The following is a 72,089-nucleotide window of genomic DNA, read 5'->3' as shown; positions in this document are numbered from 1 at the left end:
CACACACACACACACACACACACACACACACACACACGCACATACACCACGACCCTCGTTTCGATTCCCCCTCGATGTTAAAATATTTAGTCAAAACTTGACTAAATATAACAAGTCGCGTAAGGCGAAAATACAATATTTAGTCAAGTAGCTGTCGAACTCACAGAATGAAACTGAACGCAATGCCATTTTTCAGCAAGACCGTATACTCGTAGCATCGTCAGTCCACCGCTCATGGCAAAGGCAGTGAAATTGACAAGAAGAGCGGGGTAGTAGTTGCGCTAAGAAGGATAGCACGCTTTTCTGTACCTCTCTTTGTTTTAACTTTCTGAGCGTGTTTTTAATCCAAACATATCATGTCTATATGTTTTTGGAATCAGGAACCGACAAGGAATAAGATGAAAGTGTTTTTAAATTGATTTCGACAATTTAATTTTGATAATAATTTTTATATATTTAATTTTCAGAGCTTGTTTTTAATCCATATATAACATATTTATATGTTTTTGGAATCAGCAAATGATGGAAAATAAGATAAACGTAAATTTGGATCGTTTTATAAATTTTTATTTTTTTTTACAATTTTCAGATTTTTAATGACCAAAGTCATTAATTAATTTTTAAGCCACCAAGCTGAAATGCAATACCGAAGTCCGGGCTTCGTCGAAGATTACTTGACCAAAATTTCAACCAATTTGGTTGAAAAATGAGGGCGTGACAGTGCCGCCTCAACTTTCACGAAAAGCCGGATATGACGTCATCAAAGACATTTATCAAAAAAATGAAAAAAACGTTCGGGGATTTCATACCCAGGAACTCTCATGTCAAATTTCATAAAGATCGGTCCAGTAGTTTAGTCTGAATCGCTCTACACACACACACAGACACACAGACACACGCACATACACCACGACCCTCGTTTCGATTCCCCCTCGATGTTAAAATATTTAGTCAAAACTTGACTAAATATAAAAACCACAGAGCTCTTTTTCTCTCTCTTTCTATTGGCCTGTTATTCATAGAACAGGGCCGGATCTGGGGGGGGGGGGGGGTTCCTGGGGTTCCGGACCCCCCCCCCCCCCCCCCCCCCCTGGCCATCCAATGTACCTCTCAGAGAAAAACTAATGTGGACTTTGGACCCCTGCCTGCAGTTGGAACCCCCCCCCCCCCCCCCCCCTCAAACGAACTTGGTCCGGCCCTGTAGAATGACACTAACAGTGACACAAGTAAAAAATCTGTATCATTGTCTTGACCTCTAGAAATTTGGTAGAGAATAAGATGACTAATAGTATTATTTTGATTATTTTATGGTCATTACTGTGGACTCCCCCCCCCCCCACACACACACGCACACCACCCCACCTGTCACGATCGGGTGACAGAGACCAAGAAAGTGTCACTCAGTGGAGTGCCTGTTCTTGGTCGATTATGATAGAAAGCGCCTGTACGTGATATTGGGCTACAGCAGAGTTTGCTGACAGTGCTCAATGAACACGGAGGGTTTGCTGCGCACGAGTTTTACAGTGGAGGTTTCTGCTGTCATAGGGCTGACGGTTTTTCGCTGACAGCGCGCACGGGATTTTCAGGGATTGAGTTTCTCGTGTCTTTTTTCTGCTTGGGGAGGCAGAATTGTGTATAGCTGGACTGGTTTTGTGACAAGGTCAGTCACGTGTTATTGGCTAGGTTGTCTGACTGAGACACAAGGGCGGCGCACTTGACACCCAGCGGCAGAAGGGGAAGGATCTAATACACAGTTTCTAGAGTATGATGGTTTTTCACCGAATGTTATATTCGGCACTCTAGGGGAACTTCCACAAGTTATTCCTTTTCTCTGCCACGTATTTTGCTGAGGACAAGTCGTCAACTTTCCTTCGTCGGCGATGGCTTTCGCATAAGGATTCGACAAGGGGTTCTGGACGTTTTTGGTCACTGTTGACGAACAGAGGCTGTTCCAGGGAGGGGGCGGACTTTGCTTCCTTGAGAGAGTACTACAGTCATAGGCTTTTGAGGTAATAAATCATTATTTAACGCTGTTGATGAGTCTGTGTTGTGGAATAATTTACTCTCTGTTGTTCTTTCCAGGTTAGCGCATAATTTACTCTCTATGACGCTAAAATATTAATCTGTATATGGTTTTTGCAGATAGGGAGAGAAGGACGAAAAGTGACTGTTTTGTTGTTGTAAAAAGTCCGTTTTGTGCAGGCCCACGTGCTCGATGAGATATTTAAAGATGACATGTTTAAAGGTGGTGGGTGAGGGGTAGCAGACATGTTTAGTGCACCGATGCTTTCTGTTTGCAGCCTTCGTTTCGTGTTCCTGTAACCGCTGCACGGCTGCCTTTGGCGGGACACTGCTAGCTGCAGACGTTGGAGCTGGGACCTGAGGAAGCCACGCTAACCAGCAGACCGGCTAACCAGCGAACCGGCTAACCAGCAGACCGGCTAACCAGCGAACCGGCTAACCTGCATACCGGCTAACCAGCATACAGAAAGAAAGCTAAGTGCACCATGTCTTACGCACCCCGTTGACCACCGTTGTCTTTTCTTATCCGTGATTACATTGGAGTAGCGACAACGTGGGGTGTTGACACCTGCATGAACTAGAGCTTTTGAACAGAACATTCTCATTTCGACTGTATTTACACGGGTTCAGCGTGTTACGTTAATTTTCTATATACCACTGGCATTTTGTCAGTGACCACGGGTTTTTTACGTGTTGAGAACGTGAAAGGAACATATTTTGAGTGAAGGCTCGAGGGAGGTGGTGAGTTTATACATAAACAGGCGTCTGAAACTTATCCTTTTGTTGACTCTATTTAATTGTATGACTGCGAGAGTGGATCGTGGTGTGGTTAGTTAATTAGTAGTAATTAACCGGTTCATAATCACCTTAAGTGATATATTGAAACGTGACACATGGGGGCCAAGCCGGGATTTACTCAGTTAATTTCCAACTGATAAAGACCCACCAATTAAGGATAACTAAGAGCAGATAATCTCGTCAGTGCTCGACTTATTTTCTGCTTGGTGCTACCCTTTTTTGTATAGTTTTGATCATATACCACACCTTAAGCGATTCACATCTTGCAGGAAATGTAAATTGTAATTTGTGAGTTATTGTATGCGCTAACTGTGATTACTTCCCTTTCCTTTGTTTGTGAATCTTTGTTGTTGTACGTTCAGAGTTTTCCGTTGCAGAGAGCTGAGCGGGGTTAGCGGATTTGTTATTCGTTTTACTCAGTTTTCTCTACATTGTTGTTTCGTATTCTGTAACAGGTTACATTTCTACCGTCTTGTTTTACTTGGATTTTTCTCCATATTTTGACTTTGTTGGAATTTTGGGGGGGAAGGGTCCGAGGACTTCTGTCCTAACCAAGGCTGTGGGAGACACTCTGTTTCACCGCAAAAAGCAGCCGATAAAGTAGGCCACGGCTGTGGGAAACACTTTGTTTCACCGCAAAAAGCAGCCATAAAGTAGGCTACGCGATTTGTTCTACACCGTTTGGATTTTTCTTCTGCATTTTCCGGTTGCTGGATTTTTGTATCCATCGCTTTCATCACCGCGTGTTCTAGCTATAGCTGCGTTAGACTTACTTTGGTAATAAAGCTTTGCTAAAACTAACCATGGCTACAGGGGGATCTCCTACGAGGAGAATAACTTTTGAGACTCCTGGTAGCGAGGAACAGACAGAGCGAGACGCACGCGTTAGAGCGCGTAGTTTGCTTAAGCGCAAGGAGTTAGAACGTAAGGAAGACATAGAGCGACAGACGAGAAAAGAAGAGCTTGACAGACAAGAACGACAGGCCGAACGTGAGAGACAGGAACGACAAGACGAACGTGACAGACAAGAACGGAAAGAGAAAGATGAACGAGACAGACAAGAAAGGGAACGACAGGCCGAACGACAGGCCGAACGAGACAGACAGGAAAAGAAAGACGAACTTGACAGACAAGAAAAGAAAGATGAACTTGACAGACAAGAAAGGGAATGACAGGCCGAACGTGACCGTCAGGATAAGAAAGACGAGCTTGAGAGACAGGAACGACAGGCCGAACGACAGGCCGAACGTGACAGACAGGAACGGAAAGAGAAAGAGCAGGCGGATCGCGATCTCCAGCTAGAACTGGCTAGGCTACAGGCCGAGAAAGGTACGCTTACTCAGGCTAGCGCGCCGACGTTTGTTGCCGACCGTACGAGACTGCCGACGTTCGACGATGACAAGGACGAGCTCGACGACTTTTTACGCCGGTTTGAGCGCATTGCATCTGACCAGAAGTGGGAAGAGGCCACGTGGGCTAGCCGCCTTAGCACCTGCCTGAAAGGACGCGCTTTGCAGCTCTACAACGCTTTGGATGACGACGAGGCGAGAGACTATCAGGCACTAAAGAAGGCGTTACTCCAGCGCTTCAACCTGACTGCGGAAGCCTACAGACGACGTCTGCGTAACAGCAAGAGACTGAGCGGCGAGCTGAGCCATCAGTTTGTGGCACGCCTTAATCTCTACCTGCGGCGCTGGGTGGAGATGGCCGAAAAGGACTGGACCGTCAACGACCTTGCTGACCTCATTGTCATGGAACAACTGATGTCCAGCCTGCGACCTGAGGTGGTGACCTTCGTGCAGGAGCACCAGCCTAAGACTACTCAGGAAGCAGCCGACTGGATCAGAGTACACGAGGACGCCCAGGCGATCTCTGGCAAATCTTCAGGCTCACGGCCGGGAAAATCGGGAAATTCAGGTTCTTCAGGACCCAAGGACGGGAAGGACGATCAGGGACACAAAGGATCAAGTTCCAGAACTGACATCCAGTGTTATTACTGCAACAAGCGGGGCCACGTGAAGAAGGACTGCCACAGGAGACAGGCTGACCAGAAGGGCGTACACTTTGTTGGCAGTGAGGAGCTAAGGGACGTCACGAGCTCATGCACAATTCCACAACTCTGCGTTCCGTGCTCCAGGAAACATTTCCAGCCCCACTGCAACGTCTACGTTAACGGAGTGAAGGGCGAAGGTCTGCGGGACACAGGGGCAGACATGATAGTGGTTCGGGCGAGTCTAGTTCCAGCTATGGCCTACACAGGAGACAGCATAAGAGTGAGAATGGCCGAGGCATCTCACGCTTACGACTTGAACACGGCAGTGATCAAGGTCGTAACACCGTTGTTCACGGGGACCATTGTGGCCGTCGTCATGGACGATCCTCCATGCGACCTGCTCATTGGGAACCGGGTTCAGTTTGTGGACGGCGTCACCAGGGAGGTTCCCGTTTATCGGTCTCCCGACGTCATTTCAGTGCTCACGCGGGCACAGGCGGAGCGAGAGGACAAACCTCTCAAACCCCTACCTGCTGCACGAGCTGCCCTGGGGAACGTGACCCCCGCGCTTCTCGCGAAGGCTCAGGCATCTGATCCGACATTAGCGACTCCTCGGGAGCACGCGAAGTCGGGGAAGGTGAAGCTGAGCGGGAAGCATGGGAGGTCAAGGTTCCTCAGGGACAAGAAGTTGCTCTACCGTGAGTTCAGCAACCAAGAAGATACATTCAAACAGGTTGTCGTGCCTCGCGAGTTTCGCGAGGGTGTCATGGCAACGGCACACGACTCGATTCTGGGAGGTCATCTTGGCACCAAGAAGACCACGGATCGTGTCTGGCGCCACTTTTACTGGCCAGGCATCTGCACGGATGTCCGACGTTTCTGTGCGTCCTGCGATAAGTGCCAGAAGGTGGTTGCCAAAGGAAGGGTGAGGAAGGTCCCCTTGGAGAAGATGCCGCTCATCGACGAACCCTTTCGTCGGGTGGCAGTGGACATCATCGGGCCCATCTTGCCTGCGTCTGAGGACGGAAACAGATACATTTTTACCATGGTGGACTACGCTACTCGATACCCAGAGGCGATCCCTCTGAAATCGATTGAAGCCACGCGAGTAGCTGAGGCTCTGGTTACTATGTGGTCCCGGCTGGGAATTCCATCAGAGGTACTCACCGACAGAGGCACGCAGTTCACGGGAGGAGTGATGGCGGAGGCAGCACGACTGCTATCACTGGAGCAGCACTTCACCACTCCTTACCATGCTCAGTGCAACGGACTGGTGGAAAGGTTCAATGGCACCTTGAAGACCATGCTGAGGAAACTAGCTCAGGAGAAACCACGCACGTGGGACAGGTACATCCCAGCATTGCTTTTTGCATACCGCGAGGTTCCTCAGGAGAGCTTGGGCTTTTCCCCATTTGAGTTGTTGTACGGCAGACAGGTACGCGGTCCCATGGCTATCCTGCGTCAGGCTTGGACGGACGAAGAAGCTGACGAGGAGGTGCAGACGACAGCGACCTACATCGTAGAACTCAGGAACAGGATTGAAGAGACCTGCAAACTGGCTCAAGAGAACCTGGGAAGAGCAGCACAGCGTTACGCGCGAGGATTCGACCGCAAGGCACGGCCGCGCAGCTTCAAGATTGGAGAACGGGTGTTGCTACTTCTACCTGTCAAACACAACAAGCTACAACTGCAGTGGCAAGGACCTTTTGAGGTGACAGCGAAAGTGGGCCAGAACGACTACAGGATCGTCATGCACGGGAAAGCACGCCTGTACCACGCCAACCTGCTGCGCGCCTACATAGAGAGGACAGCCTACGGGGAGAAGAACAAAGACCAGAAGAACAAAGACAAGAAGACAGAGAAGGTTGCAGTCATCAGGGGTGAAACGAGGGGTTGCTCGTTCTTGAGGACGACCTTTCTGTCTGGAAACAGACCATCAACCTCTGCAATATCTTCAGGTTGCAAGGTTGGCAAACGCCAGACTTATGCGCTGGGCGTTGATCCTCCAACCGTACCAATTCACGGTACGCGTCATTCCGGGCGCCAACAATGTTGGAGCTGACTTTCTCTCTCGGGCTGGAGAGGAGAACATGACTGTGAGCGAAACCGAGGTTTCGTCTTGAAGAGGGGAGGTGTGTCACGATCGGGTGACAGAGACCAAGAAAGTGTCACTCAGTGGAGTGCCTGTTCTTGGTCGATTATGATAGAAAGCGCCTGTACGTGATATTGGGCTACAGCAGAGTTTGCTGACAGTGCTCAATGAACACGGAGGGTTTGCTGCGCACGAGTTTTACAGTGGAGGTTTCTGCTGTCATAGGGCTGACGGTTTTTCGCTGACAGCGCGCACGGGATTTTCAGGGATTGAGTTTCTCGTGTCTTTTTTCTGCTTGGGGAGGCAGAATTGTGTATAGCTGGACTGGTTTTGTGACAAGGTCAGTCACGTGTTATTGGCTAGGTTGTCTGACTGAGACACAAGGGCGGCGCACTTGACACCCAGCGGCAGAAGGGGAAGGATCTAATACACAGTTTCTAGAGTATGATGGTTTTTCACCGAATGTTATATTCGGCACTCTAGGGGAACTTCCACAAGTTATTCCTTTTTTCTGCCACGTATTTTGCTGAGGACAAGTCGTCAACTTTCCTTCGTCGGCGATGGCTTTCGCATAAGGATTCGACAAGGGGTTCTGGACGTTTTTGGTCACTGTTGACGAACAGAGGCTGTTCCAGGGAGGAGGCGGACTTTGCTTCCTTGAGAGAGTACTACAATCATAGGCTTTTGAGGTAATAAATCATTAAACGCTGTTGATGAGTCTGTGTTGTGGAATAATTTACTCTCTGTTATTCTTTCCAGGTTAGCGCATAATTTACTCTCTATGACGCTAAAATATTAATCTGTATATGGTTTTTGCAGATAGGGAGAGAAGGACGAAAAGTGACTGTTTTGTTGTTGTAAAAAGTCCGTTTTGTGCAGGCCCACGTGCTCGATGAGATATTTAAAGATGACATGTTTAAAGGTGGTGGGTGAGGGGTAGCAGACATGTTTAGTGCACCGATGCTTTCTGTTTGCAGCCTTCGTTTCGTGTTCCTGTAACCGCTGCACGGCTGCCTTTGGCGGGACACTGCTAGCTGCAGACGTTGGAGCTGGGACCTGAGGAAGCCACGCTAACCAGCAGACCGGCTAACCAGCGAACCGGCTAACCAGCAGACCGGCTAACCAGCGAACCGGCTAACCTGCATACCGGCTAACCAGCATACAGAAAGAAAGCTAAGTGCACCATGTCTTACGCACCCCGTTGACCACCGTTGTCTTTTCTTATCCGTGATTACATTGGAGTAGCGACAACGTGGGGTGTTGACACCTGCATGAACTAGAGCTTTTGAACAGAACATTCTCATTTCGACTGTATTTACACGGGTTCAGCGTGTTACGTTAATTTTCTATATACCACTGGCATTTTGTCAGTGACCACGGGTTTTTTACGTGTTGAGAACGTGAAAGGAACATATTTTGAGTGAAGGCTCGAGGGAGGTGGTGAGTTTATACATAAACAGGCGTCTGAAACTTATCCTTTTGTTGACTCTATTTAATTGTATGACTGCGAGAGTGGATCGTGGTGTGGTTAGTTAATTAGTAGTAATTAACCGGTTCATAATCACCTTAAGTGATATATTGAAACGTGACACCACCCCTGCCCCTTTTAAGACACCCCAATCTAAGACTCCTTCCTATTAATGACCCTGTTTACGCAGACTTCTTGTTCATAACATCTGTAAATTCACTCCCATTTTAAGACTTGCTCCTTTTTATATTTAGTCAAGTTTTGACTAAATATTTTAACATCGAGGGGGAATCGAAACGAGGGTAGTGGTGTATGTGTGTGCGTGTGTGTGTGTGTGTGTGTGTGTGTAGAGCGATTCAGACTAAACTACTGGACCGATCTTTATGAAATTTGACATGAGAGTTCCTGGGTATGAAATCCCCGAACGTTTTTTTCATTTTTTTGATAAATGTCTTTGATGACGTCATATCCGGCTTTTCGTGAAAGTTGAGGCGGCACTGTCACGCCCTCATTTTTCAACCAAATTGGTTGAAATTTTGGTCAAGTAATCTTCGACGAAGCCCGGGGTTCGGTATTGCATTTCAGCTTGGTGGCTTAAAAATTAATTAATGACTTTGGTCATTAAAAATTGGAAAATTGTAAAAAAAATTAAAAATTTATAAAACGATCCAAATTTACGTTTATCTTATTCTCCATCATTTGCTGATTCCAAAAACATATAAATATGTTATATTCGGATTAAAAACAAGCTCTGAAAATTAAATATATAAAAATTATTATCAAATTTTTTTTTCGAAATCAGTTTAAAAACACTTTCATCTTATTCCTTGTCGGTTCCTGATTCCAAAAACATATAGATATGATATGTTTGGATTAAAAACACGCTCAGAAAGTTAAAACGAAGAGAGGTACAGAAAAGCGTGCTATCCTTCTCAGCGCAACGAATATCCCGCTCTTCTTGTCAATTCCACGGGCACTGCCTTTGCCACGGGCGGTGGAGTGACGATGCTACGAATATACGGTCTTGCTGCGTTGCGTTGCGTTCAGTTTCATTCTGTGAGTTCGACAGCTACTTGACTAAATATTGTATTTTCGCCTTACGCGACTTGTTACATTTAGTCAAGTTATGACTAAATGTTTTAACATCGAGGGGGGAATCGAGACGAGGGTCGTGGTGTATGTGTGTGTGTGTGTGTGTGTGTGTGTGTGTGTGTGTGTGTGTGTGTGTGTGTGCGTGCGTGTAGAGCGATTCAGACCAAACTACTGGACCGATCTTTATAAAATTTGACATGAGAGTTTCTGGGTATGATATCCCCATACAATTTTTTCATTTTTTTGATAAATGTCTTTGATGACGTCATATCCGGCTTTTCGTGAAAGTTGAGGCGGCACTGTCACGCCCTCATTTTTTAACCAAATTGGTTGAAATTTTGGTCAAGTAATGTTCGACAAAGCCCGGACTTCGGTATTGCATTTCAGCTTGGTGGCTTAAAATTTAATCAATGACTTTGGTCATTAAAAATCTGAAAATTGTAAAAAAAATTATTTTTTTCTAAAACGATCCAAATTTACGTTTATCTTATTCTCCATCATTTGCTGATTCCAAAAACATATACATATGTTATATTTGGATTAAAAACAAGCTCTGAAAATTAAATATATAAAAATTACTATCAAAACATTTTTTTCGAAATCAATTTAAAAGCACTTTCATCTTATTTCTTGTCGGTTCCTGATTCCAAAAACATATAGATATGATATGTTTGGATTAAAAACACGCTCAGAAAGTTAAAACGAAGAGAGGTACAGAAAAGCGTGCTATCCTTCTCAGCGCAACTACTACCCCGCTCTTCTTGTCAATTTCACTGCCTTCGCCATGAGCGGTGGACTGACGATGCTACGGTCTTGCTGAAACATTGCATTGCGTTCAGTTTCATTCTGTGAGTTCGACAGCTACTTGACTAAATGTTGTATTTTCGCCTTACGCGACTTGTTAAGACCTGATTTTGCTTATTTTGGATTTGGAAAAAGAGAACAACAAATCCCCACTCTGTACAGAAAATAGCCAGGCACATGATTTTTGTATGAAACAAGTTGACTGTTGAGGGATGGCATTTGTATAGGCCTGACCAGATCTGAGATGTTGAATCTATTGCTTACAAAGAAAGCATTGTGTCATTAAAGGCACACTACTTCTCTTCACCGTCTCAGTTCAGGCCAGGCTTTAACATAGGATAAGCTCATCCCTCAACTTGGTCACATATGAACAATCAACACACGGACTTCTTGCTGTAGTGATCAAGTCAGATTTGCCAAGGCGTGTACATGGAATAAGATTATAATTCTAAATGCTGAAGCAACATTCTGACTGTTTCCTATGAAGCTAGGTTTGATTTTTGGTATGAATCCAAGTTAAGGGATAGCATGTGTAAAAGCAGAATTGTTTACAGAGGCAGCTTTGTGTTATTAAAGGCATCTCAGATCACCTGCCAGGTGTTTTTTTTTACATGGGGTAAGACTATCCCTCCACTTGGGCACATACCAGCAATAAACACAGTGGTTACTTGTGATGAAATAGTGGCAAGACAGATGATTTAAGCATCTCATAACCTTCCTAAGTGAAGTCAAGTCGTGTGTGTGTGTGTGTGAGCATAGAATGTTGAGGACAGCCTTGAACTTTTCTGACTGTGTGAATTCAACAGAACTGCTGTAAATCTGGCGCAGTATAGTTTTTATTGAATGAAACTTCATTTCCAGTCAGGTGCTATGAAGAAATCATATCAGGTTATGTTTTGCAGCGAACCACCACCAGTATTTATTTATTTATTAAGGAGATTTCTATAGCGCATAACTGAAAGCACTATTTCTGAGTAACACGTCATCTTAATTAAAGCATGCCAGTATCGCCAGGCTCCTTTTGGGTGGTACATGTGGATCTTCAACAGCCTAAGTTAAAAAAACAAGATGTAAAAGTACATTTTGAATAGTAGGTTTTTTTCAGAGTGCAGATATCACAAGATATGATCGTTCAACTGCATGTATGCCTCATTACTGAAACAAAAATGAAGTGGTATTTTACTCGTCTTTCTGGTAAAACAAATACACCATCAATATATTATAATAATGATCTTGCTTGTTTACAGATGGACAACAGCTGCTGCCAGGACTAGGTTATGCATAAAGAAAACAGTCAACACTTGGCTGGTGCTGGAGCTTCTTTGAAAAAAAGACAGACAGATACCAGCTCATTCAAGACCATATCCCCATCTTACTCACACAGAACAGAGAGCCATCTTCCGCCTTCGCACAGGACACTGCTGTCTGAAGGTACACCCCAAAAGGATAGGTTTTGCACCTACAGCGTGCGACTGTGGCTAGGGTAGGAAGAACAGACTCTGCAACACGTTCTGAGAGGGTGGCCTTTCCTTGCCACCCCTGTGCAACAAGACTTGGCCAGAGAGCACACATCCAAATGCAAACACTGAACACTGAAGAGGAAGAAGAAGAAGGTGCCCACACAGAAGGGCATGAATCTACTTTAAGGGCAGAAAGGTTTACAGCAGTTTATAGAATTGTAGCAGATTACATGATTGTTAAGACACAATTACCTTAAAGGGAGAAAACGAACAAGCTAAATAGGCTGTACAGTACTTCACTTGAACAATTTATAAGGTTCCCTGTAATAGGTGGCACAGCTAGCTGAACGAGGGCGTAAATCTTTAAAAAAAACATTAAAAAATAACTAAGCATCATTTCTTGCTAAAAGTTGGCACACATGTGTGAAATTCAATATGCCTTTCAATAAAGTGATTATTTAGGAGCTTATGATTATGTAGTCAGTGTAAATAATATTTATGCGAATAAAATATTATTCGCGAACCTTGATTTTAGCACATATTGAATACACAATCTACAGAAAGATTTCAACCTGAGAAATATAATACTCTGCACAGATACTAAGTATTACAATAGCAAGCTAATGAAGCTCAGACAGCTGGCTGGGGTTCATATTCTAACTTTTATGATTTTTTCATAAACACATACAGTTTTGTCATAAGTTTATAATTTATGAAAATTATAAACTCATGAAATATTGAATTACACTGGATCTGGAGCTTTACATTGACACCATAAGTGTTTGGAAGCTGTACAGCAAATTTCAGACAGATTTGTGAAATACTTCAGGAAATATCCTGTAAAAACCACCGCAAACAACCGATTTTCGACAAACTTTTCAACCTGTTTTTGACGGCCCAAATCCTGTTTCACAACTTATAAAATTCATCCTACCTGTCAAAGATGTGCTTAATCCACATGGTGACCTCCAGACAGGTAAGGGAAACCTTCCTCCTTCCTTCTTCTCCCCTAAAAAAAACCAAAAAAGCAACGCAACACCCCCCCACCCTCCCCCTCCCCAACCCCTAAGAAGAACAGGTCCGACAAACCCTTGCGTCACCCAGTAAGCTTTTTTTTTTTTTTGAATTAACGACGCCAATGGCATTCGATCTCCTGCCTCGGACACTTTCGTTTTGTCACGTTAGGAGAGCAATTTACCAACTTATCTATTTTGCGTCTTGACAGTTCGCGTGAGTGATATTTTAGTGACTTTTGTGATGCTGATTCTATGACCATTTCTAAGTTCAAATGGCACCAGATGGCACCATTTTGCTTCTTTGGGCAACAATTTTTTCCGGGGGAGCATGCCCCCGGACCCCCCTAGCAAATTCGGAGGCGCGAAGCGCCCATCACATTCACTTTCGATTCAAAGTGCCCCCCCCCCCCCCCCTTACAAAGCAACTGATCCGCCCCTGCATTATATAGACTGACCGGAACAAACGCAAACGTCCACCCTCTGGGTGACGAACAACAACACATTTGCATTCAAACGAAGTAGTTTGTTGATCATAGTGCAATTATCCCGTTTCACTTGTATCTGTTCTCAATATGACTAACATATATATATGTCGTGTTTTTCCTTTCGCCACTCTCAGTCGCAAAGGAGACACAACGAGTTGTGTAGGTTCTGTAGATTTATTAACAGCTGGAACAACGGTGACAATATCTCTCAGCACAGTGAAAGAAAGAACAAGTGCAAGACTGGTAAAGAACAACAATACGTGTGCGCAGCCCTACTTAATGGACATACGAGAATATTCGGGAAACATCGACACTAATCTGGTTAGATCTACACAGTTCCGTCTGTCCGATGAGCGTCTACGCTTACGTCATGAGTGACTGCGCACTAAATCAAAGTAAGTTCCATAATGTTCTTTATCCTTCCATTCGATTCCAGTGGTATCTAGCGATCTCCACAACACCTCCCCACCTAAACTGATGCTACTCCTCAAGCATCAACAGCAAAGTCTCTCTGTGGGTTTGCGTGTTCTCTTTGACCGTCTTGGATTGTCTGGTCCATACTCTGGAACGGATGGAATACCTTTGGGTTTGGTCTGTCTCCGAGTTTGTGGCACAGTTTCCAAGATCTCCATGGGGTGATCTGTTACAAGTTCAGAAACAGTGTCCACTTCCTCACCAGGTTCATTGTCTTCCTCAGTGGTGTAGCGTGGTTGTAGCTGTTCCCAGTGTCGTCTCCATACTGGACCATGAGGAATGACCATGACGTTGAAGCAGCGAGTACCCAGAGACTTCTTGAGGACTGCTGGTACCCATCGGGGTTGTTTGTCTCGGCGAGGTCCCTGGTACAGAGCATACACAGGATCTCCGGCCTTGTACTGTCTGATTACCTTGACGACAGCTTTCGAGTCTGGAGTCATCTGAGACTTGGATGCCTCCTTGGATTGCTTGCCCTGAGCGATGTGGGCTGGCGAGGGCTGCAGAGTGTCGATCCTTGTCCGTAACTGCCTGGAATTCAAGAGTTCACTCAGAGAGAAACCACAGGATGTCGGCGTTCTCCGGTACTACATCAAGAACTCTTGAAGAGCACGCTTCGGTGGCAAAGAAGATTTTCTCAGTGCTTGTTTGAATGTCTGCACCAAACGTTCGGCGGCTCCATTGGTAGCAGGATGATATGGTGCCCCTGTCAGGTGCGTGATCCCCCGTTCCTTGCACCAGCTCTGAAATTCTTCAGAAGTGAAGGTCGGCGCGTTGTCAGTGACAAGTGTGTGAGGCAATCCAAAATGAGCAAAATCTTCTTCCAGCAGGTCTAGAGTGGCTCTAGAGGACGTGGATGACGTAGGATGAATGCATGGATACTTGGAGTAAGCATCCGTGATCACCAGCCAGTCTCTACCCATGAAGTTGATTGCATGGTCCAGGTGTAAGCGGCTCCACGGCTTTTCTGGTAGCATCCATGGGTGAACTGGAGGCTTGGATGGCTTGTTCTGATGTTCACCGCACGAGTCACATCGTCGAGTAGCCATCTCATTAGCAGCATCGATACCGGGCCAGTAAACATCAGTTCTTGCCAACTGTTTCATGCGTTCCATGCCGAAGTGTCCGAGATGCAGCAGATCAAGGATCTTGGACTGCAGGCTCTGTGGAATCACCACTCTCGATCCATGGGGTGTGCACGTTAAAGATCCCACGATTGACAAAAGGGTCTTTCCTGGCAAAATTGTATAGGCATAGATAACAATGTCCATCAAATACCCGTGGGACTTGGAATAAAAGTAAAAAAAATTCCATCTCACACGGCATTAAGTCTCAGGAAACATGAATACACGCATGCAGGAAAAAAAAATATGGGTAGCGCCGTATGTATGGCAGCTCGCTTTCCCCGGGGAGAAAGCAGCCCGAATTTCCATGAGGGTAACCTCACTGGACTGTAAATCTTATCCAATCCAATCCAATCCGTGGCAGATACTGAGAGAGTCCGACAACTTCCGGAACTTGTTGACATCTTCATTGATCTCAGCGTTCTTTGGTGGCCAGCCTTCACGGACGTAGCGCATCACAGTAGATATCACTGGATCTTTTCCTGACTCTTGACGGAGGATATTGGCATCCACAGGCTGGACTTGAAGACTGAAGACTTTGGAGGTCGCTGGATGCGTAGGTTTTGCACCCTCACTCTTAGCGTGACTCTCTATGCTCCTCAGTCCTAGAGCATTGTCCACAGAAATTCCCAGAGTCTGGATTGCGTTGCGTCCTAGCAGATTCAGATCAGGGATCTTGGTGACGATGTACGGAATTGAGCTTTGCTTACCAGTCACTGGATCCTTGGTTTGGCCCATGAAAGTTCCCAGCACGGGCAGGTCGTGCTTGCTGGCAGACTCATAACGATGTGTGACGTCATCCAGCTTCGGTTTTCCTAGTTGTCTCCAGACCGGAAAAGAAACAAAATTTCCCGTAGTTGCGGTGTCCAGTTCCATGGTGAACTGTCGGTCCTGGATTGTTATGGGTACATCCAACAGGAGTATCTTGGGGAACTTCACCGAGGATCGCGTTGACAAGCTCTGCTTTCGTGACTCTCTTCACGGAAGCCTGGGAATGTCGTTCCCGATTCTGATGTTGCTTTTTTCTACAGACAGCTTCCAAATGTCCTGTGACGTCACAGAATCGGCATTTGGCTTCTTTGTAGGGGCAGTCTGTTGCTTTGTGGGCCTTTCCACATCGGTAGCACTTCCTGTCTGTGGAATTAGACTGCTTGTGGTTCTTTCGTGGACCCGTAGTCTTGTTCTGGTGGACCTTGTTGACTGACATGGTCTTGGAACCGTAGACAGTTTCCTTGGCAACCTTCGCTGCGTCTTCACAGTCTCAATCGCGACTTGGACAGCACGTGCGAAATCCAGCTCTGTGTCCTTGATCTTCAATAGAGCCTTTAAGACAGCCTCATTGTTGACAGAACATATGAATCTCTGTCTCAGAGCTTCGTCTTGTGGGTTTTTGATCGAAGGAAAGTCACAGGTAGCGGCGTCTTGGCGTATGCGCGCTGCTAACTCCTGAAGAGTTTCGCCTGGCTTCCGTTTCATGTCACTCCAGAACTTGAAAAGTTCTCGCACTATGAAGAGTTTCGGGTCGAACTGTTCTTTCATAAATTTGACAATTTCGTCCATTGTCAAACTTGGGCGGATTTTGCTGAGTAGCCAGATTTGCCAGTTGTTTGTAGACCATAGCAGTCTGATTCGTCAAGAAAACTTGAGCCTTGCGCTGCTCCGGCACGGAGTTGGCGACCACAAACGTGCAAAATCTTGACCAGTAGTCAGGCCACAGTTCCGATGTTGCATCAAACGCAACAAAAGATGGGATTGCAGCTGCCTGTGTAGTAATGGGAAAACGTAGATTCGAAGCACTCGGATCGTCGTAGCTTTCCTCCCTGGCAGGAGCTGCGGCACCACTGAACACTTTCATCATCATCTCCATCTGGTGTATTTGTTGCTCCATATCTTCTTTGTGCTGGCGTTGCTGTTGCTCCAACTGCTCCCTTAGAAGCGTTATCAGCTGCTCTGTTTCCGTCATTTTGCAGTAATAAGTCACTCCGAATAGACAAGGGAAATAACTGTCGGCGACGCCAGTTGTCGTGTTTTTCCTTTCGCCACTCTCAGTCGCAAAGGAGACACAACGAGTTGTGTAGGTTCTGTAGATTTATTAACAGCTGGAACAACGGTGACAATATCTCTCAGCACAGTGTAAGAATGAACAAGTGCAAGACTGGTAAAGAACAACAATACGTGTGCGCAGCCCTACTTATATAGTTAATGGACATACGAGAATATTCGGGAAACATCGACATTAATCTGGTTAGATCTACACAGTTCCGTCTGTCCGATGAGCGTCTACGCTTACGTCATGAGTGACTGCGCACTAAATCAAAGTAAGTTCCATAATGTTCTTTATCCTTCCATTCGATTCCAGTGGTATTTAGCGATCTCCACAACAATATATATGTACTCATTTCTCCCAAATGGGTAAAGCTATTGAAACTCACTTTGGCTATGAGCTCGAGGTCCATGGGAATAAACGCTCATAATTATGTCCTGCGGATTGATGACCCTAGTGTCACTCAAAATTATCCCGTCAGGAAATGCTATTTCGTATACATGTACTCAATTGTCTCCAGTAAGGACACAGTTATTTTCTCCGAAATTAAGGCCCCAGTTTGTGGTGATTGATATTGATAATTTGCTCTGTAGTTTGATGATCCTAGTGCCAACATTATCCCGTCAGGCATGGTTTAAATGTTTTCGTTTGCACCCACTTTTCTCCAAAACTGATAAAACTGTTGACACCACTATTAGGAAGCATGCTCATCGGAGTCGATGCCGAGAAGCTCTGAACTGACTTTGGTGACCCTAGGTACCATATCTTTTGAGCCATATCAGGACCAGGGACCTATATTTATCTAATGTAGGTCTATGTCAGGACCAATCAGCCCGAGATGTTTTATCATTTCGATGAAGAAGACTTTAAATAATAAAACAACAACCGTGACAGCACGAGATGATAAACGGAAAGTATTAGGATCCTTATGGTCACTTGTTAATTATTATTGTGTTACCCCTTTACCACATGCTATTGATACATGCCATATCATTATTTTTGTTATCAAAACGAATACGTTGTGTGTGTATTGTTAGGAAAACTCCAATCTTTTAGATTAGTTAACAATGTATCAAGAAAAATCACATATTTGAGCGTGTTTCTAGGTGACCCTCTTCGTGATTAGGGACCTAATGTACATCCTATATGATCTTCCATGAATGGGTTCGGTTGCTATTTGAATTTTCTGTAAAAGGGGTCGCTCAGATAATCGTCAAAATGTAACTGACACATAAGATAGTTTGGCAAGTCCATTGGCAAACGAAGGAAAGCACCGATCGCCATCAAGACTAAATCACTACCAGATGTCAGGAGGAATGTTGGTAACTGATCCACTGACCGCTATCATATTTCACTACTCGCGTACATTCCGTAGAGTACCTAGAGACCAATCTAGAGCATACTTGTATTTCATTCCCTCTGCTAGAACTGACCAGTCCTAGCACTAACCCCATAATACCAGACGCCAGGCGGAGCAGCCACTAGATTGCCAATTTTAAAGTCTTAGGTATAACCCGGCCGGGGTTCGAACCCACGACCTCCCGCTCACTGGGCGGACGCCTTACCACTAGGCCACCGTATTGCGGTTGTTGTGAAGCTGTGATAATGGTGTGGGCATAAGAAGAAGAAGAAGAATGTGAAGAAATCGAAGAGGAAGATGAAGCGAACACGAAAAATAAAAAAAACACCGAGAAGAGCAAGAAGGTGCAAATGAAGGACAGAAATTAAGAAGAGAATGAATTTGAATCATGTTTTTCGTCTTTGAAGGATCCTCCCGCTTCTCGATATTTCTCCAAAAACTCCAAATTACATTTTTGCATTTACTTTTTTCATTGAAAAAGACGACAGAGAAACGTCCTTTTTCTTGCCTACTCTGTCTTTGAATCTTTTATTGCATTTTTTTGCAAGTCATTGCATCACTATGTCTTTGAGAGGCAATTTGTTCATTGTAGTCCTCATTATTATTTGGAAACCAGTACGAAAAAGACGGAACAAGAAAAGACGATTTCCTGTATCTTGTCTACTCATTCTGGAAATTACTTATCGCTCTTTTTTTTTTCTTTCTATAATAAGAGTATATCTTATAGCTCCTTAGCATATGTGCATTCTTCACTAGGATTTGGGAGCGAGACATTTTTGTTTCTTTGTTCCCCTAAATCATAGCGAAGAAAATGCGGTTTGTTCAACTAAGGACCAAAAAAAAAAGACTCTCGGAAAAAATAACAATGGACAAGGGCACTCCTTATTTTCCTTAACCACTTTGTCTTAGAACCCCTTGACGATTTTTTCCCTAGTCTGTGTGCCTTCTAGGGTTTTTGAGGGTTTCCTAATTGGCCCCTGAAGGGGTGGTGGATTCTGGACCTCCATGTCCCTAAATTGGGTTAACAAGCACACAACAAAACAAACACACAAACAAAACAACAAGCAACGAAAGACAAGGAAAACTATTGAGAAGAAAAGAAGAAGATTATTTTAATTACATACATATAATCCTTTATATGTTCGAGTTGTGTGCCCCCAATTCAAGGAATTTGTGTTTAAGCTGTCATACTTTACAGATGGAGTGAGCCGTGCCAATTATGTGCAAAGAAGTAAAGTAGTAGAGAAATTATAAGTTTATTTGTTCTTTGGGCACGGAGACCAACATGACCAGGGGCTGTATGCATAAGTAGAGGTAGACACTGTAGTCCGGCATAAATTGTACCCTCAGTGCAGTTTATCCCGGATTAAAGTCTCTAAACACCACTCCTGCATACGGGCCCAGCTCTTATTTGTGACCCTCTACCACGAAATGAGTCGCATGTCACATCGCGCGGTTCTGCGCTAGGCTTAATAAAAGTCCGGGGAGTGTCTGGTAACAGTGTGAGGGTCACCTTAGTCACAGGCTTATAACTCAAACAGTTTTTGCTCTTTTCTAAAACGATTTTCACCACTGGATAGAGCATAAACAACTCTTTAGACAAATTTAAAACTATGAAAATCATGCAAAGGTGGCATGCGACTCATTCCGTGGTGGAGGGTCACATTTTTGTTTTTAGATCGGCGGCACGAACACGGCGTTTTCGTAGGAAGGACTTTGGTGAGGGACATGTGATGCACAAAAAGGCAATAGTTGCCGGTATTTAATTCAAGCTGGGGATTAGAAAGGAACGTATTTAGTTATTACTCAAATTACACAAACATGTTAGATTTATTGGTCAACAATTGTACATGGGGGTGCTTCAATTTGACAGTCCAGTGTACAACATTCGATACCTGACCGAACGCAACAATGGAGGACTTCAACGCGGACCCCTCACCTGCCACCCCCCACCCCCACCCCCCGTCTCACACCCCCACCCCCCGTCTCACACCCCCACCGCCTCATTAATTAATGGAAGAGAAGTTTCAAATGTTAATGTAATCCAATATGTTGCAGAAAAAAGTCCCTCCCAGCCCCCTGCACCGCCTCACACCCCCCCCCCCCCCCCCCCCCCCCCCGTCTCATTTAAACGACAAAAGAGACGTTTCAAATGTAATCCAATATGTTGCAGAACAAAATCCTGTACACAAATAATAATACAACATGGCAATTGGTTCGGTTCTATTTACATACACCTAGCAATTCAATCTCTTGCGAACCCCAAGAAATGTGTTTCCGTTTACCCTGAAAATAGAAACTTATTGGCAAAGAAAGTTAATTTAGAGAAATTAACTTGACATTTCAAACCTCACCTACCTGTTTGTGTATGTGTGTGTGTGTGTGTGTGTGTGCGTGTGTGTGTGTGTGTGTGCGTGTGTGTGTGTGTGTGTGTGTGTGTGTGCGTGGGGGAGAGAAAGGTAGAGAGACAGAAAGAGAGAGTTTGAGTGTAAGCGTGTGTGTGTGTGTGTGTGTGTGTGTGTGTGTGTGTATGCGTGGGGGAGAGAAAGGTAGAGAGACAGAAAGAGAGAGTTTGAGTGTAAGCGTGTGTGTGTGTGTGTGTGTGTGTATGTGTGTGTGTGTGTGTTTATGTTTGTGTGTGTGTGCGTGTGTGTATGTGTGTGTGTATGTGTGTGTGTTGACTTGTGTCAGGCTCATACCAATTTCTGTAGTCTCATCTTGCGCCCCTCAGTTTTTATATTTAGTCAAGTTTTGACTAAATATTTTAACATCGAGGGGGAATCGAAACGAGGGTCGTGGTGTATGTGCGTGTGTCTGTGTGTGTGTGTGTAGAGCGATTCAGACTAAACTACTGGACCGATCTTTATGAAATTTGACATGAGAGTTCCTGGGTATGAAATCCCCGAACGTTTTTTTCATTTTTTTGATAAATGTCTTTGATGACGTCATATCCGGCTTTTCGTGAAAGTTGAGGCGGCACTGTCACGCCCTCATTTTTCAACCAAATTGGTTGAAATTTTGGTCAAGTAATCTTCGACGAAGCCCGGACTTCGGTATTGCATTTCAGCTTGGTGGCTTAAAAATTAATTAATGACTTTGGTCATTAACAAGAAGAGCAAACGCTCGATCGAGTCACTTTCGCAGTTCTGAATATTATATGAGGCATCAGATGGACAGGAAGAAATTGCTATTCACAACACAATGAGTCACGTTCACATAAAATTTGAGCCCGGTCACTTTTATAGTTTCCGAGAAAAGCCCAACGTTAAGTTGTGTGTTGCCGAACAGAAAAGGCTAGTTATCTCCCTTGTTTTTCTGATAACGTTCGTAAAAGGCTACAGATGTAAATACTTTGATGTAAAGAACAATCCTACAAAGTTTCAATCACATCCGATGAACTTTGTCAAAGATATAAAATGTCTAATTTTTCCTTTGACGCTGACCTGTGACCTTGAAAAAGGTCAAAGGTCAACGAAACCATCGTTAAAGTGTAGAGGTCATTGGAGGTCACGACTAAACAAAATATGAGCCCGATCGCTTTGATAGTTTCCGAGAAAAGATATAAAATGTCTAATTTTTCCTTTGACGCTGACCTGTGACCTTGAAAAAGGTCAAAGGTCAACGAAACCATCGTTAAAGTGTAGAGGTCATTGGAGGTAACGACTAAACAAAATATGAGCCCGATCGCTTTGATAGTTTCCGAGAAAAGTCCAACGTTAAGGTGGTGTCTACGGACGGCCGGCCGGACGGCCGGCCGGACAGACTAACACTGACCGATTACATAGAGTCACTTTTTCTCAAGTGACTCAAAAATCGGAAAATTGTAAAAAAAAATAAAAATTTATAAAACGATCCAAATTTACGTTTATCTTATTCTCCATCATTTGCTGATTCCAAAAACATATAAATATGTTCTATTCGGATTAAAAACAAGCTCTGAAAATTAAATATATAAAAATTATTATCAAAATTAAATTGTCCAAATCAATTTAAAAACACTTTCATCTTATTCCTTGTCGGTTCCTGATTCCAAAAACATATAGATATGATATGTTTCGATTAAAAACACGCTCAGAAAGTTAAAACAAAGAGAGGTACAGAAAAGCGTGCTATCCTTCTTAGCGCAACTACTACCCCGCTACGAGTATACGGTCTTGCTGAAAAATGGCGTTGCGTTCAGTTTCATTCTGTGAGTTCGACAGCTACTTGACTAAATATTGTATTTTCGCTTTACGCGACTTGTTTCTTCTTCTGCCCACTGTTACAGAGAACACCCACACCCCCCCCCCCCCCACCCCACTCCGACTCTCTGGTCTATGCTTTTCTCCACCTTGCCTATAAATAAACTGAAGTGTCTCTTCTTTGTCTTGTCTGAATGTCTTTTCTTGAGCTTTCATGGGGTTGTCCGTGGGAAAACGTATGGATAGATAGATGGGTGGATGGATGGATGGATAGATGGATAGAGATGCGTGCGTGTATGTGTGTGTGCGTGTGTGTGTGTGTGTGACTGTGTGTGTGTGTGTGTGTGTGTGTGTGTGGTTGAACTTGTTTAATATTATTTTGTTGGACTGGCTTTTAGCTTTCAACAACTTGTGCAAATTGCTAGACCGTATTTTCTGCAGTATCTCATCTTCCGCACCCCAGGGTCACAGTTCTTGGCCAAACCTTAGCGATTGGGAAACAGCCCTTCCTGTTTTTACCGTCAAGCCTGCTCTAAGCTTGTCTTCACCTTGTCTTGCAAAGAGTTCTGTCTGTTCTCTGTGTGTCTGTATGATGTGTGTCTGCTCTGTTTTTTACATTTAGTCAAGTTTTGACTAAATGTTTTAACGTAGAGCGGGGAATCGAGACGAGGGTCGTGGTGTATGTGCGTGCGTGTGTGTGTATGTGTGTCTGTGTGTGTGTGTGTAGAGCGATTCAGACTAAACTACTGGACCGATCTTTATGAAATTTGACATGAGAGTTACTGGGTATGATATCCCCGAACGTTTTTTTTTCCTTTGTTTGATAAATGTCTTTGATGACGTCATATCCGGCTTTTCGTGAAAGTTGAGGCGGCACTGTCACGCTCTCATTTTTCAACCATATTGGTTGAAATTTTGGTGAAGTAATCTTCGACGAAGCCCGGACTTCGGTATTGCATTTCAGCTTGGTGGCTTAAAAATTAATTAATGACTGTGGTCATTAAAAATCTGAAAATTGTAAAAAAAATATTTATTTTATAAAACGATCCAAATTTACGTTTATCTTATTCTCCATCATTTTTTGATTCCAAAAACATATAAATATGTTATATTTCGATTAAAAACAAGCTCTGAAAATTAAAAATATAAAAATTATTATCAAAATGTAATTGTCGAAATCAATTTAAAAACACTTTCATCTTATTCCTTGTCGGTTCCTGATTCCAAAAACATATAGATATGATATGTTTGGATTAAAAACACGCTCAGAAAGTTAAAACGAAGAGAGGTACAGAAAAGCGTGCTATTCTTCTCAGCGCAACTACTAAACCGCTCTTCTTGTCAATTTCACTGCCTTTGCAATGCGCATGAGCGGTAGACTGACGATGCTACGAGTATAGTTACGGTCTTGCTGAAAAATGGCATTGCGTTCAGTTTCATTCTGTGAGTTCGACAGCTACTTGACTAAATGTTGTATTTTCGCCTTACGCGACTTGTTTTCAACAAGCATTGCATTTGTTATGGAAAACGTGTTTTGTGTTTAAGATTAATTGAATGGGTGTGTGTGTGTGTGTGTGTGTGTGTGTGTGTGTGTGTCACGGTCTGTGTCTGTGTGCGTGTGTGTGTGTGTGTGTGTGTGTGTGTGTGTGAGAGAGAGAGAGAGAGAGAGAGAGAGAGAGTATGAGTGTGTGTGCGTGTGTGCGCGAGCGCGCGCGTGTGTGTGTGTGTGTGTGTGTGTGTGTGTGTGTGTGTGGATTGATGAGTGGCTTTTGTGTGTGTTCTTTTCTGTAGTTAACTTGACTAGCCTCGAGTTCTCGAACACTTTAGAAATTGGCTTGCCTGTAATTTGTGAAATATCTCATATTTCTCCGCGAAGGGTCGTATGATCTGCACCCATTTCACTCCTTCAAATCTGGTCTATCTTTGTCTCCATCTTGTCTAAAGGAATGTGCTGTCTGCTCGATGATGTCTCTTAATTCTTTATCTGAATCTCGCACTCTTTTTTTCTTTTCCATGTTTCACTTCAATCACAAGTTGCCACGCAGACGCTGGACGAACTAGGTCTAAGAACAAAGACTCAATGCTGAGAACACGCACGCTTCCAGTAAATCGGAAAACGTCTTTTCAGCGCAACGGCTAACTAATTGTGACCCTCCACCACGAAATGAGTCGCATGTCACCTTTGCATGATTTTCATATTTTTACATTTTCCTAAAGAGTTTTTTATGCTCTATCCAGTGGTGAAAACCGTTTTAGAAAAGAGCGAAAACTGTTTGAGTTATAAGCCTGTGACTAAGGTGATCCTCCCACTGTTACCACACACTCCCCGGATTTATATTAAGCCTAGCGCAGAACCGCGCGAGGTGACATGCGACTCATTTCGTGGTGGAGGGTCACAATTGGTCAAAACATCTTAAAACAGGAAAAAAAGTACCAATTTTTTTTTTTTTTAAACATTCTTTCTTTCTTTATTTGGTGTTTAACGTCGTTTTCAACCACGAAGGTTATATCGCGACGAGGGAAAGGGGGGAGATGGGATAGGGGAAAGGGGGGAGATAGGATAGAGCCACTTGTTAAGTGTTTCTTGTTCACAAAAGCACTAATAAAAAAATTGCTCCAGGGGCTTGCAACGTAGTACAATATATGACCTTACTGGGAGAATGCAAGTTTCCAGTACAAAGGACTAAACATTTCTTACATACTGCTTGACTAAAATCTTTACAAACATTGACTATATTCTATACAAGAACCACTTAACAAGGGTAAAAGGAGAAACAGAATCCGTTAGTCGCCTCTTAGGACATGCGGGGTGCAGAGAAATAAGGATGTGGAAAAGAAGACTTTTGGTAAGTGAAATAAAGGTGATGGATCCAGTCAGGTAGAAATAAGACAACAAGAAAAGAATTGGAAAACTGCAGGGAATAGTAGGGAGAGTTTTCTTGGAAGGAAATATAGGTGAAAGGACTGGTAAGGCAGAAATAAGACAAAAGAAGAGATTCAAAGGGGTGGGTTAGCTCTGTTTAAACGCTCCCGCCGCGTGAAGGCGACCCCATGGGAGCTTTGTAAAACATTGGAATTTCGGAATTTTAATTAAAAATCCGTAGCACCGTATTCTGCATATAAAAATCGGAGAAATTACGGAGAAACCGTAGATGTGCACAAGTCTGTAAATTATCTCATGTTCTCTTTTTTTCAGATCTTACTTTGTTTCTGTCCGGCCATCCTACCTGGGTGCATCTGCACAGGCTCCAACAGCAGGTAAGTAATCGACATTCTTTGTAAGATCTTGATCGTTTCCACGACGTCTTATTTCTTGGCATGGTTTTTGAAGATGTTTGTGTGAGAGATGTGCTCTTTCTCTTCTACTCCGATCACACTTACCGAGCGGTTCATGGCATTTCTCGGTTATCTGCATGTTCATGCAATTTGGATCGAGAGCTGGGCACACGTACTGTATTTGAATGTCGCAGATCCTAGATATATTGCGTGTGGCTAAATTGTGCAGTTTCTTCTTGTCTTTGTCTTCCTCTTGTCCTTATCTTCTTTTTCTGGTTGTTGTTGTTGTTGTCGTTGTTGTTGTTGCTGTTGCTGTTGCTGTTGTTGTTGTTGTTGTTCTTGTTGTTGTTGTTGTTGTTGTTGTTCTTCTTGTTCTTGTTCTTGTTCTTCTTGTTCTTGTTCTTGTTCTTGTTCTTGTTCTTGTTCTTGTTCTTGTTCTTCTTGTTCTTCTTGTTCTTCTTCTTCTTCGTCTTCTTCTTCGTCCTCCTCCTGCTCCTCCTCCTCCTTCTCCTTCTCCTTCTTCTTCTTCTTCTCCTTCTTCTTCTTCTTCTTCTCCATTTCTCCTACCCTCCCGTTTAACCCCCTGTCCTTTGTTCGTCTCGTTCTGTTTGCTGTTCTTTTTCTTCGACTTCTTTTTCCCCATTTTATTCTAATCTTCATTCTCTGAATCCGCGGCATTTGTTTTTGTTTTGTTTTGTTATTTTGTTCTGCCTCTTCTTCTTGCAATCATTGCCCAACTCACAGGCATCCAATGTTGTCTGGCGGATAAAGATAACCGAGTTTTCCTAAGCGTACAAACAGCACACTCGGGATAGATTGGCCGCATTTCGACTAGCTGTGCGTCTCGTTTCTGTGTGTGAATCGTAGGAACATCTTGCTTGAAATGATATTTATGAATCTTCAGGTTTGAAAAATAAAGAATAAACATAATAAACATATAGCCCTCGAGATTTCAAAAAATTATACTTCTTTACGTGAAAGTTGATCATTTCAATTAATTGCTCTCTGTTTTTGATTTGTTTTAAACAGTTTCCTCTTGTGTTTCAAATACAGTTCTCGTCGAATCGAAACCTGTAAATCTGAAGCATATTTCAATTAGGCTGACTTGCATGGTAAGTTGCAAGTTGTATCATGTTATTTTGAAGAAAACAGGGCTTTTTACAGTGATTCTCGAAGGTCTCATCACTGGTCAATATTAAGTGCCCAGGCCCCTGATATGGACCTGTTGTGATTTTTTTTTCTGTATTTTATTTTTAGCAAATGACTGTAAAAGCTAGCTCTCTCTAATTAGTCTTCAAGATTTACCAAAGAGAGAACAACTACCAAGCACAAAATGAAACAGCTTTGCAGAAAAACAAGCTAGTTAGCAGCGTGAAACAAAAGGTGGTCCATATTAGGGGCCCTTCCCCTATTAGGATGCACCATAACATGGTTTACTTACTTCCGATTAAAACTGTATAGTTGTATTTTATGTCTTGCATATTTTCAAATGATTTAAATGAAACACCCAAAGCGGCGACTTTGCTGGTATCGATATTTTAACCTTTGCCGGATGCCGCTTTTGACTACACACTCCCGACGATGCGGGTTTGTCTGAACCCATACATTTGAAAGAGGGTTTTTACCGTTTATTCCTCTAACGACGATGCGGGTTTGTCTGAACCCATACATTTGAAAGAGGGTTTTTACCGTTTATTTCTCTAACGACGGGGTGGGTTCAGGGAAACCCACAGCGCTACTTCAGTGGTTGCATCGAGTTTCTCCCTTCACCGACCTCTTGCAGAGGAGGGAGAGGGGGAGGGAGAGGGGGAGGGAGAGGGGGAGGGAGAGGGGGAGGGAGAGGGGGAGGGAGAGACTGAGAGAGACTGAGAAACTAAGAAAGAGAGAGAGAGAGAGAGAGAGAGAGAGAGAGACTAAGAAAGAGAGAGAGAGAGACTAAGAAAGAGAGAGAGAGACAGACTAAGAAAGAGAGAGAGAGAGAGACTAAGAAAGAGAGAGAGAGAGAGAGACTAAGAAAGAGAGAGAGAGTCTAAGAAAGAGAGTGAGAGACTAAGAAAGAGAGAGAGAGACTAAGAAAGAGAGAGAGGGAGACTAAGAAAGAGAGAGAGAGAGACTAAGAAAGAGAGAGAGACTAAGAAAGAGAGAGAGAGAGAGAGACTAAGAAAGAAAGAGAGACTAAGAAAGAGAGAGAGAGACTAAGAAAGAGAGAAAGACTAAGAAAGAGAGAGAGAGAGAGACTAAGAAAGAGAGAGAGAGAGATACTAAGAAAGGGAGAGAGAGAGACTAAGAAAGATAGAGAGAGAGAGACAAATAAAGAGAGAGACAAATAAAGAGAGAGAGAGACTAAGAAAGAGAGAGAGAGAGAGAGACTAAGAAAGAGAGAGAGAGAGACTAAGAAAGAGAGAGAGAGAGACTAAGAGAGAGAAAGAGAGACTAAGAAAGAGAGAGAGACTAAGAGAGAGAGAGAGAGAGACTAAGAAAGAGAGAGAGAGACTAAGAGAGAGAGAGAGAGAGACTAAGAAAGAGAGAGAGAGAGACTAAGAAAGAGAAAGAGAGAGAGACTAAGAAAGAGAGAGAGAGAGAGACTAAGAAAGAGAGAGAGAGAGACTAAGAAAGAGAGAGAGACTAAGAAAGAGAGAGAGAGACTAAGAAAGAGAGAGAGAGAGACTAAGAAAGAGAGAGAGAGAGACTAAGAAAGAGAGAGAGAGAGAGAGAGAGACTAAGAAAGAGAGAGAGAGAGACTAAGAAAGAGAGAGAGAGAGAGACTAAGAAAGAGCTAGAGAGAGAGAGAGAGAGACTAAGAAAGATAGAGAGAGACTAAGAAAGAGAGAGAGACTAAGAAAGAGAGAGAGAGAGACTAAAAAAGAGAGAGAGAGACTAAGAAAGAGAGAGAGAGAGACTAAGAAAGAGAGAGAGAAAGAGAGACTAAGAAAGAGAGAGAGACTAACAGAGAGAGAGACTAAGAAAGAGAGAGAGACTAACAGAGAGAGAGAGAGAGAGACTAAGAAAGAGAGAGAGAGAGACTAAGAAAGAGAGAGAGAGAGACTAAGAAAGAGAGAGAGCGAGAGACTAAGAAAGAGAGACAGAGAGAGAGACTAAGAGAGAGAGACAGAGAGAGAGACTAAGAGAGAGAGACAGAGAGAGAGACAGACAGAGAGAGAGACAGACAGAGAGAGAGAGAGACAGAGACAGACAGTCAGATAGACGGATAGACGGATAGACAGACAGACAGACAGACAGAGCAACTGACAACAGACATACAGACAGAGAGATACGGACAGACAAACAGAGAGACAGACAGTCTCTTGGAGACAAACAGGCAGACAGACACTGTTCCGCCGCTTTGGTAATTATGGGTGTAGCAGAACCCGCGCCGTCGGCAGAGGGATAGTTACAATCACTACTACTCTTTAAAAGTATGGGTATGTGTGAACCCGCGCCATCGGTAGTGTTTATGTAAATTATCATAATCAATTAATTCTGATGTTTTGTCATGTACACACTAAAAATTTGCAGACAGAGAGCAAATTAGGTGTGTGAGAGATACTTAAAATTTCAAAACGATACCTTTAATGGTTCCAGAGTTACAATGATTTTAGTGTGTCTCTGGGTACAGGTGAACCCAGGAAGCACGGCAAAGGTTAAAGAAACAAAAATACGTCATCACTACATAAATACGAACAACGTGACGTCATTTTAATTGACGTCAAAATCTGTATGATTACCTTACCTTTCCAATGATATGCCGTTACAGAATGTCAGATAAGCGGTTCAACTTCTATGCCCGCTTAATGAACCCAACCCTCTAAACGGGAATAGTAAGCACAAAGAAGGAAAATACGCACACAAAACCACGTTTTTTCTCAAAAGCGGTATAACGAAAAGCCCCAAGACTCTAGATTTAGAATACTATCGTTAAAATCTGTCAAAAAAGTGTGGTAGCAACCCCAACCCCGTCGGGTTGACCCAAGTGGTCACTGGCCGACAGACTATGGTAGTTAATTCTTCTAACGGATAGCTGCCTGAGGTATAACTAAAAACCCCAGGGGCTCCGTGCACCTGGATTTGACAAGTTCAGTATCTTTAACGTTAAGGTTTTACAAACATGACCCCAGTGTGACCCCAACATGTTACGGGGGTCAATCAAACAAGGGTCAAGTCGGGAGATTTTGAAACACTAGACGTGTGCAAAGTTGTAAAGCTCTAGCTTCAAAAACACCCGAGGTAACCTCAACGTTAATTCGTTACCAAACGAACATGACCCCGCTGTGACCCCAACATTTGACGATATTCAACCAAACTTGGCTCACTTCGTGAGATCATCAAACCCTGAAAGTGTGCAAAGTTTCAGAGGTGCAGCTCGAAACACGTCTGAGATAACCTCAAAGTTCATTTTTTTTGGCCAAGGCCGGACACTGCATGATGAATACTAACACTATTAGGCAATTACTCAGGTGACACTTTAATGAGCGCTTTTGCTGCTAGCCCTGCTTACCTCCCCTGGCGCGAGCGCGACAGGACACGGGTGAACAATCGCTTCTTTGCGATGTGTAAATTGGTACTTTTCTATTTTATTCTGCAGCTTAAATAACTGCGCATAGTCTTCATTGTTTTTTAAATTTGTGGTGTCGAGGTATGTCCGAATCATATGCTACCCATCTTTCACACATGGCGCAGTTACCTAAGCTGCAGAAATTAAATAGAAAAGTACCAATTTACACATCGCAAAGAAGCGAGTTTTCACCCGTGTCCTGTCGCGCTCGCGCCAGGGAGGTAAGACGCTTAGACTCCCTTGGGCCAAGGGAGGTGACCAATGCTGGCAGCAAAACCGCTCATTGTCTCGGCACTTAAATTTGTTAGTCTAATCGTGCTAAGCAAAACTAAAATCTATTGCAAAATACTAACGTTTTGTTGGTCGGGCCCTGTCCATGTTTTCAATACCACACTATTCAAGTATAGCCTAACCTCCTCCCCCCTCCCCCCCTCCCCCTCCCCCCCCCCCCCCCTATGCACGCACACACATTTTAGTTTTGGGTATGTGTTCGCTTTTCTTCAATACCATCGGTTGCATAAGGTTTGCAATTTATTTTGCTGCATAGTGTCAATAATACAAAAGTCCAAGGAAACCTTCGTTGACATTTACATATTTTTGCTGCGAAATAGATTGCACAATTCATAGCGAAATCTGCCCGAACAGAAACCAAACACAAGAGGGCTGACAGCGCTGCTGACGTAAATTGAATACACACTAATCATGCGCCCGTTCGAGTTTACACGGCGCGTATCGTACGAGATTACCTTATCGTAAATGGTTTTTATGTAGAGGTGAGGGATGAAATTGAGAACGAACACCACAGTAAGAACGACCAGCATGAAAGTTGTGCGAGAGGGAATACTCCTGACTTGTCCTCTGACCTCTGTGTTTTGAATTGTCACCTGCTGGTTTAAACGTTGTTCAGGTTGGGGGAGAGCTATGGTATTGTCTGATACAGTTGCTTGTGCTTCGTTCACCGCTTGATGAACCGTGAAACGTAATTCTTCAACATGGCATAAAGTTGGCTCAGGTTGGGAGAGAGATGTGCAGATGTCTGTTGCGGAGCAAGGTATTTCTTGTGCTTCGTTCACCGCTTGATAAACCGTGAAACGTAATTCTTCAGCATTGCATAAAGTTGGCTCAGGTTGGGAGAGAGATGTGCAGATGTCTGTTGCGGAGCAAGGTATTTCTTGTCCTTCGTTCACTGCTTCATTATTGGGGTTTGCCTGCTTTAAAAACAGGGTCGAGCTAGATTCTTCAACATGGCATAATGTTGGCTCAAGTTGGGAGAGAGATGTGCAAATGTTTGTTGCGGAGCTAGGTATTTCTTGTCCTTCGTTCACCGCTTCATTATTGGGGTTTGCCTGCTTTAAAAACAAGGTCGAGCTAGATTCTTCAACATGGCATAATGTTGGCTCAAGTTGGGAGAGAGATGTGCAAATGTCTGTTGCGGAGCTAGGTATTTCTTGTCCTTCGTTCACCGCTTCATTATTGGGTTTTGTCGAGCTAGGTTCTTCAACATGGCATACAGTTTTCTCAGCTTGGGAGATAGGTGTGGTAATGTCTGTTTCGGAGATGGGTATTGCTTGTTTTTTGTCCTCCGATGTACTATTGTGGATTGCCTTCTCTGACAGCGGACGATCCGAGCAAACTTCTTCAGCATAGCGTGACGAAATGTTGTCCCCAGTGACTGATTTTAAATAATCCCTCTTGATCCCTGTGATTCCTCTTGCCGTAATGGTTTTCTTGTGACGCCACAGATGAAGCACTATTCTCCCGTACGACACGCTCACGATGACGACACACAGCACATACGCAATAGAGAGCGTGAGATAATAAACACTGAAGACAGTTGAACCCTTGTATTCGTCAGTGACACCACACCTAACTCCAGTAATGTTGGAGTCTGCAAAAATTGCCTTGCTATTACCATGAAGCACAACAAGGGGCACTGACAAAATGAACGAACCAATGGCGCAGAGAAGGATGGAGACGTAGGCACGTTCCAGAGAATACTGCAAGCTGTGACGAACGTTAATACATATCACGTTCTGTCTGTCAACGGACACAGCAACCAATACAAAAGCAAGGAATATGGTTAGGATACTAGAGATACTGTTAATTGTCTTGCAACCCCACTCAGAGTAAAATGTGTTTTCGATACACATTCTCAATATTTGCAAAGGTATGCACACGACGTTGATAAGAAAAGCACAGACATTCAAGGCCAGAATGTACGTTCTCGTAACGCTGGGTTTGAATCTCTTGTAGTACACAGTGAAGACAACACTGTTTCCCACCATGCCCACTATTATCAACACGACCAGGAAAACTATGGTGGGTACTAATTTAGACACATACTCCGCGTTTTTCTGATTCAGGAATTCATTGACATTGTATGAGTCTAATTCCTGTGTCGTGGACTCTGTTGTGACGTCATCATTACTTGAGCGACTCGTCCCTGGTGAACTCTCCAGCATGTTTGTTAGAATGTCAAATGACAATGACGCTGTTGTTGTTGTTGTTGTTGTTGGTGTTGTTGTTGGTGTTGGTGTTGTTGTTGTTGGTTTTTACAGCTGCATTTGCTTATCTAGAACAAACGAAAAATAACGAAACGAAAAATAAAAACAATAATGTGTGTATGTTCAAACAAGTTGCAACACATATAAACACATTGATGTATGGGGGTCCAAATAGGGGGGTTCCACTGGAATGGGACATGACGAAGGCGAGTCTTGTAAGCATTTGCTTTTCTTATTTTTTTCGGATGTAGGTAATAGTGTTTACTAGACCTACCTTCTTACCCTCCCACCACATAACCACTGTTCTGTGCTCATAGCTACCCGTATTGATCTACCATGTACCACTGTTCTGTGCTCAAAGGTATACCCGTCTTGATCTACCATGTTCCACTGTTCTGTGTTCACAGCTACCCGTATTGATCTATCATGTACCACTGTTCTGTGCTCAAAGGTATACCCGTCTTGATCTACCATGTTCCACTGTTCTGTGTTCACAGCTACCCGTATTGATCTACCATGTACCATTGTTCTGTGCTCATAGGTATACCCGTCTTGATCTACCATGTTACACTGTTCTGTGTTCACAGCTACCCGTCTTGATGTACCATGTTCCACTGTTCTGTGCTCACATGTACCCGTCTGGATCAACCAGCTACCGCTGTTCTGTGTTCACAGCTACCCGTCTTGATGTACCATGTTCCACTGTTCTGTGTTCACAGCTACCCGTCTTGATCTACCATGTTCCACTGTTCTGTGTTCACAGGTATATCCGTCTTGATCTACCATGTACCACTGTTCTGTGTTCACAGCTACCCGTCTTGATCTACCATGTACCACTGTTCTGTGCTCACAGCTACCCGTCTTGATGTACCATGTTCCACTGTTCTGTGTTCACAGCTACCCGTCTTGATGTACCATGTTCCACTGTTCTGTGTTCACAGGTATATCCGTCTTGATCTACCATGTACCACTGTTCTGTGTTCACAGCTACCCGTCTTGATCTACCATGTAGGGGAAGGGAGGGCAAGTCGACCCCCTCGGGTATGTCGTCCCCCCTCGATTTTGAGAACATGACACTGCAGGGGTGATTATCATCGATTTCATAAGCCAGAGTTACCCAACCTGAATCAGTTGAAGAAAAAAAAATGTCGAAATAAACGGGCCCAGCAAAGCGGTAAGTCTTTGTCAATTTTGATGGTTTCCACTCTAAAATTGTTGCACGAAAAAAACAACAGTCAGTGCATGGGAGCCGCTGATTCGTAAAATGCACCAGATCTGCAAAAAAGCTTTGGCTTTCATAACAACTAGTCGAAAGTTATAGATCTCAGGCTATCCCAGGAACAATGGTAAATAGCAATGTTCAGCGAGTACCATGATCGGGTAATTCGTCCCCCCCCTTTGTCGTGTAACTCGACCCGGGTCACAATACCCGACTATGGGTGCATATCACTCTCTCGTCTGTGTAGACTCTTTAATCTCCAAGAAATAGTGTCAGATGAAGAACCCGTAAAAGTTCTTTGTATGTATTTGAAATAAAAGTGAACGTAGCCTTAAAAAAATTATATTCGAAGTTGTGTGTTGATTAATTAATTAAGAGAGAGAGAGAGAGAGAGAGAGAGAGAGAGAGAGACAGAGAGACAGAGAGACAGAGAGAGACAGAGAGAGAGAGAGGGGGGGGGGGGGGGTGCGCTTTCCCGTCATTGGAAGTGCGCGTATACTAGTAGGCCTATTAAACTATTTCACGTTCACGCAACCTGAAATGGGCGACACAAATCAATTACAAGTCCAATTTGTAAATATATTTTCCCATTTGCTTCGCTTTGAACCAGAGCAACTATAATAAGTATAGATGTTTGAACATCTATCCCTTCAAATACTCACCCTCCCTACATAGCCAAGACGTCGATCGACTTCTGACGTAGGCCGACTCATTATGACGTCATTCTCACTTCCGATTAACAAAACTGACACAGAAAAGTTACTTTAGTCAATTTCATATGTCGAGGTGATGCTATTGGGTAATATGAACAACCTTTTCCACCTGGACGAATTACCCGCCCCCCATGGACGAGTTGCCCTCCATGGAGGGCAAGTCGTCCATGCTTCAGGATTTTTTTCTTTTATATTTTATTTAAAAACCGTGCCAGTTGGATCGTTCATATTCCACACAACGCTTACACGAAAGAGAACACACCAGGTTTTACAACAAAAACAATTTTTTTTAAAAAAGACGAGAGGTATAAGCTGCATTTGTTAGAGGGGTCGACTTGCCCTCCCTTCCCCTACCACTGTTCTGTGCTCATAGGTATACCCGTCTTGATCTACCATGTACCACTGTTCTGTGTTCATAGGTATACCTGTCTTGATCTACCATGTACCACTGTTCTGTGTTCATAGGTATACCCGTCTTGATCTACCATGTACCACTGTTCTGTGTTCATAGGTATACCCGTCTTGATCTACCATGTACCATTGTTCTGTGCTCATAGGTGTACCCGTCTTTATCTACCATGTGCCACTGTTCTGTGTTCACAGCTACCCGTCTTGATGTACCAGGTACCACTGTTCTGTGCTCACATGTACCCGTCTGGATCAACCAGCTACCGCTGTTCTGTGCTCACAGGTACCCGTCTTGATGTACCAGGTACCACTGTTCTGTGCTCACATGTACCCGTCTTAATCAACCAGCTACCACTGTTCTGTGCTCACATGTACCCGTCTGGATCTACCAGCTTCCACAGTTCTGTGAACATAGGCACCCATCTGGATCAACCAGCCACCGCTGTTCTGTGCTTACTGGTACTCGTCTTGATGTACCATGTACCAATTTTCTGTGGTCACATGTACCCCTCTTGATCAACCAGCTACCACTGTTTTGTGCTCACAGGTACCCGTCTGGATCTACCAGCTTCCACTGTTCTGCGATCATAGGCACCCGTCTGGATCAACCAGCTACCGCTGTTCTGTGCTCACAGGTACCCGTCTTGATGTACCAGGTACCACTGTTCTGTGCTCACATGTACCCGTCTTAATCAACCAGCTACCACTGTTCTGTGCTCACATGTACCCGTCTGGATCTACCAGCTTCCACTGTTCTGTGAACATAGGCACCCATCTGGATCAACCAGCTACCGCTGTTCTGTGCTCACAGGTACTCGTCTTGATGTACCATGTACCAATGTTCTGTGGTCACATGCACCCCTCTTGATCAACCAGCTACCACTGTTTTGTGCTCACAGGTACCCGTCTGGATCTACCAGCTTCCACTGTTCTGCGATCATAGGCACCCATCTGGATCAACCAGCTACCGCTGTTCTGTGCTCACAGGTACTCGTCTTGATGTACCATGTACCAATGTTCTGTGGTCACATGTACCCCTCTTGATCAACCAGCTACCACTGTTTTGTGCTCACAGGTACCCGTCTGGATCTACCAGCTTCCACTGTTCTGCGATCATAGGCACCCATCTGGATCAACCAGCTACCGCTGTTCTGTGCTCACAGGTACTCGTCTTGATATAGGCCTACCATGTACCAATGTTATGTGGTCACATGTACCCCTCTTGATCAACCAGCTACCACTGTTTTGTGCTCACAGGTACCCGTCTTGATCAGCCAGCTACCCTTGTTCTGTGCTCACATGTACCCGTCTCGATTCACTAGCTACCCTTGTTCTGTGCTCACATGTACCCGTCTTGATATTTCAGCTACCACTGTTCTGTGTTCACATGTACCCGTCGTGATTAGCCAGCTACCCACGTTCTGTGCTCACAGGTACCTGTCTTGATCAACCAGGTACCACTGTTCTTACAGGATGCACTCAGGAACGCTCTTGTGTCTGTAGGTCTGCATCACCAGTTACACAACCATCGAACTGGCCTGGATTTACGACAGGGTCTACTCGCGCACTCGACGTGCCGGTGTAACACGACATTTTTACTCCACGAAAAATTTACTCCGGAGTAAATATTTCGTACGAAATTCTCACTCCGACTAGTCCGAGTACACTTTTCGTACGAGAAAAGAACTCCCCAAGGCACGAACAAATTACTCCCTCCACGAAATGTTTACTCCCCATTTGTTTTGGCTCACGTAAGTGTAGCCTATGCGATCGTAACTTTGTCTGTGCGTGCGTGTGTGTGTGCGTGCTTGTGCGTGTGTATGTCTGTGGTAGAAACTCTAACATTTGAAGACGTCACATTACATTGACGTCACATTATGACGTAAGAGGGTTAGACGTCACGCGAAGGAAGTACTGAAAGTCTCGGTCATTATTATTTTGAGCGGGCCGAGACTCTGTTGGCAGTCGTGTCCCTGTAAGTAGGCTACATGCAGACAGACAGATCTAGATCTAGTGTCTCGCTTTCTTGCACAGTTTCACCTATGCTCTTTCTGTGTGTGTGTATGTGTGTGTGTGTGTGTGTGTGTGTGTGTGTGTGTGTGTGTGTGTGTGTGTGTGTGTGTGTATGTGTGACGGAGTGATTGAGTTTGTGTTACTGTTTGTCGATTTCTTACGTGAGCCTTGATGGCTTCGCCTCTTGTTTTACTTCCAGTAAAAATCTCGTACGCAAAAATGGGATGCGGGCGAAGGGATAATGCCAATAACACGGGGGATAACCGGTCAAATGCCGAACAGAAGCCGAATGCCGCTCATGACACGTGTGAAGGCAAGTTTTGTCTGTTTTCTAGGTATTGTTTGATTTATGTCGGGATTTAAGGTAAGCTACTGATTCAGCGATGACTAAATTTGTTTCTCGATGCATAAAAAGTCAGGGAGCGATTGATATTTGCCCGTAAATATCCTTCAAAGCTGAAAATGTCCGCGATCGAGCACCGGAAATGGCTGTTCGATGGGTTTTGCAAGTAGAAATGTGCTTTATTTCACCAAATCAGCTCGTATTTGGTATGGGTACGGGATTCTAGAGGACGAAGGAGTCATAAGAGGTGCAAAGAAGTGCTATTTGGGAGTAGAATAAATCTTCCGAGACAGTAGACAAGAGAAGGTCATATTTGAGAGAGGAGCGCGTAGGCCGATTGTCTTTCCGACAAGCGAATGATACAGCAGATTAATCATTCGTTTTGACCAGAAACCTAGTCTCTAGTTTTTATGAATGAGTTTTTTAATTAAAACAATCACGAGAACTCTCTCGCTTAGCCTAATGGCTGTTCGATGGGTTTCGCAAGTAGAAATGTGCTTTATTTCACCAAATCAGCTCGTATAAATTTGACATCGGTTTAGTATATATATATATATTTTTTCTAATCCTACCGCGAACTGGATAGCAGACGCGGCACGACTGTTGCACCACACTTTGAAGTAATCCCACACTTTGAAGTAAATTACTTCAAAGTGTGGGGATGTGCCCCACACTTTGAAGTAAACCCATTTTTTACTTCAAAGTGTGGGGGGATCTTCCCACACGTTGAAGTAAACTCAGTTTTTACTTCAAAGTGTGGGGGGATCTTCCCACACTTTGAAGTAACTTACTTCAAAGCGTGGGACTTTTGCATTGCCTGTTTGAGCCTGATGATTTTGTCAAAAAAATGGCAGTCTTTTGGATGAGTGAACAGAAAAAGTGAGCGAGCCAAGAAACATAGTGATGTTTGTTATCAGGCTTTAAAGGCATATGTACGCGCTCCCGTGTTTACAAAGTGTAGTTTGCCCATAATCGATGTCAAACGCACCATAAGACCATGTAATGACGATATGTCGCCATGCGCGGACCATATACATGCATTACAGCTTGTTCTAGCCTCTGAAAAAGTGAGGATGTCAACAAAGACGCGGAGTTATTTCCCTTGCGTCAACGCTACCTCTGTTGGCAAATCTATAAATAGGACGATCGAGATCAAAATAAAAATTCAAATATCTCAACATTTAAGGGGTCCTAGACCACAATATCTTGCAGGGAACTTAATTTAGCATGTCTCCAGCTGTGGGTAAAGCAATTAGCGTGTATAGTCATCGAGTACATATGGCTTTAAGCAATGTCCCATTGTTGAGTGTGACGAAAACTCGTGGTGACGATTTTAAAACATGTTGGGTCACGCATGGTCCAATCTTACATGGTCCAACCTTACATGGTCCAACATTACATGGTCCAACCTTACATGGTCCAATCTTACATGGTCCATATATATTATTGGACCATGTAAGATTGGACCATGTAAGATTGGACCATGTAAGATTGGACCATGTAAGGTTGGACCATGTAAGGTTGCACCATGTAAGGTTGGACCATGTAAGGTTGGACCATGTAATATTGGACCATGTAAGATTGGACCATGTAAGGTTGGACCATGTAAGATTGGACCATGTAAGGTTGGACATGGTAAGGTTAGACCATGTAAGGTTGGACCATGTAAGGTTGTCCATGTAAGGTTGGACCATGCAAGGTTGGACCATGCAAGGTTGGACCATGTAAGATTGGACCATGTAAGGTTGGACCATGTAAGATTGGACCATGTAAGATTGGACCATGCAAGGTTGGACCATGCAAGGTTGGACCATGTAAGATTGGACCATGTAAGGTTGGACCATGTAAGATTGGACCATGTAAGATTGGACCATGCACGATTGGACCATGTAAGGTTGGACCATGTAAGATTGGACCATGTAAGATTGGACCATGTAAGGTTGGACCATGTAAGGTTGGACCATGTAAGGTTGGACCATGTAAGGTTGGACCATGCGTGACCCAACATGTTTTAAAATCGTCACCACGAGTTTTCGTCATACTCAACAATGGGACATTGCTTAAAGGCATATGTACGCGCTCCCGTGTTTACAAAGTGCAGTTTGCCCATAATCGATGTCAAACGCACCATAAGACCATATAATGACGATATGTCACCATGCGCGGACCATAATACATGCATTACAGCTTGTTCTAGCCTCTGAAAAAGTGAGGATGTCAACAAAGCCGCGGTGTTAGCTCCCTTGCATCAACGTTACATGTGTTGCCAAATCTATAAATAGGACGATCCAGATCAAAATGAAAATTAACATATCTCAACATTGAAGGGGTCCTAGACCACAATATTTTGCAGGGAACTTAATTTAGCATGTCTCCAGCTGTTGGTAAAGCAATTAGCGTGTATAGTCATCGAGTACATATGCCTTTAAAGCCTGATAACAAACATCCCTATGTTTCTTGGCTCGCTCACTTTTTCTGTTCACTCATCCAAAAGACTTTGCCATTTTTTTTTGACAAAATCATCAGGCTCAAACAGGCGATGCAAAAGTCCCACGCTTTGAAGTAAGTTACTTCAAAGTGTGGGAAGATCCCCCCACACTTTGAAGTAAAAACTGAGTTTACTTCAAAGTGTGGGAAGATCCCCCCACACTTTGAAGTAAAAAATGGGTTTACTTCAAAGTGTGGGGCACATCCCCACACTTTGAAGTAATTTACTTCAAAGTGTGGGATTACTTCAATCAATCAATCAATGAGGCTTATATCGCGCATATTCCGTGGGTACAGTTCTAGGCGCTCTGCAGTGATGCCGTGTGAGATGAAATTTTATACGGCCAGTAATTGCAGCCATTTCGGCGCATATTTACCTTTCACGGCCTATTATTCCAAGTCACACGGGTATAGGTAGACAATTATTAACTGTGCCTAAGCAATTTTTGCCAGGAAAGACCCTTTTGTCAATCGTGGGATCTTTAACGTGCACACCCAATGTAGTGTACACGGGGGGGGGGGGGGGGGGGGGGGGGGGAGTTCGGACACCGAAGAGAGTCTGCACACAAATTTGACTCTGAAATAAATTTCCGCCGAACCTGGGATCGAACTCACGCTGACAGCGGCCAACTGAATACAAATCCAGCGCGCTACCAACTGAGCTATATCCCCTTCAAAGTGTGGTGCAACAGTCGTGCCGCGTCTGCTATCCAGTTCGCGGTAGGATTAGAAAATATATATATATATACCAAACCGATGTCAAATACGAGCTGATTTGGTGAAATAAAGCACATTTCTACTTGCGAAACCCATCGAACAGCCATTAGGCTAAGCGAGAGAGTTCTCGTGATTGTTTTAATTAAAAAACTCATTCATAAAAACTAGAGACTAGGTTTCTGGTCAAAACGAATGATTAATCTGCTGTATCATTCGCTTGTCGGAAAGACAATCGGCCTACGCGCTCCTCTCTCAAATATGACCTTCTCTTGTCTACTGTCTCGGAAGATTTATTCTACTCCCAAATAGCACTTCTTTGCACCTCTTATGACTCCTTCGTCCTCTAGAATCCCGTACCCACACCAAATACGAGCTGATTTGGTGAAATAAAGCACATTTCTACTTGCAAAACCCATCGAACAGCCATTTCCGGTGCTCGATCGCGGACATTTTCAGCTTTGAAGGATATTTACGGGCAAATATCAATCGCTCCCTGACTTTTTATGCATCGAGAAACAAATTTAGTCATCGCTGAATCAGTAGCTTACCTTAAATCCCGACATAAATCAAACAATACCTAGAAAACAGACAAAACTTGCCTTCACACGTGTCATGAGCGGCATTCGGCTTCTGTTCGGCATTTGACCGGTTATCCCCCGTGAATAAGTGATCTCGCGCACACGAATGTCGCGCTACCCTCCTTCCACCATGTACCACCAAGACTAACAGGGGACAAGGGAGTAAAAATTTCGTACACCTGGCATGGGAAGTTAAATTGCTTGTGTCTGGGTGAAGTAATGTATTCGTTATTTATTCGTCAGGGGAGTAACATTTTTGTACGAAATATTTACTCGGAACTCACCTGTCTTGGGGAGTAATTTTCTCGTGCAATGGGGGAGTGCTTTTTTCGTAAAGGGAGTAACTTTTTCGTACGAAATGTTTACTCCGGAGTAAAAATCTCGTGGGTGTAATTTTTTTGTGTTACACCGGCAATCTCCCATCCCAGGTTGCACGATGCACTTGCACAGTGTATCCTCAGAGTTTATTTTGAATTATGTAAAATGTACTCTTACAACTACATCAAGTCATTGGCTCACGTAAGTGTAGCCTATGCGATCGTAACTGTGTCTGTCTGTGCGTTTGTGCGTGTGTTTGTGCGTGTGTATGTCTGTGGTAGAAACTTTAACATTTCGTCATTTGAAGACGTCACATTATGGCGTAAGAGGGTTAGACGTCACGCGAAGGAATTACTGAAAGTCTCGGTCATTTTGGCTCATTATTTTGAGCGGGCCGAGACTAGTTGGAAGGCACTATGGCGGAAAAGAGAGTTATCTTTTCATGTCTTGGCGTCTCAAATCTTATTAGTCAGAAAGCGCATGCACATAGTCTCGACCAGCGCGTGGTGTGCTTCTTTCTGAGTACTTTACGTCACAAATTGTACTTTACGTACTTGATGATGACGTAAGTTAATTGTATGTGTTCTATTTCGTTGACTGAGCACGGCCGGGACCAGTTGGCGTGAGCGCTGGGATTTCGAGTTTCATTCGACATGTCAATGCATCGCAGTATGAAATAATACAGGTAGGAGGTTAGTCGATATCGACCAAAGTCGATAAGTGCATTCTTCACTATGGTATTGAGTCTGATTTTGTCGTCCATCTTGAATCAAAAAGCACTCTTCTTACAAAAAAAAACACAAAAAAACTTCGTTGCGAGCTACGGCGAAGCTTCGCATGTCAAAACTTGAGAAGCGATGTTGGGGTCAAAGTACCACGCCGTAGCTGCGGGTTTTTGGTATTAAGACTTTGCGAAGCTTCGTGTAGTCGACTACGGGCTCAATACACCAGTTAACAGTTCCGCGGCCATTTTAGATCTCGCACATGCGCACTTCTCTTATTGCGAGTTCCGGGTGATGCGCACATCGTTTTTCGGCATGTTTATGTCTTTTTTCTTTTCCTGTTGATTTCACCGCATGCGCAGATCGTGTTATTCGCCCACGTTTCTACGCAAGGGACACTACTCCGGCGCACTACTCCACCCGTTGAAAGGGGGAAACATTTTCTTCAGTACAAGTGGTCTTTATGAATAAACAATTAACAAGAAGGACGTTGTAAATTCATGCAATGCAGATAAAATAAGAAATATGTTTGACGAACTTGTTCTGTTCTTATTCACATGACAAAATATGTGAAGATCGAGAGATGTTATTAACAAGAAGGGCAAAGCCCATACGACTCACATGCTTGACCTTGACCTTTACATGACCTTGACCTTCAAGGGCAAGGTCAAATAACTAAACCTAGCAATGACATCATACACTAAGAACTGCTTTACACATTTTTCCTACCAAAATACATCCAAGGTCATGCAACACAAAGCTGTTAATTCAAGACATAGGAAGTACAATGGTGCTTATTGGCTCTTTCTACCATGAGATATGGTCACTTTTAGTGGTTCACTACCTTATTTTGGTCACATTTCATAAGGGTCAAAGTGACCTTGACCTTGATCATATGTGACCAAATGTGTCTCATGATGAAACTGAAAGCATAACATGTGCCCCACATAATTTTTAAGTTTGAAACAGTTATCTTCCATAGTTCAGGGTCAAGGTCACTTCAAAATATGTATACAATCCAACTTTGAAGAGCTCCTGTGACCTTGACGCAAGGTAAACCAAACTGGTATCAAAAGATGGGGCTTACTTTGCCCTATATATCATATATAGGTGAGGTATTGAATCTCAAAAACTTCAGAGAAAATGGGAAAAATTTGAAAAATACCTGTTTTTTAGACAACATTTATGGCCCCTGCGGCCTTGACCTTGAAGCAAGGTCAAGATGCTATGTATGTTTTTTGGGGCCTTGTCATCATACACCATCTTGCCAAATTTGGTACTGATAGACTGAATAGTGTCCAAGAAATATCCAACGTTAAAGTTTTCCGGACGGACGGACGGACGACTCGGGTGAGTACATAGACTCACTTTTGCTTCGCATGTGAGTCAAAAAACCGTGTTCCAGGCAACTCGCAAACAGATAACCGCTGTGTATTTCACCACAACCCAACGCAAAGGAAACATGACAAACTACTATTTGGCATACCTTTTTGCATTCATTGAACTTTCCCCAATAAATTCGGCTCACATCAGTCGTACTAAAAGTTTGTCAAAACACGACACACAGACGATAACAAATGCCCACCTGAATGGTGATTCGCAACCACACACTAACGACCGTCGAGGCACGTAATGAATTTTGAAATCTTCCGACCACCATTTTTTTAAGTCGGTTACTCCCATTACTGCAACCAATAACACAGCATGTTGACGCCATCGCTAATTTGGATGTAACGTGAGGTTTTTGTTATAACGTAGAGGAAAACACACCGTCCCGTTCAATTGCTACCATCACGTTGAGCAGACGATGCAGCGGTTGCTCGACCGAAATTTCTCGTCCAACCAGAATCGCTTTGGGTATCACGTGAGTTTTCCTTCTTTGTACCATGTAAGTGCCGAAACTGTTAACTGGTGTATTAAAGGAAAAGTCCAAGGTTTTGAAGTAGCTCCAAAAACTTGAAAATCGAATGCCAAATGTTACAAACATCTCAGGAAAAATATTTAAAACAATTAAAAAAAATGTGTTGTTGTTGTAGTTGAAGATTTATTTGTGCGGGGCTAACCAAGACAAGCCAGCTGGGGTCAAGGTGTGGTCACGTGGTTTTTGGTTCACTGTGACGTAAGGTTCACTGTGACGTCACAAGTTTTTTTGGTGATTCTACCAGCGTGATTTCCATGCGTGAACAGCTCAGATCATGGGTAATTTTAACACCTTCACATTTAAATGCTTATTTTATAGCCATCCATTGAATTGAGAAGAAAACAAAGCATACTAAACTGCTAAGCATGAATCAAACAATAAGAAAATAAAAAGAACCAACAGCATCGTTTTGTATGTGTGGGTAGTAAACACGTTTTATTTACAAAACACGGCGGAAAATGGCGACAAATTTGTTGCACAGCGACAGGTCACTTTCTTCAACCAAGGCCAGTACTTTCATACATGACAAAGGAAAGCAAATATGTCCTGAATAATAAAGTTATAGTGTTCCTTTGCGTGTCTGAATGATAAACTGTTTTAACCAACTATCTTCTGAAACGTAATTGCACTCAGCAGATTTGTCTTCCGCTCATAACTTTCGTGTCACACGGTCTTTGCGACAAACAGATAGATCGCATTCTCGCAGAAAATCATTGACAACACAGACCAGTCATTTTTAGCATTACAATTGGGAAGGGCTACTATTATAGTGTGTTTTAAGGTATTAGAACACACCTGACAGTACGCTGGAGTAGCCTCCCTTCCCGGATTTAGAACGCGTTTCGTGTCGTAACAGATTATCCACTTATTAGCCATATCCGTATGCAAAATAATGAAATAAACATTAGGAAATGTCAGAAGTTTACAACTATCGACATTCTCTATCAGTGCAATAAAAAACAATCGTTAGAACTTGCATTTACGACATGTCGTGCGTGAGAACGTGTCACTGTAAACAAGCACTTCTTGCCTGGCTGAAGAACCATACGAGTCAATCTAAAACAGACAAGTAATGGAAAGCAGTCTGCGGATAAACATAACAAACTGCTGATGAAAAAGTGTGTTCGTCCCTGCTCTGGATAAAAGACATTGGACTGATGACAACGTGGCAGCGTTCACGCGAACAGATTTTTTTCAGATTATCGCTTCTACATTTTATTGCACGTACTTGGGGCAGATCCAGAATTTCACACTGGAAGATGACAAATTGGTCTTGTGAGTTGAGAACCACATGTTCTTTGCCGACAGAAATCCCGATGGGACAAGATGCAGATTGTGTTGAAGAGATGTTTGCAGATTATCGCATCTACATTTTATTGCTCAGATCAATGCACGAAGTTGGGGTAGATCTGAATTTCGCAATGCCGGAAGACGACAAATCGGTCTTTTGAGTTGAGAACCACATGTTCTTTGGCGGCAGAAATCACTATGGGACAAGATGAGGATTGTGTTGAGGAGGTTAATACTGACTGACTTTAGATGAAGAGTTCCTAGACCTGGTTTTTGTAGAGAGGCATCATGATGATATCCTGTGTTTTTTTTAACGTTCTTGGTGACAACGCACCAGAATCGCACGAAGATCGAACTCTCGAAGAAAACAAGTTTATCGCTGAACATCGGAAATGTGAAAGTATTACTCTTCCTGTCTGATCAGTCTCCCCGTTAAATCTACAGGCTACATTATTTATCAGGTAACTTACCAAACCGGAGTGTGTGTGTGTGTGTCAGTGTGTGTGTGTGTGTGTGTGTGTGTGTGTGTGTGTGTGTGTGTGTGCCGGATTACCATCATTAACGCACCCTTTTGGACTTTTCTACGTAACCTTACTATGCCTGCTGTGACATTCACGAGGATTATTGTGATTCTTGGACAATCGTGTGCCTGTGCTGGACTTGCAGGAAGACAAACGGCGTCGGAACGTATACGTGCTGCCAAGTGTGCATGCCCAGAGCGCAGTGTGAACCGAGAGTGAATGTGTCATTGTGTGGAAGTTTTGCTTGATTGATTTATTCATGATTTAATTTGCCTTTTGGTTCAATAGAAAATCTGTGTACGTTATACTTTGTATTTTGTGGTGTGATTCGCCCGAGTGCGAGACCCCCATCCCCGAACGCCTCTGTGGGTAGAATTGTATAATTGTGTGAGTAACGTGAGTGTGTAGATGAGAATGTGTAGATGAGAATGTGAAAGTTGCTTTGGACCCAGACACACACAGCAGACTTCAACGCAACAGCTAAGTTTCAGCCTGACAAAGAAATTCGAGTGACACAGCTAAGGGCTGTACTTGTTATTTCTCTATTAAAACAAATGTTTCAAGATCTTTAGGCCAATAAAAAATAAATTGTCTGTTTCTAATAACATGGGTAAACAAAATAGGGTAGGTAGGTAGGGATTTTTAATTTTTTTTGCCAGGATAGAATTCTTCAAAATAACTAAATGACACAAAGAGACAAGACTCGCTATAGATAAATTTATGAGAAAAAAAAGTAAAAAATGTGACAAAGAATATAAAATGATTGTTTTACCTGGTCTGGAATCTTCAGTAGTAATTGCATAAAAAAAAGTCTGATATATATCAATTATCATGTTAACTTTTTCTTAAAATGGGTGCGCTAAATCCTAGTCTGTTTGTTTTTAATGGACTAAGCAATCCTTGGACTGACAGAAAATATGTATTTTAAAAATGTCCAGTTGCAAATTACTTATTTTTCTAATTGGAAGAGAATATACACTCTTTTGTGTTCAAATGGGTAGGGGGCGGGGGTAGTAAAAGCATCAAAGTTCAAGATTTTGCGCGACAAGAGGTGTGTTTCTTTTAACTGTGATAAAGAGCGACAACTCAACTTGGTATCTAACACTATTTCTGAACACTGTAACCACTGTAACCACTTTAGCACTTTTAATTTATTTTTTCTGTCTTCCAAACTTCTTCTTCTTCTCCTCCTCTTCTTCTTCGTTCATGGGCTTAGACTCCCACGTTCACTCATGTTTTTAGCACGAGTGGATTTTTACGTGTATGACCGTTTTTACCCCGCCATTTAGGCAGCCATACGCCGCTTTCGGAGGAATTCCAAACTTCTAATTCAGCTTCAAAAAATGAGAAAAAAAAGGTGTTTTTTTAATTCAACAGTTAAATCACTATGTTGGATATTCTATTTTGCTTCCCTATTTATCTTAAGTTTTTGATCATCTGATTACCTTCTTTCCTATTTGTAAGATAATATGCACTCTTTTCTGAAAAATAGGTAGGGGGTGGGGGTAGTAAAAGCATCAAAGTTCAAGATTTTGCGCGACAAGAGGTGTGTTTCTTTTAACTGTGATGAAGAGGGATAACTGAACTTGGTATCTAACACTATTTCTGAACACTGTAACCACATTAGCACTTTTATTTTTTTTTCTGTCTTCCAAGCTAATAAAATGCGTAAAAAAGTGTTTTTTTCTGAATTCAACGTACAGTTAAATTACTATGTTGGATGTTCTATTTTGCTTCCCTATTTCTGTTCTGAAGTTTTTGATCATCTGACTACCTTGATTTTCTATTTGGAAGACAATATGCACTCTTTTCTGAAAAATGGGTAGGGGGTGGGGGAAGTAAAAGCATCACAGTTCAAGATTTTGCGCGACAAGAGGTGTGTTTCTTTTAACTGTGATGAAGAGGGATAACTAAACTTGGTATCTAACACTATTTCTGAACACTGTAACCACTTTAGCACTGTTAATTTATTTTTTTCTGTCATCCAAGTTTTGAATTCAGCTTACAAAATGAGTAAACAAGTGTGTTTTTTCTGAATTCAACAGTTAAATAACTCTGTTGGGTGTTCTTTTTTGCTTCCCTATTTCTGTTCTGAAGTTTTTGATCATCTGATTACCTTGCCTTTCTATTTGGAAGATAATATGCACTCTTTTCTGAAGAATGGGTAGGGGGTAGGGGTAGTAAAAGCATCACAGTTCAAGATTTTGCGCGACAAGAGGTGCGTTTCTTTTAACTGTGATGAAGAGGGATAACTCAACTTGGTATCTAACACTATTTCTGAACACTGTAACCACTTTAGCACTTTTAATTTATTTTTTTCTGTCATCCAAGCTTTAAATTCAGCTTATAAAATGAGTAAACAAGTGTTTTTTTCTGAATTCAACAGCTAAATCACTCTGTTGGGTGTTCTTTTTTGCTTCCCTATTTCTGTTCTGAAGTTTTTGATCATCTGATTACCTTGCCTTTCTATTTGGAAGATAATATGCACTCTTTTCTGAAGAATGGGTAGGGGGTAGGGGTAGTAAAAGCATCACAGTTCAAGATTTTGCGCGACAAGAGGTGTGTTTCTTTTAACTGTGATGAAGAGGGATAACTCAACTTGGTATCTAACACTAGTTCTGAACACTGTAACCAGTTTTGCACTTTTAATTTATTTATTTCTGTCTTCCAAGCTTTAAATTCAGCTAATAAAATGAGTAAAAAAGTGTTTTTTTTCTGAATTCACCAGTTAAATCACTATGTTGCATGTTCTATTTTGCTTCCCTATTTTTGTTCTGAAGTTTTGATCATCTGACTACCTTGCTTGTCTATTTGGAAGATAATATGCACTCTTTTCTGAAAAATGAGTAGGGGGTGGGGGTAGTAAAAGCATCACAGTTCAAAATTTTGCGCGACAAGAGGTGTATTTCTCTTAAAATTTGTGAAGAGGGATAGCTCAACTTGTTATTTAACACTATTTCTGAACACTGTAACCACTTTAACACTTTTAATTTATGTTTGACTGTGTTCCATGCTTCAAATTGGGCTTCAAAAATGGATACATAAGGGTTTTTTTCCAAATTCACCTGTAAAATCACTATGTTTGATGTTCTATTTTGCTTCCCTATTTCTCTTCTTCAGTTTCTGATCATCCGATTGTTTTTTTGTTAACATATTCACAATACAATATCACAATTTCTTCAGTAGGGTTTGCGTGAAAAAATCTCATACCTATGCTCAAACTTCAGTCGCTATCTCAAAATTTTGCGCGACAAGCTCTATTCATTTTGTTTTTTCCTGATAAACAAAACACTGAACTAACATAAAAACAAACCTTTAAAACTGCCTAACCACTTTGAAATATGGCCTCAGGTGTGAACTCCAGCCTTAAGAAAGAAAAACATTATAGTATCGGCAGAACATGAACAAATGAGTTTCGTGTCACAGCGTTATGGGCGTGAGATTGTGTTCTCACACTGTAGCAAAATCATTGACAACACAGACAAGTCAGTTTTAGCATAGACATTGGGAAAGGCTACTATTATAGTGTGTTTTAGGAAAGAAAAACATTATAGTATCAGCAGAACACGACCAAATCATGACAAATGAGTTTGCGTTTTGGGCGTTATGGGCGTTTTTTCACACTGCAGATTATCTCAAAAACTACGGAGTGGATCTTTATGAAATTTGATATGGATATTTTTGACTGGATTTTCTCATAGAAGGTTTTTCCGTTTATTGATAGGACAGTTTGATGACGTCATATTTTACCGTTTGCCAAAAGGTCGAGGCAGCACTTTCACAGTTACAGTTTTTCATCAATTTGATCGAATTTCTTATCACACAATCTCAGATCTAGGCCGGATTATGGGATTGCATGTCAGCTTGGTACCTTAAATTTTTGTTTTTGAAATGTTCGTTCAAAATATGTCATGTTTTCAATTTTGTAAAAACTAATATTTGAAACAAAAAATTTATATTGGTGTATTCCCTATTGCGTCCTGTATCTAAAACTATATAGTTTTGTTGTTTTGTATTGATAATTATGCTTAAAAATGAAGAAAACCGATAAATAACCACTATCTTTATTTATGAAAAAAGACACTTAAAAACAACTTCTATCTATTCCTTACCATTTTCTGATTCCAAATATATATAGTTTCATGGTGTTTGACGTTGAAAATAGGCTAAAACTTAACAAACTCGGATCGTTGAATGGAAATTATACTTCCAAGCTCCGTGCAGCTGACAACATGATAAAAACACGTCATTTCAAGTGTGGAACACGCTCATGACGTCATACTGAAAGGTGATGAATTATGGCTTCACCTTGCGATGTTTCATTTCAAACATGGTAATATTTTTAAAGGGGTTTCTTTCTCAGATTTCTGTTTGCCCTCTGTCTGTCTCTCTATGTCTCCGTCTGTCTGACTGATTCAATTAAATGTGTAATTACTTAGTTTTGCAAAAGTCAAACTAAGTAGGATATACCTAATTGATTCAGGTCTCTAAATTCTTATTGTAAAATTGTGAGTTTTATTCAAAACAAATTTAATTGGTGTTTTAAACTCAATAATGGGGCATGCTGTGATGAGTAGAAGAATGTGTGCTTACGAGCAGAAAAAGCCCATCAAAGTCAAGAATCGTGTTTTTCTTTTTCTATTTTCACCTTGTAGCTTCATACAGACACTAAGCAACAGTGTAGTTCCACTTCCAGTGCAATATCTTGTACTTTAATTTTGACCATCTGTGTAACACTTTATTGACCCATGATCTGAGCTGTTCACATGCAGAAAAGTCACCACTGTATGCCCGAAAAGAATGTCTCGGTGGAGTGCAGCCGCAATCTGCAACAACTCCTCAGTGTCCCCAAGCTTTACCTAGCACATGTGCCCTCATAACAATCCGAGTCTCTTGTGGAAATGGAAGAGGTTTGTGCAGCACACACGTGCAGATTTCAAAGTGTCGGGCACTTTCTGGACACAGATTTCGCCATTTTTCTGCAGCACAAGTTGGTGTTTCATCTGAAATTAATTATGTGGCCACTGGCAGTGTTTTTTCCTTCATACAAGTACGTCCGGACACGGCAGTATTGCGCGAGGCTGGTACAGTCGACGAGCCATCGAAACTCCGTGGTGACGAACAGCGGACAATCTCACCAGAAGGAATGCGTTGAAGGTCAGAGCACATGCTTTTATATTCATGCATATGTTCTGCGCGAACTTAGAATCCGGTTTCATTCTAGAATGGACCGGGTCCAGGTTGGAATTCTAACCCTGCGCAAGTACAGTGGTGCCATTCTAGAATGAAACCCTTGAATAAAGGGGGCCGTAATGTTTGTAGGTAAGACAGAGTTGTCTTCCCTTGAATTATCTCCACCTGCACCTTCCCTTTGATAAAATGGGGCTGATTTGTCTACCCCTGAAAAAAATCCTTTGGCGATCTTGTCAAGAAAGTTGACACTCCTGAGTACGCAATAAACAAAGGCAGACCATAGCAAGGGGGACTATCAGGGCGGTATTGTTTGCAGGGCAGTTGTTTTTGTGATGAGAGCCGGTTGCGGCCGCTTGCAATGTCAGCGCTGTCTCCCTCTCGGAAATGTCCGGTTTTTTGACAATTTTGTTGACAGACAGACAGACAGACGGTCAGACCGACTAACCGACAGACAGACCAACAGAAGGACAGAGTGAGTTATAGAGCTGTTGTCACAGGTTTAAAAAAAAGTTGACATTATATCTTCACAATTCAGAAGACCAACTTCATGTATATGAATAAGATTAAAAGTTACAAGCGAGATCGGCAAAACACTGTCAGTCCGGAAATTTCCGTTCGTAGCGATCAGTGCTGAGTGTCTCTCAAAATCGTAATCACTTTCAGAACATCACAATCCCAATTCACGATGTCTTTGAGTAAAGTGTAAAAAACCCGAGAAAAAAACCCAACCAAACACACAAAAAACAAAAACAAACAGAAAATCCACATTTGTGGCTTTGGCTGTGTGATAGAACTGAAATGACTATTCCAACTTGGACCCAAATTCCAACCTTGCGCACGGCCGATTCTAGAATGGACCAGCAACAAGGGTTTCATTCTAGAATGGCACCCCTGTACTTGCGCAGGGTTAGAATTCCAAGCTGGACCCGGTCCATTCTAGAATGAAACCGGATTCTAAGTTCGCGCAGAACACATACAAGTAAACATTGTTTTGATGCGCAGTGAATACGAGTTGGTGCCTTAACAATGTGTCTGGGTTCGGCTGATATCGCTGGAATACAGATGCGCCACAGGCTAGATCTATAGATTTATAGAACGGTCTGAGCTAAGACAATGCTTGTGTCAAGTAATCTTTTCAGTCGCAAACTACCCCCTGATGTAAATTCATGACATTTGCAGTGTTAGCTGGAATCAAAAATTACTATTGTCACCAGATCTAAACTTTTGGTAAGGTGAACAGTCCCCAGCATGCTACATAGGCCTACAGTAAAAATTGTGCAGGGAATGTTCTGCATTGACTGAGATCATGCAAACCCAGTGTAATTGCTACAACATTGATACACACAGCTGATAAACCGCCCAGCCGGCGACACCACACCAGGCTTTGCGTGCGTGTACCACTGCGCGAGGATTATAGGCATTTGAGTTCACTGGCGATTGTCAGATTAGTTGGCTTGGAGGAAAGCGTTTCCGACTATGGCCAAAGAGATCCGGGTTCGATTCCCGGATTTTTTTTTTTAATTCTTGTTTACTATTGTTTATTATGAACGTTTTAATGTTTTATTTTACTGTAATAATTTTTTTAATTGTGTAAAATCAATAATTTTTTTTTTTTTTAATCCAAGTGATCCTGGTGGAAAGCGATTCGTCTATGGCCAAAGTGATCCGGGTTCGATTCCCGGCATGGGCGGTCTATTTTTTTTTTTTTAATTCTTGTTTACTATTGTTTATTATGAACGTTTTAATGTTTTATTTCACTCTAATAATTTTTTTAATTGTGTAAAATAAATAATTTTATTTTTATTTTTTTTTAAATCCAAGTGATCCGGGTTCGATTCCCGGCATGGGCGGTTTATTTTTTTTTAATTCTTGTTTACTTTTGTTTATTATGAACGTTTTAATGTTTTATTTTACTCCAATAATTGTTTTAATTGTGTAAAATAAATAAATATTTATCTATTTTTTTTTTAAATCCACGTGCACAAGACAAAAACTTTCATACTGGGGGAGCGAGCCAGTCTGAAGAGTACTCGGGTCCAGCGCCAGCGTTTTTTATCTATCGACTTACCTTGAACACATACCAAAAATCAACACCCTGACTGCTTTTTGGATCTACAATTAATTTTTTTTGAATGAATTACACGTGTGGCGTTTACAAATAGATTCATACACAATCTACATTCGCACAGAAAGGCGGTACTAAGTTTTAAAACAAATAGACAATGCTTCATGTCCTTCTTCTTCTGCGTTCGTGGGCTGAAACTCCCACGTGCACTCGTGGTTTGCACGAGTGGAATTTTACGTGTATGACCGTTTTTACCCCGCCATTTAGGCAGCCATACGCCGCTTTCGGAGGAAGCATGTTGGGTATTTTCGTGTTTCTATAACCCACCGAACTCTGACATGGATTACAGGATCTTTTTCGTGCGCACTTGGTCTTGTGCTTGCGTGTACACACGGGGGTGACGGTGTTCGGACACCGAGGAGAGTCTGCACACAAAGTGTGATCATAACTAGTGTTTGATCATAACTAGTGCTGTGAAAATGAGCTCTAGCTTTGTTGTGATGGTGTTGACACTATATTTTGCCCAATTGAGTCTAACTACCTGATGGCTAATCTACTGTGATACCTGTGATAACTGATGATGATTACTGTTATTGGTTTTTATGTGTTTGGTTGGTCTCTTCCTTGGTAGTGCAATAGCGTTAATTATGGATTGTTGTTATCATCATTTACATAAAAACTTATCTGTTAATCCAAACAATGATATAATTACTGTGATGTTCTTAACTACACTTTAACATGGAATGTATGTATGTATGTATGTATGTATGTATGTATGTATGTATGTATGTAGGTATGTATGTAGGTATGTATGTAGGTATGTATGTAGGTATGTATGTAGGCATGTATGCATGTGTATTGGTGTGTCGGTGTGTCAGGTGTGCAAGAAAAAAGGGTATTTTTATATCATGGGTTTTATGAATTTTCTTCTTTTATTCTTTTATAGTTATTAATTAATGACCTATATGTGCTGATGACTAAATTAATTTCCTTTGTTGGATCAATAAAATGTTATGAGTTATGAGTTATGAGAAATAAATCTCTCGCCGAACGTGGGGACGAACTCACGCTGACAGCGGCCAACTGGATACAAATCCAGCGCGCTACCGACTGAGCTACATCCCCGCCCCTTCATGTCCTTCATATTTCCCCTTGTAAGGATAAGATATGGGTTATATGATCATTCGAGTTGTATGCCCTCACGGATTTTGATGAGATACACAAGTGTATGCGTGTTTTAGGTGGTATCAGCCATCTGCACTTATGGCATAACGACCGAGGTCTGTTACGTGCCACTGTGGTTACACGGCTACCGTCTCTGGGTCTGCACATAAAGTTGACCCGTGTCGGTCCCGGTGTAACACGAAATGTTTAACTCCACGAAACATTTACTCCGGAGTTAACATTTCGTATGAAATTCTTACTCCGAGTAAATTTTTCGTACGAGAAAAGAACTCCCCAAGGCACGAAAAAAATACTCCCTCCACGAAATTTGTACTCCACATTTATTTTACTTCCAGTAAAACTCTCGTACGCGAAAATGGGATGCGGGCGAAGGGATAATGCCAATATGTGATCTCGCGCAAACGAATGTCGCGCTACCCTCCGTCCAACCCTTCCACCACCAAGACTAACAGGGGACAAGGGAGTATACATTTCGTACACCTGGCATGGGATGTTAAATTGCTCGTGTTAGGGTGAAATAATTTATTAGTTTTTTATTCGTCAGGGGAGCAACATTTGTGTACAAAATGTTTACTCGGAACTCACCTGTCGTGGGGAGTAATTTCTCGTGTAATGGGGGAGTGCTTTTTTCGTCAGTAAAGGGAGTAACATTTTCGTACGAAATTTTTACTCCGGAGTAAAAATCTCGTGGGAGTAATTTTCTCGTGTTACACCGGCCCAGTCGAACCTGCGACCTAAGGGATCACAAGTTCAGTGCTCTACCAACTGAGCATAAATAAATAAATAAATAAATAAATAATAAAATAAATAAAGTGTCCTTTAAAATAACTAACATGTATTCCCTATATTATTAGTGTATTTCTCATCCAGGCATGGAGGCGTCCTCTTAAATACACAGCCCTTCACGTGTAAACGATTGAGCTCACCATCTCAACTCGTGCTTTTCTGTGCTAGGTATTTGTCATCCACGCATAAAGGCGTCCGTTTAAATACACGGCCCTTATCGTGTAAACGATTAGGTTCACAAACTCAAATCTTACCAGGCCTTTACATGGGATATGACCATCCTTCCATTTTGACAAATACCAGAAATCCACAATCTGGGTACTTTCTGTGCGACTGTAGATTTGTATGAATTGATTTCTAAAACGATCCACGTGTAATTCATTCCTTAAAAACAAATGCCAGCTCCAACAAGAGGCGAAGCCATCAAGACTCACGTAAGAAATCGACAAACAGTAACACAAACTCAATCACTCCGTCACACACACACACACACACACACACACACACACACACACACACAAACACACACACACACACACACAAAGAGCATAGGTGAAACTGTGCAAGAAAGCGAGACACTAGATCTAGATCTGTCTGTCTGCATGTAGCCTACTTACAGGGACACGACTGTCAACTAGTTTCGGCCCGCTCAAAATAATAATGACCGAGACTTTCAGTACTTCCTTCGCGTGACGTCTAACCCTCTTACGTCATAATGTGACGTCAATGTAATGTGACGTCTTCAAATGTTAGAGTTTCTACCACAGACATACACACGCACGCACGCACGCACGCACATACGCACGCACGCACAGACAGACAAAGTTACGATCGCATAGGCTACACTTACGTGAGCCAAAAAGCAGTCAGGATGTTAATTCCTGGTATATGTTCAAGTCGGGAGATGGTTTTTTTCTGTGTAAAAGCCTTTTGCAGATCTGATATAGTTTGATTGTTGATATACCTGGTGGCAATGACAGCACGGGTGGCAAGACGTACTACAGTACAAATGACAAGAAGCCGACCTAAATATAAAAAAAAAATGTGTTCTAAGGCCTTGGTGGGGTGGGATGGGGGCGTGGGGGGGGGGGGGGGGGACATTTTGTTTATTTCCAGTAGTCTTTATGAAGAAATAATTAAGAAGAAGAAAGTCTGGCATAAATTCGGTATACTTTTGACTGTTCTTATTCACATGTTAAAATATGTGCAGATCGCGAGTTACTTTTGAAAAACCATGTTTCAGGCATCCCACAATCAGAGAATACACAGGCTGTGCTGACCGGCTCATGGACTAGCTAATGCGGCCGGGAGTACACAAACAGTCGAAAAATCTGGAACAAAGTTTTGGAGCATTTGAACCATGTACCGGACCACGTGACAGCCCAGTATCATTTCCCTACCATGCAGGAAGCTGTTCAACTAAAGATATTAAGGGAAGCTGTCCAGCTAAAGATAATAGTTCAACGCAATCACACGATTGGTAGAAGTATGTTTCAGCTTGCTGTAGCTCAGGGAATTTGAACCCCACTCTTCATCCGTTTGGGAAATATTCCTGATGTTTCGACTGCACAGGCTGGGAAGGGTACCCTGATGCTTCTGCCGAGAAACCCCACTCGCTAGCAGACCAGCTGCCTGTAAGGGACGTATCTGTATTTCCTGCAAAGCAAGAAAGAATAAAACAGCAGCTTAGTTTGAGCTTTTCAGACATTCGAACCAGAGAAAACGTGCACGTGTTTGGTTGGAGAGGGTGGATAGAATCACAAGACATGCTGTGTCTGTGTGACGTAGAGCAGGTTTTCAAATTCATGCTGATTGTACCATGCATAGTTTTTGAAGAACTGTGTGATTTTTTTATACTTTCTGGCACATCTTCCCTTGTTTTCAGATAGACTGAGAATCGAGATGAGGATGATGGTGTATGTATATATGTGGGCGTCTTCAATCTTGGCACGGAGAGTGTGACATTTTGTAATTTAAAGTTGGATTGTCACAAAAATTGGCATAGTAGTCCGTTGTTCTTAATTAAACTGAAACACATACTTTTCAAGAGAAAAAAACAATATTTTTGGCAGTTAAAAGTCCGTTAAATCTCATTTTTAAGCCGATTTTTGTGAAATTTGGTTAGTAGGTCTGTTGTTTCTAACTGAATATCAGAACATACTTTTCAAGACAAAAACCAAAGTTTTGGCAGTTTGAAAAACCGTTAAACCCCATTTTTTCACCGATCTTAGTGAAATTTTGTAGGTAGATCTGTTGTCCCTAACTAAATTTCAATTCAAACTTTCGATGAAGAAAAGTAAACTTTTGTCCGTTAAAAACAGTTAAGGTTTGATATTTTTCTTTGATTTTGACGATGTTTTTTTGATAGGACCACAAACCCTGACTGAATTTAGATATACACCTTTTATTTTTAAGAAGAAAAACAAACTTTTGTCAGTTAAAGGCATACTAACGCACTCCCGTGTGTACAAAGTGTAGGTTGCCCACAATCGATGTCAAACGCACCATAAGACCATATAATGACGATATGTCACCATGCGCGGACCATAATACATGCATTACAGCTTGTTCTAGCCTTTGAAAAAGTGAGGATGTCAACAAAGCCGCGGTGTTAGCTCCCTTGCATCAACGTTACATGTGTTGCCAAATCTATAAATAGGACGATCCAGATCAAAATGAAAATTAACATATCTCAACATTGAAGGGGTCCTAGACCACAATATTTTGCAGGGAACTTAATTTAGCATGTCTCCAGCTGTTGGTAAAGCAATTAGCGTGTATAGTCATCGAGTACATATGCCTTTAAAACCCGTTATATCTAATTTCTGCACCGATTGTGGTCATCAGACGTTGAGGTTAAGCAGACTGATATATATAGCCTACTCCAACAGGATCAAGCCTGGTACAGGTTCACAGGCCAAATACCTGAGTGTACTGGCTGAATAACAGTGTACGGGCCGAACAGAAATATGCCACGGATGACGTCACGACGAAATTACGTATTGTAATGACGTTCAGCGTTCCATTTCGTCATTTTGAAGAATAAATTGCATTGAATTTGCTTGTCAAAACCAGTAGCCATTTGGTGTGTACATCTATTTTGAGTTTTGAACAAAATTCAAACAAGCCTTGCAGCATTTCGATTATATATTTTTTTTTATTGATTTTACTGAATTTTAAATCGATTTTGTCATTCAAAATTCACTGTTTGGAGAGTAACATGCTTGTGGTGTGTTCTCAGGAGTGTTTTTTCCAAAGTCAAATGTCTCTTGAATCTTTGGGGTATGGCAACATAATGATTTCATAAGAGACATCCATAGTGTGATTCGACTTGCTATTCACAGCACAAAGAAGCCAGTGAAAATGTGAGTTCTTGAGACCATTTGTTATTGAATATGTTAGTGTATGTGCTTTGCTGGCCTTAGATAATTCTACTCTCATATTTTCTTGAAAAATGGATGTACGCGACCGACGTTTTACCGTGCCTGTTTAGGCGAAATGCCTTGTCATTTATCAACTTTGCTTAGTATCATTTAACTTTCATCCTTTGTGGTATTTTCAACACCTGTATCGCATTTGAAAACTGTGTAATTTTAAAAAACGAGCACTTCAAAGTTGCGTGTTGACCGATGTCACACATTTCGTCGCCATTTTGACTCGCTCATCGGATTACAAAAATATATTATAAATTCACAAGAACAGATTTTTGTAATATTGAGCGTTCATTTTATTAGTAAAATGCCTCAGAAGGCAAATGAATAACATTTGGTTCTGTCATATTTGCAGCAATGTGTCCAAACACATCCCCAAAGTTGTACACCTGTCAATTTTTGGTCTGTGCTCAGTATCAGAGACGCCCACATATATATGTACGTATGTATGAAACAAAACTTTGCTGATATGCATGTGTAAAACGTATCCGCAAAAACACCGAAAAGAGCTTCATGCAACTTCGCATTTAATTTTCAATTCTTCCAGAAGATATCCCCACACATTTCTTTTCCGTTTTTATTTTTATTTTTTATAAATGCCTTGTGGTAACCTCATTTTTCAATCAAATTGAAAGAAATTTTGTTCCAGGAATGGACTATGAAATAATATTTCAGCTTAAAAGTGTAAAACTTAAAGTTGATTAATGAGTTTGTTCATTAAAATTCTCAAAATTGCAATTAAAATTGAAGTTTTAATTACAGAATCAAAAATGATTGCACTGTATTTCTTTGTCATTTTCTGAATCGAAAATACAGATGTGTATGTTTTTTTCTGAAAGTGTGTTTAGAACTAAAGAAAATATACCTGACATGTTTGAAAATATACATGTGCTTTCCTCAGACTAGTTAGTGCCAATGTATATCAATTAAGGTATGTTACCTACAAACAAAAACAATGATTTTGAGAATCTATGCCATGGAGAGCATTACAAAGATGATTTCTGTTAACTGCTGTATGGTCAGAAGTTACACACATTGGAGCAAGGAAAAAGCTCGTACGTAGATCAAAGATTTGTAAATACATTTTTTTGGAAAAGTCTCTGGGTGTTCATTTGCATTGATTCCAGTGCACACACATTTTAGCGCTTCCCATTTGCAGTTGATTTCATATGTTTTGCATTAATTTGATAGCAATCAGAATTATGTTTGTGCTTATAGTTTTAATGATATATGTTGTTTGTTTTTACCCCATGTGATATTTTCGTTATTGTAAAAACTGGACACATTGTTGTCAGTTTTAGATAAAGTAAATATATCATAATGGAAATCTTCTGTTTTGTGTTGTGTTACTTACTCATGTTGAGTCTCCCCTATTCCTTTTTGTACGCATAGTAGTTTCAAGGCAGTAGGACGTTCTGTGAGGCTGTCTATCTCCTCATCCAGGTTTTCCAGACATTCGAATTTAGATTCCTCTTGGAGTTACTGCACTGACACCTGAAGCAATATACACATGTCACTCTGTTACCATAGCAGAAAACTGACCTTGAGATTATCAGGTATACACAGAACTTGCAGTGAATCACAGAAACAACACGAACAGTAGCATTAACAGTTTGAACATTCATGAATGAGAGTCAATAACCCGACTAGGTAGATTCAGGGTCCCACTGAGTGCATCTCACAGTCACAGGGTCGCTTTTCGGCACTTACCACACATTTTCAATGGGACTGAGGTTTTGTGACTACAGTTAAATAGAAGCAACGTCCTGTCTGTTCGTGGTGTTTTAGAATACCGATCTACGCACTATCTTGTAGTGTGACTGTCTGATATTGCGAACCAGAAAAAAATTAATGAACAGAAAGTTGGAACTGCTGTAAACGTGTTTGCCCGGACAGTTCTGATTTCGTTCCAAAACGGCTCGCAATGTCACGCCATCAGCGTTTCGCCACTGCTAAGAAAATCGTATGATTTTAGATCTAATTTGAGATCATAAATTATGTCTGCTCGTTTACAAAAACAAAAGGTGTTTATTTCCCTTTGAACGTTTCGCAACACTTATCTAAGAAATAATTATTATTTACTGACACAGTTGTGTCTGCAAGAAAAAGGCTTTGCGCAATGTTACTTGCTGTCTACATGTTTTGTTGTGTAAGTGAAGAATTCATAAGAATTGACAGAGAAGATGATAGTCGTGTGTGAACATCACTGTGGAAGCATTTATTATAAGCTGCGCAAAATTAACAAACAAAAGATATCTGTACTCACCGATACAAGAACAGCACAAGACAGTACGAATTTTCGCTGATGTAAGCTTCATCGGGAACAAACAAACACACAATAGCGTGGGGAACCTGTCCAGAATTATGCTTAGACCCAAAACAAATGGTTACAGAAAGTTTTTTTGTTGCAACGCATTTAGATAGCCTGTCTCAACATTCCCAACGAGTTATACCGTTGGCAGCCTCTGCATAACTTTTTTATGACGGTTTGATTACGTCACATATAAAAACCCTTGTTTCTGCCAATAACGCCGCAAAATTCCACTCTACGGCGCTTCATTAGCCTACCATCATCTAAAAGGAACACTTTATTAAGCCGGTGGACGGACAAGGGTCAACTGTATGTGCAGACTAAGAAACGGTATCCATGTCCCACCCCCGTGTCACCACAGTAAAACGTAAAAGACCTTGGTCATTCTGCTATTAGTGCAGTTAGCTGATTACACCTTAACACGCGCACACCTGGTTAGCACCACTCTTGTTGCTGCAAGCTTTCATTTGGAGGAAGCTACCCGAATTTCCCAGCCCTGGGATAATAAAATAATGAAATGAACAATAACGCATTGCAATGCGTTGTTCACGTACGGACGATAAAAGAAATACGCATTCTTTAATATGACTATACCTATTCCTATCCCTTTGTCTTCTTCAGCAGAATACTTCCTAGGACGGCTTTCATTCAAAGTCATCTACAGTTGAAGAAAAGAGTGCATAACACAATAGCCCTACCGTTTGAGGAAAACATGATGGTTACGATGTTTCACTCTCGATTTCAAAAGACGGTAGAGGCGAGTTGCAGCAGCCAACACCGCGACATTCCCCACATCCAGATGTGCACTCAAGTCCGTGTTTCCTGCAACTACACCGCTTTGTGTCACAACCACTTTTGCATGTGCAGCGAATCACCTCAGTTTAACACATCGGCTGGTGCTGCCGGCAGATCTGTTGTCACTGGAACAAGGATGCCATGCTCAAGTTTCCAGCCGTAGTCCGTGGGATCCATGGCCACTTTGAGTCCCATCCATTCTTGTACTTGCAAGTACACTCGCATGCTGTGGAATCGGGCAGGTGCTGAAGTGGGTGGCAGAGTGTGAATTTGCACAAACGTTGTTCCAATAGCTACCTTTGAACAGAAGAGTCGGTAGCGAAGTTCATCGAGACCCTCTCTGGAACTACCGTTGTAGAGCAGCACTAACGCATTTTCACCTGCTGATAGGATATCCTCTAAGGTCGCATTGTCTTGGAGGAACACTTCAGCAAGTGTTTGCAACTGTAGGTTGTTTCTGAGTTCCTTCATCGAGGCTGCTTCTAACTCTAGAACACCGTGAAGCTGCACAGCAGTGTCCTTATTGATGCTCAGTGCGTCAACTTGGTTCACATTAAGTTCAGACTCGTAAGGGGTCGAAAGTGTTCCTGTCTGCTCATCTTGCGTGTTTTTATCTCTATTCTTTTCTGTGTCACTTTCGGGCAGTGGCAGTGGCACACGGAATATGTCAGACAGCAACGGCAGCATACTTAGTGCTGCGTCAACAAGTATGTGTCCTCGAACGGCACGCAGCACAGCTTTCTCTTGAAGCATGTTGCTCGCTGCGTTTGGTGCGTACACAGTAGACAGCACTTCATGAAGACCCGTTTCTTCCATCAGATGGCCAATACACGCCAGGAAACTCATTTCCAGATGGAAGGGTCCAAGGCGAAGGACAATGGCTTTACGGTCGCTGTCATCTGGCTCACTGGAGATGATGCCAAGAGCTTTCCACTATAAGGGTTGGTCAAATGTCAACACAGGTGTCGTGTTGCTGCGCTTTGCCTGAGCACTGATGAAATGCAGGGTAGAAAATATGCACGTGGTGTCACTGGGATTCATGTCGATCATCGGCATAAATATTATGGATGACTGTCCTGGATATCTGCCCTTGTGGATGGCTTGCATGAAACCAGACCAAGATGGTCTGTCGGGTTGCAACCGCCAGCAAGCTTTCCACACCAGATCCACCTTTGATGTTACATCTTCTACAAACACGTTTTCAAGATGTTCAAATTTCAGCTTCAGCAGGCCATCACACGCTTGTCTGTTGTAGTACTGAATGTCAACTTTAGCTCTTTTCACTATTTCTTCTGGCTTGACGTCAGTTCTTCTTCTGATCCTGTCTGTTTTCCCGATGGTCGGAGTGACAGTGGCGATCATTCCCATTCCATGAAATGTGTTGCACCCGTCAAGTGTTGCTGTGTTGTGGTCGAGGTTGTCTGCGATATATTGGGTAAAATGGCCATCAACTTGAAACGCAACGTTGTTTTCTGAAACGGCAGCATTTATTTCATAGGTCAGAACCTCCTTGTACGATGAACAGAATCCCAGAGAATACCATGTGTCAATGAGAAACTTTGAATCAAAACAATGATGCATTTGCACAGCTAGTCCGATCTGTAGGGGACACAGCAACAATCGTGGGCGAGATGCCTGCATAATTGCCTGTCCAATCGATGAGACTTTCACGCTGGTTTCCTTTCCCCTGAAGATGTTTTCAAGAAGAATCTGTAAGGACTTTAGAACAAACTCTAAGTTGGCTCCATGCGATGAAATGTCATCATCACTGGGGTACATTGCACGGGATGTCGGCACTGCTCTTATGTCATTCTTTAGCAGTTCTGCAGCGGTTTTGAGAATCAGCTCTTTCTGTGCATCCTCACATTTGACCTTTTTTGTATAAAAGTTATGAAGAATAGAAGAGGCTGTCTTCCTGAATGTTACGACATTTGACTTGCCGTTGACTTCCGTGACGACGAGCTGCTCACCAAAATAATTTTGAAGTTCTTGTTTCATCGTCGGGTGGCTATAAGCATCATCTGTAAACTCCTTCATTTTGATAATCAGGTCGTTCACTGTTATCTGTTCGTTTTCATTTTGAACCAGGTAGGTAGCAACTTTCTCCAACGCTTCAGCTTTCCTCTCATCTTTCGGTCGACCAAGTTTCACCTGTTTGTTGCCTTGATGCGACTGAGTAAACTGTGGTGGTCTTTTCCTGCTCCGAAAGCAAAGACTACAGTTTTGATGGTGGACTGCATCAGCAGCTGGTTTGATGGTAGACTGCATCAGCAGCTGGCAAATCTGATACAAACTCCAGTCTGCTTCGTACAATGTCTGCCCATTCATCACAGCGCTGCGAACAAACTTGAAAAATTGTGCGTTCAAAGTCAAGTGTCCTAACAGGATACACTTTGGGACCAGAGCGCGAGTCAAGGTTTCCTTCCTTGCCGCAAAAAAGGCAACATTTAGCAAAGTCAAAACATTATTACTGTGAGCGCAAATTCTGTGTTAGATTGATTTGATAAAGCGTTCTCTTTTTCTGCTTTCTTCTTCAAAACGCTCTGAATGTTACGTGCATTCGTGTAATTGCGACGACAAACCTCGTGCACTGCTTCTCCTTCTGATAGACAAACGTCATCACCACGTTCCAGACTAGCCTTGTTTATGGTATAGATCTCTTCCTCTGTCTGTTGGCACAACAGTCTTCTCTCCAAGGTTGAGCGGATCACCACACAAAACACACAGCGCCATGGTTTGTAATTGGAACAAAAGCTGAAAAATAAATTAAACTGAGTATGAGTCATTCTGTGTTATATCACTTTAGACATTTAATCTGGCAGGGAATCACACACACACACACACACACACTCACACTCACACTCACACTCACACTGCATACACGCACGCACCGTCACACACACAAACGCACACGCACACAGACTCGCACGCCTAGTTCTCAACAAGGCAACGTTAGAATATACATGTAGCTAACCTCATTGTTTGATCATGAGAAGTACAATAAATAATGTCTTTTTTTCCGGTGAATCTATTTTATACACAACACTGTCTCAGCAGCTTTAGATCTGTTTCGCGAGCCATACTTGTGACCTAAAAAACATTAGCGCCGGCGTGAAGGTGAAGGTCGGCTGAAAAAATTCGGTCCTATTTACAGTAAAATACAGATATTTAGCTACTGCTGATTATCATCCTCTTGCGCATTCCAAGAAAAGTAGTCAACTAGATCATTTTCATAAAGAAAAAGACAAAACAAGGGCAAAGCCCATACGACTCACATGCTTGACCTTCTGCTTTACACATTTTTCCTACCAAAATACATGTGACCTTGACCCAAGGTCAAGGTCATCCAAGGTCATGCAACACAAAGCTGTTAATTCAAGACATAGGAAGTACAATGGTGCTTATTGGCTCTTTCTACCATGAGATATGGTCACTTTTAGTGGTTCACTACCTTATTTTGGTCACATTTCATAAGGGTCAAAGTGACCTTGACCTTGATCATATGGGACCAAATGTGTCTCATGATGAAAGCATAACATGTGCCCCACATAATTTTTAAGTTTGAAACAGTTATCTTCCATAGTTCAGGGTCAAGGTCACTTCAAAATATGTATACAATCCAACTTTGAAGAGCTCCTGTGACCTTGACCTTGACGCAAGGTAAACCAAACTGGTATCAAAAGATGGGGCTTACTTTGCCCTATATATCATATATAGGTGAGGTATTCAATCTCAAAAACTTCAGAGAAAATGGGAAAAATGTGAAAAATAGCTGTTTTTTAGACAACATTTATGGCCCCTGCGACCTTGACCTTGAAGCAAGGTCAAGATGCTATGTATGTTTTTTGGGACCTTGTCATCATACACCATCTTGCCAAATTTGGTACTGATAGACTGAATAGTGTCCAAGAAATATTCAACGTTAAAGTTTTCCGGACGGCCGGACGGACGGACGGACGGACGGACGACTCGGGTGAGTACATAGACTCACTTTTGCTTCGCATGTGAGTCAAAAAGGAATTAAAAACATATATTCGAGCGAACACTGCAGCGTATTACAGACTGTCAAAGCATCGTCTGCTGCAGTATCAAATCGATCGCTTCCAATCGCTTCCGATCGTTTATATGTCCTATAACAAAGTAAAACCTCGGAAATATTCATTGATACTGCAAGTTTTTAGTGGCAACTTTTTAATTCAAACTCTAAATCGCACAAAAAAGACGAAATACTTTACTTACCAAAGATTTGTTGACGTGCAGAGTTCTGCTTCAAATGCTCGCGCAAAACGAAGTTGTAGTTGTCTCCCATGGTAAACAAATCACCCAAGCTATGGCTGGCCAGTGAGGGCACATTAAATTCTACCGTTTTTCAACTTGAAAATTCTCCATTATGCAGAGGCGTACATAGGTATAACATGATGCAATTGTTAGATCTACATTCACTTTACCATTTCCATTCGATATCATTTCTGTAACCATTTATTTTACCCCTTTTGCCCCGTTCCCCAGGTTACAAGGCAACAAAAAGCAGACGCAACACGGAACGAACAAGGTTTGAAAAGAATATGGAGGGGTCCAAACACAAAAGGGAAGGAACTGCCTTTTGTGTTTGTTTGTTCCTAAACAGTCACAGGACGAAATCCTTGATTTGAGATGGGGAAAGCAAAATACCACGAAGCCTGAACAAATACCATAATCTTCACATGCTTACAGATATGTGGACGCACAGCAATTGATCTGTGAAAAACACACTTGACTTAGATCTAGCGGACTAGTGTGTACACATCACAACAAAGAGAATCACATACCATTTCGTATTGCCGATTAAGCTGGCTCTGTTGCAAACAGTTCCTTGTGGTCTAGCCTCACCAGCATTTTGACAACGAAGAGGCTCAAACTGATACGGTAAAACCCAAGGCTGGCTGAAAACCGGTCCGTACTCCACTTGTCTTTCTCGCTGCTGGAGCCGGCCATGTTTGTTCTTCCAGCTTTGTGACGTAACACACGTATGTGCACAAGGTCATGAGCCAAGACTGCGCGTGCGGTGGAGCCAAAAAACGTGTAAAAGTATATTTTTAGGGCTACTGTGTTCATTTTTACACACGCAATTGTGGTTAATGAATTAAGAGTGTCAACATATCAAAAGTGACCCTAAACCTTGGACTTTTAAATAGGCTAGATATAGATCTATCTAGTGTCTCGCTTTCTTGCACAGTGTCACCTATGCTTACTGTGTGTGTGTGTGTGTGTGTGTGTGTGTGTGTGTGTGTGTGTATGTGTGACAGAGTGATTGAGTTTGTGTTACTGTTTGTCGATTTCTTACGTGAGCCTTGAAGGCTTCGCCTCTTGTTTTCAGATTACCTTCCAGGAACAGGTTAGGGTTATTCACAAAAGCAAACGGTTGTAACACGTATTCACATTCACATTCACACACAGAATGGTATTATACACAAGAAGATGATAACAGTAACATCCAATCAACCGAGCATTCAGTAACTACACTTACCCCTCTCAAGGGCGTGTTAGCACTCGAAATAACCACTGTTGGGCTTAGTCAGCTACTGGCCCAGGGAACATGCTCACCATGAAACACAATACCATGACGCGTTCAAAATCTTCTGACGTCATCTGCATGTCCTGACGTAAAGTAACTAAAATAGACGGAGCTCTCGTGCTGGTCGAGACTACTCACGAAACAAGACAAGAAAGAGCGTTCAAAACACAACATCTGAAAAACTTGCGCGAAACTTCAAAATCAACAAAAAAATTGTTCTGGACATAAGGGATCTTTGACACACACACACACTCTCACTACACACACAAACACACGCACACACACACGCACATGTATACATACCTAAGCACACACACGAAATCACGGGTTTTTATCAGTTTCCTAAGCCGAATCTGATCGATGTGACACTAAATTTCGCACACATGTTGCACACCGTATACCGTGGTTGCACTAGGCAAATCTGTCCGAAGCGGTTGCACCCTGATTTTTCTGTCCGAAGGGAGACACGCGACGTAAGTTTCTGCACAAAATCACCTGTAATTCCTCACAAATGACATATCATCACAAAACTACCGTTTGTGCTTAGGCCTAAGGTGTCATAGCATCATATCATCGATGTGTTTCATTGCTTCAATGTGTGTGTGAACGTTGGCCTTCAAGTATTTACACATTTCAAGCGCATTATGTGCAAATTTTGACTTTCCGCAGTTACTAGGGAAATTAAAGCACATGAGACAGGCTACACGCGATTGTAATGTGATCTATGGTCATTTCTTGACATCTGGGTCAGATGTTATGATTTAAAGTGGTGCAGGAGCGTCATATTTCATTCATGAATCTGTGAAGACATTCAAAGATTTGTCGGTTGCGCATCTCCGAAGTCTCTGTTTTTTTCTGGTTGCACACCCCCGAAGCAATCGGTTACACACCGCCGAAGATATTTCAAATAAATAAACAGGAATCTATTTGTGTCCGCCTCTGGGTATGTTCCAAATTGGTATGGAAAATCATATATCTGCTTGTCTGTGCCGATTTGGTGTACACAATATATAATATATGTATGACTTGTCATTAAGTCATTTACGTTTCAAAGTTTAGGTTGGCAATGCTGATACCTGTACATGATGTTTTAACACACGTCAACATATTATTCACACTCCTCACACTATCACACACATCATGTAGCCACACGTCAACATATTGTTCACACTCCTCACGCTGTCACACACATCATGTAGCCACACGTCAACATATTGTTCACACTCCTCACGCTGTCACACACATCATGTAGCCCACACTTGGAGTTGTTGTTCGTGCCGCTGAATTTTATTTCAGCGACTTTTGCATACCATATATTTGTATGCATCCACGTTATATGTTCTTTTTTTCCAAATTTGTTTCAACATTTTTCCGCAACTTGCAGAAAGAAACAGCCAGAAAGACAGGCTGATGCATGCCCGCATGCACAGACGGACAAACGCATGCACAAGCACGCACGCACGCACGTACACGCGCACACAGGCTCTCTCTCTCTCTCTCTCTCTCTCTCTCTCTCTCTCTCTCTCTCTCTCTCTCTCTCTCTCTCTCTCTCTCTCTCTCTCTCTCTCTCTCTCTCTCTCTCTCTCTCTCTCTCTCTCTCTCTCTCTCTCTCTCTCTCTCTCTCTCTCTCTCTCTCTCTCTCTCTCTCTCTCTCTCTCTCTCTCTCTCTCTCTCTTGATCTCTCTGTCTGTGTCTCTGTCTGTATATGACTGTCTCTTTCTCTTTGTCTTGTCTATCTTTGTATCTGCACCCACCTCCCCTCTCTCTCTCTCTCTCTCTCTCTCTCTCTCTCTCTCTCTCTCTCTCTCTCTCTCTCTCTCTTTCTCTCTCTCTCTCTCTCTCTCTCTCTCTCTCTCTCTCTCTCTCTCTCTCTCTCTCTCTCTCTCTCTCTCTCTCTCTCTCTCTCTCTCTCTCTCTCTCTCTCTAGCTTTCTGTCTTAGTCAAAGATAAACAAAAAAACAAGGCAGGGACCACACAGTGAGACACCTGCTCCAAGTGTTCAGTTTCAGCAATGTCACACTTTATTTGAGTAATATCCACAAGCACTCAAACACGAGGAAAGTAAAACAGCGAAAAGAATTTTCACTGTAGTTTGATTCCTGCTATGCTTAGGTACTTTACCTGCTAATATTTTTTACCACACGTTTTTGTAAACGTGGTTAAAGCTACCGCTCTTCCCACGAACACTGTTGTGTTGACTGCTATGGGCTTGTCTCGCTTTTTACCGTCGAATAAGAGCATATTTCACTCTAACTCATTGCAAATGTCAACAGACTGGCTGCTTCCTCGGCAGTGCAAGACCTTTTCGCTGATTTCATTTTAGCAGATTGGCAGAAGTGTAACGTTTGTAATTAATTCAACACAACATTCAAATACCACGCAAAAAGCGGCGATACTGTTGATTGTGTGCATGCATCCAAAGTAGAATAATTATTTCACGTAGAAATCTACACACAGATTTGTGATTCTTCACAAGTATATTTACATGAAAAGGAAAGAATATTTAACATGAATGACAATATATCCTTCTGGAAAACAGATAGGTAACCCGGTGACTCATACCTCTATCGGCAGGTGAAAAGAAGGCGAGGGAAAGAGAACCCACCTGCTCTTAACACGTCGTTATTCGGAGGGTATTGTCGGTTGACGCCAGATAAGCCGGAAACAGAAAAGACGCGAACAGAAGAAGAATATAAGATAAGATGGGATAAGATACGATAAGGTAAATTGTTTATCACGGGGAGAAATAGCTAGTATCAACATACAGTGTTTTCTTTAAATGTATGTATCTTGTTGATTTACATTCTGCCTTCACCTATGAGAGGGGCAATCCTTCGTTCTGCTGCTGACCCACACCGCCTTCACATCCCTCATTCGAAACTCGCATCTGATGGTCAGCGTGCATTTCCCTCCGCGGGCCCCTCCGTCTGGAACTCCCTGCCGCTTGAGCTTCGCCAGAGCCCCTGAGTCTCTTGACGCGTTCAAGAGTAGGTTGAAGACTCAGTTCTTCCCGTAGCTGGCTGCGACTTTCATGTTCGACGTGATGTGTTGTGCCCCAAAAGACATTATTGTGCTGTGCTCTGTGAGAGATGTTTTCCTTGTGCTTAATATTATTTAGTTTGGACCTAGCTATTGATGTGTACATTGTTGTTAAACAGTTGTTTGTTGTATGTTTATCAGGGTTTGCTAGTGTGTGATAGGGTGCGTGTCCGTCTGTAGATGTTAGTTTCTTTGTTAGTCCTGTGTTGACAACTCTTCGACAAGCGCTTAGAACTGTACCAACGGAATACGCGCTATATAAGCTTCATATTGATTGATTGAATTCTAATTATCATAGGGATGGAAAAAGGAGACGATTGCAACTAAAACCTTTTCTGACAGTATCCATTGTGTAATACCGTTGGATAATCTATTGGCTGCTTTGGACGAAACAATCTCTGTCTTGGTTTCTGAGTGTCCGTTTGTCTATTCCTCTCAATTATCTCCACTCCACCACTTCTCTCTCTCTCTCTCTCTCTCTCTCTCTCTCTCTCTCTCTCTCTCTCTCTCTCTCTCTCTCTCTCTCTCTTTCTCTCTCTCTCTCTCTCTCTCTCTCTCTCTCTCTCTCTCTCTCTCTCTCTCTCTCTCTCTCTCTCTCTCTCTCTCTCTCTCTCTCTCTCTCTCTCTCTTTCTCGATGTCTCAGTTTACAGAGGCGAGGACTCAAACTGATCTCGTTGAAACAAAAAGTCTTTGTTATAATACGCCTTAACAAACTGAAAAATATACAACTGCTTGAACTATTTAAGTCGAACAAATATGTCTTCGTTTTGTTCTTTTTAAGTCAAAACGAATTTGCATAAATAGGGAATAAGCAAAATATTCATTTTATTAGTATATATGTCAGTGAATGCAATTTGTGCATATCAGATGTGGCATTTCTCTCTGCATTATCCCCACACCCCACCACTAATGCCATTTACATCGGGAAAAGGTTAAACAAAACGTAAACCTTTCCGTCTGTCAGTTAATTATTTTCACATCCTATGTCTAGCAAATTAATGAGCGAAAGAATAATCCAATTTTACGACACAAAATGTGTGTGATATATGGTACAATATCGGAAGACCTCCCTTGAATAAAGTTATTAGTACTTGCCCAGACACAGTATTTAAATGAGGTTTCTACTACGGGTTCTGACACTATATCAAAGGCACATTCCTTCCCTTCCACTGTTGGTTACATACTGATCGTACATTTTTTGTAATGTTATATTTTAGTCGTCCGCTTGTCTTCATTGTTTATGCGCCACCATTGTAATTTATCACATTGAGATAATACAAGGAATTTGATTTGATTTAATTTGTTTGATTCTACACGATTTTGGTCACCATAATTATCAGATCTTTAGGCTTTTACAGTGGATAGGACAATCCTTCCACAAAGACACATTTACAAAATCAAAAGCCTGGTAGCTACCGGAAAAAAGAGGGGTTTTGTTTTTGTTGTTGAATTATTGTTACCCGCAAGCTTAAATCAGAGCAGTTGTAAATAGCCATGTACATAATTATTATTTGAAATTTTCGTTCCTTTTTCATGCTTAGTGTTGAGTGCCGTGTCTCTGTTTGTGCTGTTGCCCCGTGATTTGTAAAAATGTTAAAAAAAATGTACAAATCACGGGGCGCGCCCCGCGATTTGTAAAAACATTTTTACAAATCGAGGGGCGTGCCCCGTGATTTGTAAACATTTTTACAAATCACGTTTTTGCGCCCGATATTTTCTTGTCATCTCCAAAGT

At 42.3% G+C, this 72,089-nt stretch overlaps 1 protein-coding gene and 1 long non-coding RNA gene across 2 annotated transcripts; both read right to left on the bottom strand.

Annotated features, from left to right (window-relative positions):
- Positions 1-30,705: 30,705 nt before the first annotated feature.
- LOC138980858 (dopamine D2-like receptor) lies at positions 30,706-67,356 on the bottom strand. Its single transcript, XM_070353736.1, has 2 exons — positions 67,268-67,356; positions 30,706-32,813 (listed from the first exon to the last, which is right to left on the bottom strand). The coding sequence occupies exon 2, from the start codon at positions 32,701-32,703 to the stop codon at positions 30,829-30,831; it is 1,875 nt and encodes a 624-aa protein (XP_070209837.1). The 5' UTR covers positions 32,704-32,813; positions 67,268-67,356; the 3' UTR covers positions 30,706-30,828.
- LOC138980857 (uncharacterized) lies at positions 56,336-66,787 on the bottom strand. The gene is made up of 3 exons (XR_011460462.1): positions 66,570-66,787; positions 60,010-60,149; positions 56,336-56,880 (listed from the first exon to the last, which is right to left on the bottom strand). It is a non-coding gene; the product is annotated as an uncharacterized lncRNA (long non-coding RNA).
- Positions 67,357-72,089: the final 4,733 nt, after the last annotated feature.

The sequence above is a fragment of the Littorina saxatilis genome, linkage group LG11, assembly GCF_037325665.1.
Source record: "Littorina saxatilis isolate snail1 linkage group LG11, US_GU_Lsax_2.0, whole genome shotgun sequence".
In the NCBI taxonomy this organism is placed as follows: Eukaryota; Metazoa; Mollusca; class Gastropoda; order Littorinimorpha; family Littorinidae; genus Littorina; species Littorina saxatilis.
The sequence above is the reverse complement of the archived record's forward strand: the minus strand, read 5'-3'. Positions and strand labels throughout refer to the sequence as shown.

Excerpts from the sequence above, each read along its gene's own strand:
- LOC138980858 (XM_070353736.1), bottom strand. The coding sequence starts at position 32,703 with ATGCTGGAGAGTTCACCAGGGACGAGTCGCTCAAGTAATGATGACGTC.